Below are 62,569 nucleotides of genomic sequence, written 5' to 3'. Positions count from 1 at the left end.
TCTGGCCATTTTGAGCTTGTAATCGAACCGACAAATGACCCAGAAACTCAACTAGTCTAAAGATGGCCAGTTTTATTGCTTCTTTAATCAGAACCACAGTTTTCAGCTGTGCTAACATAATTGCAAAAAGGTTTTCTAATGATCAATTAGCCTTTTAAAATGATCAACTTGGATTAGCTAACACAACATGCCATTGGATCACAGGAGTGATGGTTGCTGATAATGGGCCTCTGTACACCTATGTAGATATTCCAATAAAAAAAATCCCCCGTTTCCAGCTACAATAGTCATTTACAACATTAACAATGTCTACTGTATTAATTATCAATTTGATGTTATTTTAATGGAGGAAAAAAAGTAATTTTCTATCAAGAACAAGGACATTTCTAAGTGACCCTAGATTTTTCAACGGTAGTGTATGTATTCATTTCAGTAGGCTGTATGGGAATGGGAATAAAACTATTCTAAAACTGGGTAGGAGTCAAAAACTAAAAAGAGGCAAAAGTCGTGAAAATTATGAGCTATATCATCCTCCACTCACTATCACAAGGGTTAGTAACTACACAGACTCATTTCATATAACTTCAAAAACACTGGCAGTTTGTCTACTTCACTTCTTTAGTCTACTCTCTGATCACTCCAGATAACCCAGTGAATAAAACAAATGCTGGCAATACTGGTGCCATCCAAGTCTCAGTAGCATGAAATAAGATCTACAATTTATTCGAAAAGTATTCAGACCCCTTGATTTTTTCCACGTCTTGTTACATTACAGCCTTATTCTAAAATTAAATCATTTTTTTTCTTCTCATCAATCTACAAACAATACCCCATAATGGCATCACAATACCCCATAATGACATCACAATACCCCATAATGGCATCACAATACCCCATAATGACATCGCAATACCCCATAATGACAGGGCAAAAACAGGTTTTTAGAAATAACTGAAATATTACATTTACGTACGTATTCAGACCCTTTACACAATAGTTAGTTGAAGCACCTCTGGCAGCGATTACAGCCTTGAGTCTTGTTGGGTATGAAGCTACAAGCTTGGCACACCTGTATTTGGGGAGTTTCTCCCATTCTCTGCAGATCCTCTCAAGCTCTGCCAGGTTGGATGGGGAGCGTCTCTGCAAAGCTATTTTCAGGTCTCTCCAGAGATGTTTGATCGGGTTCAAGTCCGGGCTCAGGCTGGGCCACTCAATGACATTGAGACTTGTACCGAAGCCACTCCCACGTTGTCTTGGCTGTGTGCTTAGGGTCGTTGTACTGTTGGAAGGTGAACCTTCACTCCAGTCTGAGGTCCCGAGTGCTCTCAAGTAGCTTTTCATCAAGGATCTCTCTATACTTTGCTACGTTCATCTGTCCCTTGATCCTGACTAGTCACCCAGTCCCTGCCGCTGAAAAACATCCCCACAGCATGCTGCTGCCACCACCATGCTTCACCGTAGGGATGGTGCCAGGTTAGTTCCAGACATGACGCTTGGCATTCAGGCCAAAGAGTTAAATTTTGGTTTCATCAGACCAGAGAATCTTGTTTCTCATGGTCAGAGTCATTTAGGTGCCTTTTGACGAACTCCAAGCGGACTGTCATGTGCCTTTTACTGAGCAGTGGCTTCCATCTGGGCACTCTACATAGAGGAAGAGTTCCATAGAGGAACTCTGGAGCTCTGTCAGAGTGACCATCGGGTTCTTGGCCACCTCCCTGACCAAGGCCCTTCTCCCCCGATTGCTCAGTTTGGCCGGGTGGCCAGATCTAGGAAGAGTCTTGGTGGTTCCAAACTTCTTCCATTGAAGGATGATGGAGGCCTCTGTGTTCTTGGGGACCTTTAATGCTGCAGAAATGTTTTGGTACCGGTCCCCAGATCTGTGCCGACACAATCCTGTCACGGAGCTCTACGGACAAATCCTTCGACCTCATGACTTGGTTTTTTACTCTGACATGCACTGTCAACTGTGGGACCTTACATAGACAGGTGTGTGCCTGTCCAAATCATGTCCAATCAATTGAATTTACCACAGGTGGACTCCAAGTTGTAGAAACATCTCAAGGATCATCTCATAGCAAAGGGTCTGGAAAAACTTACGTAAATAAGCAATCCTTATCATTTTTTTATTTTTTTTATTTGCAAGAATTTCTAAAAACGTGTTTTGGCTTTGTCATTATGGGGTATTGTGTGTAGATTGACGAGGAAAAACATGTAATCAATTTTAGAATAAGGCTGTAACGTACCAAAATGGGAAGGGGTCTGACAGTGCCCTCGGAAAGTATTCAGACCCCTTGACTTTTTCCACATTTTGTTATGTTACAGCCTTATTCTAAAATTAGATACAAAAATATCATCAGCAATCTACACACAATACCCCATAATGACAAAGCTAAAACAAGTTTAGAAATTTTTGCAAATTATTATTTTTTTTAAACAAGAGACTCAAAATTGAGTTCAGATGCATCCTGTTTCCATTGATCATCCTTGAGATGTTTCTACAACTTGATATATAAAATATTAAATATCCACTACTGTTCAAATGTTTGGGGTCACTTAGAAATATCCTTGTTTTGAAAGAAAAGCACATTGTTTGCCCATTAAAATAACATCAAAATGAATAGAAATACAGTCAAGACATTGTTATTGTTGTAAATGAATGTAGTTAGATGCACTATTGTAAAGTGGTTGTTCCACTGGATATCATAAGGTGAATGCACCAATTTGTAAGTCGCTCTGGATAAGAGCGTCTGCTAAATGACTTAAATGTAAATGTAAATGACTATTGTAGCTGGAAACGGCAGATATTTTATGGAATATCTACATAGGCGTACAGAGGCCCATTATCAGCAACCATCACTCCTGTGATCCAATGGCATGTTGTGTTAGCTAATCCAAGTTTATCATTTTAAAAGGCTAATTGATCATTACAAAACCCTTTTGAATTCATGTTAGTACAGCTGAAAACTGTGGTGCTCATTAAAGAAGCAATAAAACTGGCCTTTGCAACTCTGCCTAGAAGGCCAGCATCCCGGAGTCGCCTCTTCACTGTTGACGTTGAGACTGGTGTTAAGTGACCCCAAACTTTTGAATTGAGCTCAGGTGCATCCTGTTTCCATTGATCATCCTTGAGATGTTTCTACAACTTGATATATAAAATATAAAATATATATGTATCAGATATAAATCATCAGGATGTGGTAGTCTACTGGTTATGTTCATCACTTCTCCAATCGTTGTTGAGATCTGATATTCTGTGCAGCAAACAAACTATAATTCAATATTGACAGTGATGATGCCATGGCCTATTTTGAAATGGGGTATGCCTAACTTGGTGATTGGGTATTAAACATTTTCAACGTTCTTGAGACAATGTGTGGGCAAAGGCAGGCGTTACAAGTTTTACAAAGTTTTGCCTCGCTGTGAAGTCTTGAGGTTTTCAGGGACGTGTGATGTCAGAATTACAGAATTCAACCTAGCAATAGACTGGTCATAACTTATGGAGGTCTCATTTATGAAGATAACTTATAGATAGAACCTGCTCTTACCATGACTAACAGTTGTCCTAATCTTCTCCTCCTCATCTTCTTCATCTTTAATGTTAACATTCAGCTCCAGTGTTTGACTGCAGTCTTCCAGCTTCACTGATGCCATCTCTGGATCCTGCAGTGCAAACTGGGCTCCACTGTTACAATCAGGACCCAGTGACTGTAGGTTTCTACTCAGTGTGGAAGGAGAGAGGAGGGCTGGGTTTGTCCTCACTGTTGATGTTACCGGCCTCAGACTTAATCTGAGTCGGCCTGTAGTAATAAAGACAAACAGACACAAAAGTTATTTTCTTGACAGTTCTGGCACTTTATTCTGTAAAAATATTTTCTCTTTTTTCTTGTTCAATTATCTCATTTCAGTAGATCAGGTAGCTAAACATTGATAAAACATTCATTCACATTAGACACTAAGTACACATTTTAAATTGCACAACATAAGTGCACTTAATCTATAGTAGATTTCCTAAATTCACATAAATGCATAAAAAACCATTTAGTACAAGGTTGCAGTATGTTTTAGGCAGCACTATGTACTATTTTCCTGAATAACCTTGTCTTCACTGTATTATTTCACTCACAAAAAACAATTACATTTCCCGTTCACACCATAGTAAGAATTATCAGGGTCGTACAGTGGCAAGTCAAATTCAAGGACTTTTTCAGGCACTAATATTATTTACTTGAATCCCCTTGTGCAAACCCTGAATTATAGATAAATATAGAAACAACTGAATGTGTCTGAATATTAGTACACATGTAAAGGACTGATAATCATTACATTCAGCTTCAAAACTGTAGAGCAACTGAAATGTTCTCTCTGATGAGGCACTACCTGCACTGAAGTCCGTTGATGCAGACCTCCTATGGTATCATGGTGGTCCGCAAACAAACGTTTAAGGTCCATGTCTGTCTAATTCTGTACTAAGAAAATAAACCAAGAAATCCCTATTAACTTCTACCACACCCTCCCCTTCCCCAAAAACCCTCCCACACCCCCAATAAACTTTATCAATAGATCCATTTCTGTGTTTGAATACATTGGGGTCTATATCATGCTGAGACCATCCACCCCCACGTTATCCAGCTTATCAAAAACCATACCGACAGTAACATCTGTTACCCCCAACAACTATGCTGCAGTTTACAAGATAACTTTAAACCTGGTATTTCTGCTTTACACAATCCAAGTTGTTGATAACCTTACCAATGAAAGCTATGAAGTATATTTTATTCAATATTAAAGTATCCTTTGTCACAGCGCATTTATGGGCGCAAGATTTCTGAACAGCCCTCGAAACCATGTCAGGACTAGTAGAAAGACCAGTTCTGACAGTAGGTCCTCTTACTATGGGACCAACCATGGAAGCTCCATCAGTCTGACAGTAGGTCCTCTTACTATGGGACCAACCATGGAAGCTCCATCAGTCTGACAGTAGGTCCTCTTACTACAGGACCAGCCATGGAAGCTCCATCAGTCTGACAGTAGGTCCTCTTACTACAGGACCAGCCATGGAAGCTCTATCAGTCTGACAGTAGGTCCTCTTACTACGGGACCAACCATGGAAGCTCCATTAGTCTGACAGTAGTTTCACCAGTCTGTCTTACAGCCTCTGCATATGATACATCATGACGGATTCTATATCTCTGAGCATCTCTCTGCACCTGGCATCCACCAAATGCTGCTCTGTGTGTCCTCCACACAATTGCAACACTTAACCGTCACATTGCTCCAACATTCACCGTAATCATGTTCCCCAACACACTTGGCACATCTTTTCACTCAACAGCTACATGCCCCATTCTTTGGCATTTAAAAACACTGTGATGATTCTCCGTTGCTGCTCCAGTTTCAACTGTTCTGCTATGGAACCCTGACCTGTTCACCGGACGTGCTACCTGTCCCAGACCTGCTGTTTTCAACTCTCTAGAGACAGCAGGAGCGGTAGAGATACTCTGAATGATCGGCTATGAAAAGCCAACTGACATTTACTCCTGAGGTGCTGACCTGTAGCACCCTTGACAACCAATGTGACTATTATTATTTGACCCTGCTGGTCATCTATGAACATTTGAACATCTTGCCCATGTTCTGTTATAATATCCACCCAGCACAGCCAGAAGAGGACTGGCCACCCCTCATAGCCTGGTTCCTCAAGGTTTCTTCCTAGGTTCTGGCCTTTCTAGGGAGTTTTTCCTAGCCACTGTGCTTCTACACCTGCATTGCTTGCGGTTTGGGGTTTTAGGCTGGGTTTCTGTACAGCACTTTGTGACATCAGCTGATGTAAGAAGGGCTTTATAAATACATTTGATTGGTTGATTGATGAGGCTGGGTCAAATTCTCTGACATGGAAGCTAAGGAATCCTATTCTGTACTTTTCCAGACAAAACCTTCTCAAACCTCAACAGCACTGATAAGCTTTCACTTCTTTAACCCTCTTTCCTACTGATCAACCTTTAGGCTTCAACCACTCGGTCTCCTTCACATGTTCTTTAACAATATCATCCATGGACATAGATATTGGGACCTCAGAGATTACTCCCTTCAATTTAGCATAAGCTCCAGGGTCATGGCTTCTGAGCTTCGTCCCATTATGATTTTCCAATTGAATAATCTTCCCTTGCTGAACCTGACTAGCACATGATATTAACAATCTGCCATTTTAAATGTTTATTTCACCTTTATTTAACGAGGTAGGCTAGTTCAGAACAAGTTATCATTTACACGGATGCAGCCCAATTTAACTTCATCTCTCTTTTTATGGCCTTGGTTAATCAAATAGGGTGTAAATGAGGCCCTGTGGTCTCCTCAAACACCATCCCAACTTTCCACTGTGACACATTATTACTCTAGCTCCCTACCTTGGGCCTCTTTAGAGTTTCTATACTACATGCACCACTGCTTCCAGTACCATTATCTCTGTTTTTCCACTACAGACCATTCACATTCTAGGCCCTCGTCCTCCCGCTCCATATCATCAGAACTGTCCCCCACATTGATCGCATTCCAGCACAGCTGTTGCTTCTCAAACTCTCTCCATTTCCATTGTTTCAGGAGTGTCAAACTCACTCCATTGAGGACCGAGTCTCCGCGGGTTTTATTTTTTTCCTTTCAATTAAAACCTAGACAATCAGATGAGGGGAGTTCCTTAATAATTTGTGACATTAATTCATTAATCAAGTACAAGGGTGGAGCGAAAACCCGCAGAAACTTGGTCCTCCATGGAATGAGTTTGATACGTGCTCCGATTCATCCGCATTAATCGACGCCATTCCAGGCAGTTGGCCTCACTCTCCAAATGGTGAAGGATAACTTCAGTTAGCTTCCCTCTATTTTGACACTCCACCACACAGCCTCGTGTCGCCATTTCACCACGAGCAAACACCTAGAGACGACCGAAACCGTTGACGCCGCCATTTGACTTCCGAACTATCCTGATATCGCGAGCTTACACTAACGAAACAGTGTATGTAAACTCGCGAGATCAAGATGGTTCGGACGAGGCTATTTACCAGCTCATAAACAACATTTTACACAAAACCAAGAACGTGTTAAAACGAACTCATATAAGTGGAATCTTTATGAAATTACTTTGACGAAATTATGTACATACACTCAGGCAAACCCAAAGTCTACCTAAGTGACTTGTAAAATCGTTTTTAATCACGTTCTTCACTCACTCGGTTTGACCCCAAAATAACACACACAATTAAAACCTTTACCAAACGTGATAATACCTTGACGGATTTGCTACCTAGCATATTATATATTCTTCCGACATTAGAAAGTTTAAACGTGCTATTACATACCTACAATGATACAGTTGAAACGGACACAACCACTATCGACATAACACAGTTCTGTCGTTTTCTACCCGGAACTTCCTGTTCCCCACAACAACAGTACAACAGCGTCATCTTCTTCTCTGGTATACTGACATTTACACACATATAACGTGTCTACCGCCACCTACTGTACGGTTAGTAAACTGTAGAAAGAAATACATGTCCATTGCGGAAGCAACGACATCAAAACAAAATACAAAAATAAACACATCCCACTCTTTCAGTCACAGTTCTCTTCAAATCACATCCCTACACAGTCTCATGGGCCTCGTAGGGAGGAACATCTTCAGTCAGTATTCCCTGCAATCAGTGGTGTAAAGTACTTAAGTACAAATATTTTAAGTACTACGTAAGTAGTTTTTGGGGGTATCTGTACTTTACTTTTGATATTTTTGACAACTTCTACTTTTACTCCACTACATTCCTAAAGAAAATAATGTACTTTCTTACTCCATACATTTTCCCTGACACCCAAAAGCACTCGTTAGATTTTGAATGATTAGCAGGACAGGAAAATTGTTCAGTTCACGCATCCCTACTGCATCTGATCTGGCGGACTCACTAAACACAAATACTTTGTTAGTCAATTATGGGTGTGATCTTACATTCAATCTGGAGTGCCAGAGTGTGCTTGGGTGTTCGTAAATTCAGAGCGTTGTCAGATTGTCAGTTCGTATCGCTCTCGGAGCGTTCAGAGCCACACTGGACGCTCTGGCGGAGGAGTAGGGTTGATTCAAGCGTTCTGACCTCACAACGGCAGTCAAGCATCCAAGCTAACTGGTTAACATTGGCTAGCTTGCTAGCTACTTCCACTACAAATGAGCGAACTCTGACCATTTCACTCGCCTTAGCAGAGCTGGTTAGGCTGTGTTCATGTTATCCAGAGCATTGGGGACTTTAACTGAGCTACAGACAACAATTTCATTACGCGTTTTTTGCCGACGTTTACTGACCCCGGCCGTTTTCAAGGGGTGTTGAGCGTTCGTTTGTCATCAATTATTCTGCCCTCTGGCAGCCTCAGACCAGAGTCCTCTGAAATCGGAGTATTTTGCCAGAGCGAATTTAGGAACGCACGCTATGTCTGAGTGTTGGAGTGTGCCCCTTGCATTTAAACTACAATAAAATCGTGCTGTCTGGTTTTCTTAATACTTCTTCTGGCTGCAAGCCCGAGGCCGCCCACAATATGACAACAGCCACTTCAAGTGCAGGGCGCGAAATTCAAAATATATTTAACTTTCACACATTAACAAGTCCAATACAGCAAATGAAAGGTACACATCTTGTGAATCCAGCCAACATGTCCGATTTTTAAAATGTTTGACAGCGAAAACAGCACGTATATTTATGTTAGCTCACCACCGAATACAAAAAAGGACTGACATTTTTCACAGCACAGGTAGCATGCACAAAGCCAACCTAACTAACCAAGAACCAACCAAACTAACCAAGAAACAACTTCATCAGATGACAGTCTTATAACATGTTATTCAATAAATCTATGTTTTGTTCGAAAAATGTGCATATTTCAGGTATAAATCATAGTTTACATTGCAGCTACCATCAGAAATTGCACCGAAAGCAGACAGAATAATTACAGACACCAACGCCAATACCTAAATACTCATCATAAAACATTTCAGAAAAATACATAGTGTACAGCAAATGAAAGACAGGCATCTTGTGATTCCAGCCAATATTTCCGATTTATTAAGTGTTTTACAGCGAAAACACAATATAGCGTTATATTAGCTTACCACAATAGCCAGAAACACAAGCCATTTCCCAGCAGCAAAAGTTAGCGATCGTAACAAACCAGTAAAAGATATATAAGTTTTGACTAACCTTGATAAGGTTCATCAGATGACAGTCCTATAACATCAGGTTATACATACACTTATGTTTTGTTCGAAAATGTGCATATTTAGAGCTGAAATCAGTGGTTATACATTGTGCTAACGTAGCTACTTTTTCCCACAACGTCCGGATTTTTTTCTGACACTTTTTCTGACACACATATTCTGACCAAATAGCTATTCATAAACATAACTAAAAAATACATGTTGTATAGGAAATGATAGATACACTAGTTCTTAATGCAATCGCCGTGTTAGAATTCTAAAAATAACTTCATTACGACATCCAGCTTAGGTATGGCGAGAGAGTACCCAAAAGCTGGGCGCAAACGACTAGTTCACATGTTCGACAGATATATGAAATAGCATCATAAAATGGGTCCTACTTTTGCTGATCTTCCATCAGAATGTTGTACAAGGTGTCCTTTGTCAAGAACAATCGTTGTTTGGATTTAGAACGTCCTTTTTCCCTCTTGAATTAGCAAGCGCACTAGCCAAGTGGCGCGAAGCTCTCCTTTCTGAACAAAGGCACACAACGCAACACGCCTAACGTCCCAAATAAATTTCAAAAATCTAATAAAACTATATTGAAAAAACATACTTTACGATGATATTGTCACATGTATCAAATAAAATCAAAGCCGGAGATAGTAGTCGCCTATAACGAAAGCTTTTCAGAAGGCAATTCCAGGTCCAACCTCGCGCCTTCCTGAAAACAGGAAATGGGTGACACGTCATTCCAAGCGGATTCATTCCACTTCAGACCAAGATAAACACTCCATTTCTTCTCTCACCGCCTCTTGACATCCAGGGGAAGGTGTATGACGTGCATGTATACTAATACGTATCATGCCCATTTATAGGCAGGACCTAGAAGAGAGCATCGATTTCAGATTTTCGACTTCCTGATCAGGAAGTTTGTGCCAAATGAGTTCTGTTTTACTCACAGATATAATTTAAACGGGTTTAGAAACTAGAGAGTGTTTTCTATCCAATAGTAATAATAATATGCATATTGTACGAGCAAGAATTGAGTACGAAGCCGTTTGAAATGGGCACCTTTTATCTGGCTACTCAATACTGCCCCTGCAGCCCAAACAGGTTTTAATATAATGAATTTGAAATTATTTGTACTTTTACTTTTGATACATAAGTATATTTTAGCATTTACATTCACTTTTGATAATTATGTGTATGTTAAACTAAATACTTTTAGACTTTTACTCAAGTAGTATTTTACTGGGTGGCTTTCACTTTAACAGGAAAGGACTCAAGTATCTTTACTTTACTCAAGTATGACAATTGGGTATTTTTTCCACCACTGCCTGCAATGCTTCCAATGTTAATTCCTGAACTCCCAAAAACCTTTCAGCCGCAAATACAATTAATCTTTACAATCGGTATCCTTCAACTGGTGAACGACGTCAGGAATCTCAACAGGCTGCGGGGCATCCACTGCCATAGCTTCCTCAGCACCAATCGCTCTTTCAACTATTTCCCGCGCCTCCCAGTAGGAGAACTACTGTACAGTTTATTGATGTGGATGTTCCCATATATAATAAAAATGGATCCATGCCATTGGTCAGAACTGGTGTTATGAAACTGATGGAGACTATTTGGTAAAAAAAAATAAGTATTTATTTAACTAGGCACATAGCAAACATAACAGGTTAGGATCATTAAAGTGGTAGTTAGGTGAATTAGCATGGCAGGTTAGGTGACTGAGGTTAAGGTTAGGAAAAGGGTGAGGGATTTATTTACCATGCAGGTTTGGAAAACTAACGTGTCAGGTTATGATAACTAACGTGGCGGTTAGGAGACTGAGATTAAGGTTAGGAAAAGGGTTAAGGTTAGGCTTAGTGTAACGGCTGTCGTCGGAAGAAGGTGAAGACCAAAACGCAGCGTGGTGAGTGTTCGTCATGTTTAATAGAAACTGAACACTAAAAAGCAAAAACAACAAAGTGACAACCGAAACAGCTCCGTCAGGTGCAACACACACTAAACAGAAATTAATCACCCACAACACAAAATGGAAAGCAGGCTACCTAAGTATGGCTCCAAATCAGAGACAACGATAGACAGCTGCCTCTGATTGGGAACCGAGTTGGATGAATGTTTAAAACCTATTTTCTCAGTCGTAGCTTGTTTTTCCCCCCGAGTTCCCAGTTGTCTTGAACTCAACTCAAGTCAGATTTTGCAGTACCGAGTTAAGTTGTTTTGAGCGCGGCACAAATCAAGCTTCATTGACAGCACGGCCAATGTTGAACGTTTACAATTTTAAACTAGGAAAAGAGCCCCTTAATCTTAGACTTGGGACCACACAGCCACTCCACTGAATAGCAGGCTAATGATTGCTTTGCAATGCTTGCAGTTAGCCACTGATTCCTTGACAAACCACTCATTGTTGAATTTGCAATTTCCAACTTGTTGTGTAATGTTTATGTCCAACGGCACTGATACTTTATCTATAATTTCTCATTATTTCTCTTCATATGACAAAGATTAAAAAGGATTTGCCAGTAGATTGTCGACTTGATTCATCATGATGACTGCTAGCTCAGATTTTGAAAGTATGATGTTGACATGGTCAGTCCAATCAAAGCGACTGTAGATATCACATGATTTGACGTTATTTTCTCTGTGGACAATGACCTTGAGGCTTCTTGGATGGGCACTTCTAATGTAACTCTATGGCAGCACCCAAGGGGCTTGAATTTTCAAGTTATACCCTTAGACTTGGCAGTGATGTATTGTCCCCATGAATGACAGAACACTGAGCCAATCACGGCACAAAGCTCCGTATTTTCTGTGGGCTTGCCCCACCTCCACAGAAAGCACTGAGCTAGGCTGAAAGACCTGCATTTTGGAGCTGCCTTACTCAAGAAAACCATGTCTGTATGCAGCTTTAATAACAACTCAATTACAGGGACAGAGAGAACTCCTGACTGTAGTCATACAAAAACACTCCAGGCACTCAGCCCATAAGAACCATTCATACTGTCAGATCTAATATGAAGAACTGAATACAACCATAAGAACCATTCATACTGAGATCTAATATGAAGAACTGAATACAACCATAAGAACCATTCATACTGTCAGATCTAATATGAAGAACTGAATACAACCATAAGAACCATTCATACTGTCAGATCTAATATGAAGAACTGAATACAACCATAAGAACCATTCATACTGTCAGATCTAATATGAAGAACTGAATACAACCATAAGAACCATTCATACTGTCAGATCTAATATGAAGAACTGAATACTAAAGAGAAGAAGAGGTTGACCAGTACATATTCATGTAACTTTATTTTTCATTGGCAGATCAGTAAAGTTTGCTTCAATGCAGTTATCCAAACACATTCATGATCAGTAACTAAAATAACTAATCTAGTTTTAAAGACAATTAATAAACACATGTATTAATTTCATAAACTGTGTATAATTAAATAAAGGTTCAATAAATAAAAAAAGTGTATACTAGCTCCTTCCCACAGAATACTGCAGAGGGACAACCTGGTCTCAGAGCAAAACGTATTATATTATCCATGCCACTCCATTTAGTATGTTTGGTTACATTACATTGGACTACCAATATAAACTGAACTAAAATATAAACTAAACATGTAAAGTGTTGGTTTCATGAGCTGAAATAAAAAAATCCAGCAATGTTCCATATGCACAAAAAGCTAATGTCTCTCAAATGTTGTGCACAACTTTGTTTATATCCCTGTTAGTGAGCATTTCAGCCTTTGTCAAGATATTCCATATTAACATCCATCCATATCAAGATGCTGATAAAACAGCATGATCATTACACAGGTGCACCTTGTGCTGGGGGACAATAAAAGGCCACACAACACAATGTCACAGATGTCTCAAGTTTAGGGAATGTGCAATTCTCATGATGACTGCAGGAATGTCCATCAGAGCTGTTGCCAGAGAACTCAATATTTATATCTCTACCATAAGACACCTCTAACGTCCTTTTAGAGAATTTTGCAGTACATCCAACCGGCCTCACAACTGCAGATCACATGTAACCACGTTGCTAATTAGCTAAAATGCTAAAGTCCTCTGTGATGAGATTCAAAAACGCAACCTTTGGCAAGACGTTTGAGTTACACGCCCATCCTACCACAGAGCAGGAGTAAGGCTTCTCTCCTACGTGTAAATGTTGGTGTGTTTTTAAGCTGCCCAGTTGAAACTCTCCCCACAGACAGAGTCAGACCAGGCTGAGAGGGAAGCAGTACCACCTAGTCAATTGTCAGACTAGTGTCTGACAAATCTCAAATCAAAATGAGAAGCCTCACAGAGGGTCAACACTAAGTGCACATCTTTACAGTAGAAGCTAACAAAACAAAGCACACTAAAACTGACAAGGTGCACACTGATCAGTAAAGTAAAGAGAGGCTAACATTATGTAATGCTCCTTTTCCTCTGGACAGTTCTCTCACAGTGAGAAACAATAGGATTACAATAGTGTTCTATACTTTCTTCATTTGATCCAATTCAACGTTACAACTTCTTTTATGAGATGAATTAAGTGATGGAGTGACTTTATTCTTAGCTGGTCAGAGAACTGATGAGGTTTTTCTCCTTAATGTACACGTTGGTGTGTTTTTAAGTTGCTCTGGTGAGAGAAACTCTTGCCACAGCCAGAGCAGACGTAAGGCTTCTCTCCTGTGTGTGTTCTCTGGTGAACTTTTAGCTCATTTGATGTTTTAAAACATTTTCCACAGACAGAGCAGGAATAAGGCTTCTCTCCTGTGTGTGTTCTCTGATGAACTTTTAGCTCAGTTGATGTTTTGAAGCATTTTACACAGTCAGAGCAGGAGTAAGGGTTTTCTCCTGTATGTATACGTTCATGTGTTTTTAAGGAATCCAATCGGGAGAAACTCTTCCCACAGTCAGAGCAGAAGTAAGGCTTCTCTCCTGTATGTGTTCTCTGATGAAGTTTTAGCTCAGTTGATGTTTTAAAACATTTTCCACAGTCAGAGCAGAAGTAACGCCTCTCTCCTGTATGTGTTCTCTGATGTACTTTTAGCTCAGTTGATGTTTTGAAGCATTTTCCACAGTCAGAGCAGGAGTATGGCTTCTCTCCTGTATGTATACGGTCATGTGATTTCAAGTTATCCAATCGGGAGAAACGTTTTCCACAGTCAGAGCAGTAGTAAGGCTTCTCTCCTGTATGTATACGTTCATGTGATTTCAAGGTATCCGATCGGGAGAAACTCTTCCCACAATCAGAGCAGGAGTAAGGCTTCTCTCCTGTATGTATTTGTTGGTGTGCTTTTAAGCTGCTCATTTGAGAGAAACTCTCCCCACAGGCAGAGCAGTAGTAAGGCTTCTCTCCCGTATGTATACGTTGGTGTGTTTTTAAGGTATCCAGTCGAGAGAAACTCACCCCACAGTCAGAGCAGAAGTAAGGCTTCTCTCCTGTGTGTATTTGTAGGTGTATTTTTAGCTTTGATAGAAATGGGAAAATCTCCACACAATGTGGGCAGTGGTGAAACCTCTTAGCTCTGTGATCTTCCTGCTGTTGCTCTCTGGATGTAGAGAATGTCTCAACATGGTCTCCTGTGTGAACAACATCAGAAGAACCAGTCAGTTGGTGTGATATACATGTCAGTCAAATGTATTTTATGAAGCCCTTTTTACATCAGTAGTTGTCACAAAGTGCTTTACAGGAACCCAGCCTAAAATCCCCAAAGAGCAAGCAATGCAGATGTAGAAGCACAGTGGCCACGAAAAACTCGCTAGAAAGCAGGAACCTCGGAACAAACCTAAAGAGGAACCAGGCTCTGAGGGGTGGCCAGTCCTCTTCTGGCTGTTCCGGGTGACATATAAATTCATGTAAGTCGGCTGTACAATTACAGAACGGGAATAAAACTATTTTAAAACTGGGTAGGAGTCAAAAACTAAAAAGGGGCGAAAGTCAAACACTATGAGCCATATCATCCTCCATTCACTATCACAAGAGTTAGAAACTACACAGCCGTATCACAGAACTTAACTACTTCACATATTTAGTCTCCTCTCTGATCACTCCAGACAGCCCAGTGAATAAAACACATGCTGACAATACTGGTGTCAAACCATGCAAGTGTCAGTAGCATGAAATAACATCTTCCTTCTCATTGAAACAGTTCATCATGAAACAGTTCTACTGCAACTTTTCATGCACAGTGGGAAGTTGGAATGAACAACAAACTTAGTTAGATAGAACCTGCTCTTACCATGAGAAACAGATTTCCCAATATTCTCCTCCTCTTCTTCATCTTTAATGTTGACATTCAGCTCTAGTGTTTGACTGCAGTCATCCAGCTTCACTGATGCCATCTCTGGATCCTGCGGTGCAAACTGGGCTCCACTGTCACAATCAGGACCCAGTGACTGTAGGTTTCTACTCAGTGTGGAAGGAAAGAGGCAGGATGGGTTTGTCCTCACTGTTGATGTTACCGGCTTCAGACTTAATTCAAGTCGTCCTGTAGATATAATGAGAAACGGACACAAAAAGTTATTGTCTTGACAGTTCTGCCACTTTCTTTATTATAACATAATAAAAATGTTATTTTGTTAATTTCTCTCATTTCCATATATCAGGTAATTAATCATTGACAACAAAACGCTCTGGATAAGAGCGTCTGCTAAATGACTTAAATGTAAATGTAAATGTAAAACATTAATTCACATTAGACAAAGTACACACTTTAAATTACAGAGGACAGAGAGAGGGAGAGATGACAGAGAGAGGGAGAGATGACAGAGAGAGGGAGAGAGGACAGAGAGAGGGAGAGAGGACAGAGAGAGGGAGAGAGGACAGAGAGAGGACAGAGAAAGAGGACAGAAAAAGAGAAAGAGGACAGAAAAAGAGAAAGAGGACAGAGAGAGGGAGAGAGGACAGAGAGAGGGAGAGAGGGAGAGAGGACAGAGAGAGGACAGAGAAAGTGAGAGAAAGAGAGAGTAATGGACTGACCTGCTGGGAGAGGTAGATATAGGGGGGAGTGTGTGTATGTGTGTGTGTGTGTGTGTGTGGAGAAAGAGTGTGTGATATGAACAATTAATCAAACAGTACCGACCACTCCCCCTCTTTTGTTTTGAGTAAGGCAGCTCCAAAATGAAGGTGTTTCAGCCTAGAGAAATAATGAGAAATTATAGATAAAACGTATCGGTGCTCATCGGCCATTGGACATAAACATTACACACCTAGGAAGAGCAGTGGTTCTCTCTATTAGTATTATCTCTGTATTCATATTATCCACATTAAAACACCTAGGTAGAGCAGTGGTTATCTCTGTACTAGTATTATTCACATTAAAACACCTAGGTAGAGCAGTGGTTATCTCGGTATTAGTATTATCTCTGTATTACCCACATTAAAACACCTAGGTAGAGCAGTGGTTATCTCTGTGTTAGTATTATCTCTGTACAAGTATTATTCACATTAAAACACCTAGGTAGAGCAGTGGTTATCTCGGTATTAGTATTATCTCTGTACAAGTATTATTCACATTAAAACACCTAGGTAGAGCAGTGGTTATCTCTGTATTAGTATTATCTCTGTATTAGTATTATCCACATTAAAACACCTAGGTAGAGCAGTGGTTATCTCTGTATTAGTATTATCCACATTAAAACACCTAGGTAGAGCAGTGGTTATCTCTGTATTAGTATTATCTCTGTATTACCCACATTATAACACCTAGGTAGAGCAGTGGTTCTCTCGGTATTAGTATTATCTCTGTATTACCCACATTAAAACACCTAGGTAGAGCAGTGGTTATCTCTGTATTAGTATTATCTCTGTATTACCCACATTATAACACCTAGGTAGAGCAGTGGTTCTCTCGGTATTAGTATTATCTCTGTATTACCCACATTAAAACACCTAGGTAGAGCAGTGGTTCTCTCTGTATTAGTATTATCTCTGTATTACCCACATTAAAACACCTAGGTAGAGCAGTGGTTCTCTCTGTATTAGTATTATCTCTGTATTACCCACATTAAAACACCTAAGTAGAGCAGTGGTTATCTCTGTATTAGTATTATCTCTGTATTACCAACATTAAAACACCTAGGTAGATCAGTGGTTCTCTCTGTATTAGTATTATCTCTGTATTATCCACATTAAAACACCTAGGTAGAGCAGTGGTTATCTCGGTATTAGTATTATCTCTGTATTATCCACATTAAAACACCTAGGTAGAGCAGTGGTTATCTCTGTATTAGTATTATCTCTGTATTACCCACATTAAAACACCTAGGTAGATCAGTGGTTATCTCTGTATTAGTATTATCTTTGTATTACCCACATTAAAACACCTAGGTAGATCAGAGAGGACAGAGCATGTGGCTTTGCAACACACAGGTGTTTCATCTCCACACTGGGATGATTTTAACAGTGCAACGCCACACAGGCCTCATGCCTCTCAGGTAGGAGAGTACCAGAAATAAATGAATAAAAAAAGAGTATGATATGTTACGTTTTTATGGTTACATAAGACAGATGGTTACTTAATAAATGGAATTTGGTGGTGCTGTACTGTAACAGCGAGCTGAGCCAGTTGAAAGTATTGACGCCAGGGATATATTGTTGGTGACTGTGTGTTCCTTTATTAGTTTTGTGTTTTTTTATTCATTTATTTCTTTTTTTATTTTACCTATCACACTATTTTAAGAGTCCCAGATTTATATTTACTATGTTACATCTAGTCTATGAGACGAGGCTGCTCCTTGACCTACATTATAAACACGCAGATCAAGAGGTGTGTTTTTATTTGTCAAACGGCAGTCAAGCATCGATCACAATGTCACCAGAATAAGACCCTGGAAATGTATTGGAAAGGAGTATCAAGATAACCTTGCACTTTCACCAAGCTGTGAAGGTAATCCTGTTGTTTAATCTGTAATAAACTGCATGGTTTCCCGAGCGGTAGTGGCCGTTTACATCGCCATTTCTCGCATAATACATTTAAACGCCTACGGTGGTAAGCTTGATCACCGACGACGACGAGACAGCCTATAGGGAGGTCAGAGACCTGGCAGTGTGGTGCTAGGACAACAACCTCTCCCTCAACATGGGCAAAACTAAGGAGCTTGTCAAGGACTAAAAGAAACAGAGGGCTGAACACGCCCCCCATTCACCTTGACGGGGATGTAGTGGAGCGAGAGCGTCGAGTTCCTCAGTATTACCACAATTAACCCTGCAGATTCATCCTGTATTACCTCAATTAACCCTGCAGATTCATCCTGTATTACCACAATTAACCCTGCAGATTCATCCTGTATTACATCAATTAACCCTGCAGATTCATCCTGTATTACCACAATTAACCCTGCAGATTCATCCTGTATTACCTCAATTAACCCTGCAGATTCATCCTGTATTACCTCAATTAACCCTGCAGATTCATCCTGTATTACCTCAATTAACCCTGCAGATTCATCCTGTATTACATCAATTAACCCTGCAGATTCATCCTGTATTACATCAATTAACCCTGCAGATTCATCCTGTATTACCTCAATTAACCCTGCAGATTCATCCTGTATTACCTCAATTAACCCTGCAGATTCATCCTGTATTACCTCAATTAACCCTGCAGATTCATCCTGCATTACCTCAATTAACCCTGCAGATTCGTCCTGTATTACCTCAATTAACCCTGCAGATTCATCCTGTATTACCTCAATTAACCCTGCAGATTCATCCTGTATTACCTCAATTAACCCTGCAGATTCATCCTGTATTACATCAATTAACCCTGCAGATTCATCCTGTATTACCTCAATTAACCCTGCAGATTCATCCTGTATTACCTCAATTAACCCTGCAGATTCATCCTGTATTACCTCAATTAACCCTGCAGATTCCTCCTGTATTACCACAATTAACCCTGCAGATTCATCCTGTATTACCTCAATTAACCCTGCAGATTCATCCTGTATTACCTCAATTAACCCTGCAGATTCATCCTGTATTACATCAATTAACCCTGCAGATTCATCCTGTATTACCTCAATTAACCCTGCAGATTGATCCTGTATTACCTCAATTAACCCTGCAGATTGATCCTGTATTACCTCAATTAACCCTGCAGATTCATCCTGTATTACCTCAATTAACCCTGCAGATTGATCCTGTATTACCTCAATTAACCCTGCAGATTCATCCTGTATTACCTCAATTAACCCTGCAGATTGATCCTGTATTACCTCAATTAACCCTGCAGATTCATCCTGAATTACCTCAATTAACCCTGCAGATTCATCCTGTATTACCTCAATTAACCCTGCAGATTCATCCTGTATTACCTCAATTAACCATGCAGATTCATCCTGTATTACCACAATTAACCCTGCAGATTCATCCTGTATTACCTCAATTAACCCTGCAGATTGATCCTGTATTACCTCAATTAACCCTGCAGATTGATCCTGTATTACCTCAATTAACCCTGCAGATTCATCCTGTATTACCTCAATTAACCCTGCAGATTCATCCTGTATTACCTCAATTAACCCTGCAGATTCATCCTGTATTACCTCAATTAACCCTGCAGATTGATCCTGTATTACCTCAATTAACCCTGCAGATTGATCCTGTATTGCCTCAATTAACCCTGCAGATTGATCCTGTATTGCCTCAATAAACCCTGCAGATTGATCCTGTATTACCACAATTAACCCTGCAGATTCATCCTGTATTACCTCAATTAACCCTGCAGATTGATCCTGTATTACCACAATTAACCCTGCAGATTCCTCCTGTATTGCCTCAATAAACCCTGCAGATTGATCCTGTATTACCACAATTAACCCTGCAGATTCATCCTGTATTACCTCAATTAACCCTGCAGATTGATCCTGTATTACCACAATTAACCCTGCAGATTCCTCCTGTATTACCTCAATTAACCCTGCAGATTCATCCTGTATTACCTCAATTAACCCTGCAGATTCATCCTGTATTACATCAATTAATCCTGCAGATTCATCCTGTATTACCTCAATTAACCCTGCAGATTCATCCTGTATTACCTCAATTAACCCTGCAGATTCATCCTGTATTGCCTCAATTAACCCTGCAGATTCCTCCTGTATTACCACAATTAACCCTGCAGATTCATCCTGTATTACCTCAATTAACCCTGCAGATTCATCCTGTATTGCCTCAATTAACCCTGCAGATTCCTCCTGTATTACCACAATTAACCCTGCAGATTCCTCCTGTATTACCTCAATTAACCCTGCAGATTCATCCTGTATTACATCAATTAATCCTGCAGATTCATCCTGTATTACCTCAATTAACCCTGCAGATTCATCCTGTATTACCTCAATTAACCCTGCAGATTGATCCTGTATTACCACAATTAACCCTGTAGATTCATCCTGTATTACCTCAATTAACCCTGCAGATTCATCCTGTATTACCACAATTAATCCTGCAGATTCATCCTGTATTACCTCAATTAACCCTGCAGATTCATCCTGTATTACCACCCTGCACATTGATCCTGTATTACCACCCTGCACATTGATCCTGTATTACCACCCTGCACATTGATCCTGTATTACCACCCTGCACATTGATCCTGTATTACCACCCTGCAAATTGATCCTGTATTACCACCCTGCACATTGATCCTGTATTACCACCCTGCACATTGACTCGGTACTGGTACTCCTTGTGCTACTATTACTTTCTTTAGAAAATATTTCCCTTTATTTATTAACTATGTATTATTGGAAGGAAGAGTTTCACTGTAAAGTCTACCAGTTGTTATATTTATTAACTATGCATTATTGGAAGGAAGCTTTTCACTGTAAAGTCTACCAGTTGTTATATTTATTAACTATGTATTATTGGAAGGAAGAGTTTCAGTGTAAAGTCTACACATTGTATTTGGCGCATGTGACCAATACAATGTGATTCAACTCGCAAAAACAAAAACCATTTGTATTTACCATTCACACCATAGTAACAAAAATAGATAACATAGAAACAACTGAATGTGTCTGAATATTAGTACACATGTAGAAAACTGATAATCATTACATTCAGCTTCAAAACAGTAGAGCAACTGTGAAATTGTCTCTCTGGTGCAACCTCACTGCCTGCACTGAAGTCCATTGACTCAGACAGAGTTGCCGCCGCCATTTTATCAGCTCGTAAAACAAACATTACACAACAAAACAATAACATGTAAAACGAACTCAGAAATCTCAAACACATGGATTCTTTATGAATTTATCTTGACGAAATAATGTATATTCATTCAATCAGACAAACCCAGTCTCTAACGATGTGACTTATCACGATCTTCACTCACTCGGTTTGACACAACAAAAACGTCATAAAACCTTTACCAAACGTGACAATACCTTGACAGATTTGCTACCTAACATGTTATGACATGTTCTTTCGATATTATAAAGTGTAAACGTGCTATTACATACCTGTAGTAATACATTTGAAACGGACACAAAATCTATCGTCTTCATAGCACAGTTCTAGTGCTCCTTCTTCTTCTGAGGTTTTAACGGCAGTTGGCATCCAATGCATGTTGCATTACCGCCACCTACTAGACTGGAGTACAACTCGTTAATACTTCGCTTGGAAAAATAAACAAATACGCGACTATCTACACTCACAAATATACCACCCTACTCCACTATTTAAATCTATTTAGTGCTATCTCAGGCCAACAACCTGAAAGGATGGGACACCACCACTTAACACACCCTGTAACTCTTTTGATGTCAAATCTCGCACACACAAATACCTCTCTGCAGCTGCCACCAGAACTTCAGTTTTCAGCGACCTACATTCCATCCCTTCAGTACAGTTGATAACCATTGCTTTAAATGACAAAAATCCAATCTTACTGAAAAATATATCACTTGTTGGTTTAACACCTCTGTACTGGTACAAATCTACTACTCACACCGCTCCTCCCAGAATCCCTCCCCCTTGATCCATCTTCCTCTCCTTTCTTCACTGCCTCAGCATATGACAACTTCTGCACTACTCTAACCCTGGAAACCTCAACCTGCCTCTCTCGCACGGGACATTTCTGATCCCCAGCCCCAAGGGAACCCCTACAATTAACACATACCACTACTTTCCCCAATGCTACACATTCCTTTGTCTCATGCCCTTCTGCACACTTCTCACACCCAGGAACCTCCCTCCTACACACTGCTGCCACATGCCCATAACCTTGACACCTGTAACAACGTAATGTATTCAGCACAAAAGCTTGTACAGGATAACTTATATATCCTAACGTCACTTTTAGTGCTAGTTCTTCTTCAATGTTTTATTTCAGGCTTCACCTATTGGTGTATTGCTACCAACTAGAGTACCGGTAGTGAATAAAACATTTAAATATCAGGCCTCCCGAGTGGCACAGTGGTCTAATGCACTGCTGTTAGCTGTGCCACTAGAGATCCTGGTTCGAGTCCAGGCTCTGTCACAGCCGGCCACGACTGGGAGACCCATGGGGCGGTGCACAATTGGCCCAGTGTAATCCAGGAGAGGGTTTGGCCGGCAGGGATGTTCTTGTCCCATGTGGGTAGTTGTTTTGTGTGTCTTCACCTTACAGAACTGTTTCGTTTCGTTCACTCTCTTGGTTGTTTTATTTGTTATTGCAGTGTTCAGTTTATTTATTAAAGTTAACATGGACACTTACCACACTGCGTTTTGGTCCGATCCTTCCTATTCCTCATCCGACGATCGTTACAGGTATGCCATCAAGCCCTGGGTTTTTTCCAGACTGAAAGGATTTAATTGCTTCAAAAAGTTATTCCTCTGTAATTTGGCCTTTGCACTGATCTTTCTGTACATTTGTTAATTTTCCATTTTTTTATATTATTTGTAAAGAATTCCTTACAATAATCTTCATTCAGCGGGAAAGGATGAGATGGAAAAGAGAACATCTGCCTAAAATAATTAGCATCCTCTTTTAAAATATCATTCGGGGAATCATAGATGACTCCGTCTTCAGTAACGAGTTCCTGCAAATTATTTTTGTTAGCGTTCCTGTATTGGAGATTCAGGAAGAATTTTGTGCATTTTTCTCCATATTCCATCCAGTTTGCTTTATTTTTGTAATAGATTACATTAGATCGTTCTTGAATAAGTTCCTCAAGTTCTTTATGTTTTTCCTCTAACTTATTTTGTATCTCTGTAGTATCCTTTTTATTGATATCTACCTGTACTATTAGTTCATGGATTTCCCTTGTTAGTCTTGGCTCTTTAGCCAGAAACTGCTTTTTTATTATTGATGAATATTGAATTGAATGACCCCTTAAGGTATATTTAAAGGTATACCAAACAGCAAACGGATTTGCTGAACCTATATTATACTGGGGAAAAAATCAGTTATAAATTATTTTGTCTTAGTTAAAAATAAGTTGTCCTCCAGTAAACTTTGATTAAATTTCCAATATCCACGTCCACGTGGAAAACCTATAAGAGTTATGTGAATGCCAATTAGATGATGATCCGATCGCATTCTGTCTCCTATTAAAAAGTTTTAAACCTTTGATGCAAGAGAGAAAGAGACAAGAAAGTAGTCAAGACGACTAGCTTGATTAAGTCTCCTCCATGTATATCTCACTAGGTTGGGGTTTTTTAGTCTCCAAATATCCACTATTTCTAATGTGTCCATAATATTTCTGATTTCCTTAAGGGCACGGTGATGATAGTTTGTAGAGTGATTAGCTTTAGGGTCCATTGAGGTACTTAACACTGTGTTATAGTCTCCTACCATAATGATTAGATCATCTGTTGCCTGTAAGTTCAATAAATTGGTATAAATGTTCTCGAAGAAATGTGGATCATCCTGATTTGGACCATATAAATTAATGAGCCAAATCTCTTTTTCGTTCACTTTCATATTCAAAAGGTTCCACCTTCCTTGCGAATCATTCCTATTATTTGCACATTCAGATCGAAATGATTGTTAATTAATGTCATCACACCCTTTCCCCATTCCTTTTCCCACGCAACTTCATCTAAGGATGTAGAGTGAGTTTCCTGTAAACAGTATATGTTATATTCCTTTTCTTTTAGCCATGTAAAGACGGATCTTTTTTTATAAACTGCTAAACCATTACAATTATAACTGGCTATACTTATTTCATCCCTTACTGTAACTAGATACTATTCTCAGTCAAAATTGACCATAATTAGTGCTTGTAAAGTTACTGCCATCAGAGGTATTATGAAGGTCAAAACTAGAGCTTTCAAATGTCTGATAATTAGAATTCAAGAAATAGGTTCTAGCAATATTTGTTTTATTCCCTTGCCTGTTTGCCTGTGAGCCAATGCCACAGATGTTAGAAAATTGAGACAAGATATTATGTGTGTGGCAAATCTGAGTAGCTTGATGTGTATGATATTGGATGGGATATAGTGAGAGTGTGTACAATGTCTGTATAAGAGTAAGACTATAATCTGTGATGTCCAAATAAATAATAACTCTGCCAATTTGCATGGTTCAGTGTCTATGTGTGTAACATGTAGTGCGTATAGCCTTGATATTCATGATGATAATTGTAATCCATATCGTATCACCATCATAGTTGCATCATAATTACCTTTAACATAATTGAAAAATATAACCCAGCATTTCCATAGCAATTGACGTTTCACATGATCATGAAAGAGACCTTGCATTACTCTAGAGACGACTTCACTACAGTACAAATGTTTTCCATACAATATGTTATTATTCCCCAATGCCCCTATTCTGATATCTTCCCCTTGCTTGTTGTAAACATATATAAACGTGTAGACAAATACATTAAAAAGATAGACAAACAATAAACACATTAAATTATAAAACAGTTCTCAACAAGAGAGAGAAAGGGAGAGAAGAGCTGAGAAAAGAGAGAGAGAGAGGAGAGCGAGATCAGGTGTGTGTGTGTGTGTATAAGTCCGTATGTGTAAGCAAGCATGTAATTGAGTATGTGTGTGTTCATATCCACTTCATAATGTTCAGATAATTTTACAGTTCCCATATCTTCTATTTTTTTCTCGTAACCTGAAGTCCCTGTAGAATTTAGTACAGCCACGGTGTTATGGAGCTGTCTCGGAATAGCTGTCCATCTATAAAGAGTTGGTCCACAATGATAAAGGCACGCCTACCATCCTTCCTTTGTTGTCTTTGTACCGGATACAGTCTCTTACGACGTTCGTTTATCTCCCTTAGAAATTGGTCATTGAGACCGAATTTGGTCCCTTTAAACTCCCTTCCTCTGCTTTTGATCAGCTCCTTTTCTTTGGTAGTGTTCAAATTTTGCGATGATCGGTCGGGGACCCTTGGTCTTGTCGCTCCGAGCTCCAAGTCTGTGTACTCGGTGGAAAGCCACCTTGTTTACAGACTCTATAGGAAGTTTCAAGGTGGATTGCATGAATTCTCTGATCGCGCCCTCTGGATTATTGGATGCGTCCTCAGGAATCCCAGAAAAAAATAGATTTTCACGCATGTCTAGTAGCGACTCCATCACCCTGTTTTCCCTGAGTAGACAATCCATGTTGGAATCGTGGATTTTTACCTTGGCTGTGAGTGTCTTGTTTTTCTCTTTGGAGCGTGAGAATTATACTCTGGCTGATCTCCAAACCCCCCCTTCAGCCCTGCTAAGTAAATCGTCCGTGTCTGTAGATGAATCTGTTTTTCTTTTTTTTGTCGGGTTAAAGTTATTTTGTGAGGTGGTCGGATCTTTCCACGAAGGAGTATGTTGTTCCTCCATAGCGTAAAGCTGTTGATACTCGTCGATTTCCCTCAGGATCTCCTGCAACCAGGTGTTTTACCAAAAGATAACAATGAGTCTTTCCCACGACGACGACAGGTGTCTGTAGTACAGCCAGCTAGCACTCACTGAACCCACGCAAAACAAAGGAACACAAACTGCTCAGTCCCAGCCGTAAAGGCTAACCGCGTCGTGGAATCCTTAGCAACAAAACGTTTGTTCGGATTAAAATTGATTTAATGAAAATGTTTTAATGTAAACAACAAACCGAGTGTAGACAGTACAATGTCCTGTTGCGCGCTCTGATGACGCTTTGACGCTGCATCACCACTTGGTATAGCAACTGTTCGGCATCTGACCGCCTAAACCAAATACTTTTAGACTTTTACTCAAGTAGTATTTTACTGGGTGGCTTTCACTTTTACCTTAATAGGAAAGGACTCAAGTATCTTTACTTTTACTCACATATGACAATTAGGTACTTTTTCAACCACTGCCTGCAATGCTTCCAATGTTAATTCCTGAACTCCCAAAAACCTTTCAGCAGCACGTACAATTCATCTTTACAATCGGTATCCTTCAACTGGTGAACGACGTTAGGAATCTCAACAGGCTGCGGGTCATCCACTACCATAGCTTCCTCAGCACCAATCGCTCTTTCAACTATTCCCTGCGCCACCCAGTAGGAGAACTACTGTACAGTCGTGGCCAAAAGTTTTGAGAATGACACAAATATAAATTTTCACAGTCTGCTGCCTCAGTTTGTATGATGGCAATTTGCATATACTCCAGAATGCTATGAAGAGTGATCAGATGAATTGCAATTAATTGCAGACTCTCTTTGCCATGCAAATTAACTGAATCCCCAAAAAACATTTTCACCGCATTTCAGCCCTGACACAAAAGGACCAGGTGACATGTCAGTGATTCTCTCGTTAACACAGGTGTGAGTGTTGACGAGGACAAGGCTGGAGATCACTCTGTCATGCTGATTGAGTTCGAATAACAGACTGGAAGCTTTAAAAGGAGGGTGGTGCTAGGAATCCTTGTTCTTCCTCTGTCAATCATGGTTACCTGCAAGGAAACATGTGCTGTCATCATTGCTTTGCACAAAAAGGGCATCACAGGCAAGGATATCGCTGCCAGTAAGATTGCACCTAAATCAACCATTTATCGGATCATAAGAACTTCAAGGAGAGCGGTTCAATTGTTGTGAAGAAGGCTTCAGGGCACCCAAGAAAGTCCAGCAAGCGCCAGGACCGTCTCCTAAAGTTGATTCAGCTGCGGGATCGGGGCACCACCAGTACAGAGCTTGCTCAGGAATGGCAGCAGGCAGGTGTGAGTGCATCTGCACGCACAGTGAGACAAAGACTTTTGGAGGATGGCCTGGTGTCAAGGGCAGCAAAGAAGCCACTTCTCTCCAGGAAAAACATCAGGGACAGACTGATATTGTGCAAATGGTACAGGGAATGGACTGCTGATGACTGGGGTAAAGTCATTTTCTCTGATGAATCCCCTTTCCGATTGTTTGGGGCATCCGGAAAAAGCTTGTCCAGAGAAGACAAGGTGAGCGCTACCATCAGTCCTGTGGCATGCCAACAGTAAAGCATCCTGAGACCATTCATGTGTGGGGTTGCTTCTCAGCCAAGGGATTAGCTCACTCACAATTGTGCCTAAGAACACAGCCATGAATAAAGAATGGTACCAACACATCCTCTGAGAGCAACTTCTCCCAACCATCCAGGAACAGTTTGGTGACGAACAATACCTTTTCCAGCATGATGGAGCACCTTGCCATAAGGCAAAAGAGATAACTAAGTGGCTCGGGGAACAAAACATCAATATTTTGGGTCTATGGCTAGGAAACTCCCCAGACCTTAATCCCATTGAGAACTTGTGGTCAAGCCACAAGAGGCGGGTGGACAAACAAAAACCCACACATTCTGACACACTCCAAGCATAGAATGGGCTGCCATCAGTCAGGATATGGCCGAGAAGTTAATTGACAGCATGCCAAGGCAGATTGCAAAAGTCTTAGAAAAAGAAGGGCCAAAACTGCAAATATTGACTCTTTGCATCAACTTCATGTAATTGTCAATAAAAGCCTTTGACACATATGAAATGCTTGTAATTATACTTCAGTATTCCATAGTAACATCTGACAAAAATATCTAAAGACACTGAAGCAGCAAACTTTGTGGAAATTAATATTTGTGTCATTCTCAAAACTTTTGGCCACGACTGTACAGTTTCTTGATGTGGATGTTCCCTGTTATAATAACAATTGATACACGCCATTGGTCAGTTCCGGTGTTATGAAACTGATGGACACAATTTGTTAAAAAAAACAAGTATTTATTTAACTAGGAACATAGCATACATAACAGGTTAGGATAATTAAAGTGGCAGGTTAGGATAATTCAAGTGGCAGGTTAGGAGAATTAGTGGCAGGTTAGGTGAATTAGCTTGGCAGGTTAGGAGACTGAGGTTAAGGTTAGGAAAAGGGTGAGGGTTAGGGATTTGTTTACCATGCAGGTTTGGATAACTAACGTGGCGGTTAGGAGACTGAGATTAAGGTTTGGAAAAGGGTTATGGTTTAGCTACAATGCTAAATTTGTCAACAACTGTTGTCCCCAACGCAAAAGAAACGGCCACGGACCAATGGGGAGCATCAATTGGTGTAAACTAGATATCATGAAACACCCGATATCAGAGAACGCCCCTAATTGCGGTCTGCAATTACACCCTTCTCGGATCAAGGGGGCAGGCTTCCAGTCTATCAGCATGCTTTCCACTGTGCTCAGAGGGCATTTTCCGTACTGCAGTTCAGTTCATAGCGAAGTCAATAAAAAAAATGACAATTTGGTTATCAAGTTTGTAAATAAAACATCCTTTGAATTATTCAAGTAATTGCCTTAGTCTGATTTTTTCCCGTCACTCACAGCCAAAGTTATTAACTATTTTAGATTCATGATGTGAGGTGGGTGAGCTTATGCCACATTCAGATGTTGAAGGGAAAACACACCTCTTGACCTGCGTGTTTATAATGTAGGTTAAGGTGCAGCCTCGTCTCATAGACTAGATGTAACATAGTAAATATAAATCCGGGACTCTCAAAATAGTGTGATATGTAACCAGAAAAACTTACCTAAGACAGATGGTTACTTACTAAATGGAATTTTATTCAGCATGGAGGTGGAAATGCAAATTAATTACTTAAAAAACATACAATGTGATTTTCTGGATTTTTGTTTTAGATTCCGTCTCTTTGTTTTAGATTCAGTGTACCTATGATAAAAATTACAGACCTCTACATGCTTTGTAAGTAGGAAAACCTGCAAAATCAGCAGTGTATCAAATTCTTGTCCTCCCCACTGTTGGTGTTTTAATGTTGGTAATACTAATACAGAGATAACCACTGCTCTATCTAGGTGTTTTAATGTGGGTAATACTAATACAGAGATAACCATTGGACATGCATTTTCCATTATGTCATTGTGTTTACCATTTCAGAACCTTACATCTGTTTGAAGCATATACAGGGCATTATATAAGAGCCCGTGACTTTTTCCACATTTTGTTACGTTACAGCCTTATTCGAAAATTGATTAAATGCATTTTTCCCCTTGTCAATATAAACACAATAGCCCATAATGATAAACCGAAAACAGGTTTTTAGAAATTTTAGCAAATTTATACCTTATTTGGTAAGTATTCAGACCCTTTGCTCTGAGACGCCAAATTGAGCTCAAGTGCATCCGGTTTCCATTGATCATCCTTGAGATGTTTCTACAAGTTGACTGGAATCCACCTGTGGTAAATTCAAATGATTGGACATGTTTGGAAAAGGAACACACCTGTATATATAAGGTCCCACAGTTGACAGTGCATGTCAGAGCAAAAACCAAGCAATGAAATCAAAGAAATTGTCCGTCGAGCTTCGAGACAGGTTTGTGGCGAGGCACAGATCTGGAGAAGAGTACCAACACATTTCTCAAGTCTCTGTTGGCTGGGCTCCCCGCTTGTGACGTCAAACTCCTGCCCCACGTTGGGCGCAAACCTTTTAAAGGCTCCCGAGTGGCGCAGGGGTCTAAGGCACTGCATCTCAGTGCAAGAGGCATCACTACAGTCCCTGGTTCGAATCCAGGCTAAATCACATCCGACCGTGATTGGGAGTGCCATAGGGAAGCGCACAATTGGCCAAGCATCGTCCGGGTTTGGCCGTCATTGTAAATAAGAATTTCTTCTTAACTCTTAAATAAAGATTAAATAAAAAAGTGGGATGCATGCCAGCAAAGCCACTACACAACACATTACTAAACAATACATTAATTGCACTATAACGGTGAGAAAGGGTGCCCACAAACTGTTACATAAAGCTGACCGAGAAGCATAGTCCAAACAACTTACCACTGCTACACCTGGCTATCAGCGGAGCCTTGTCTGGCAACGAAACAGTTCATTCAGCCTCATTTTAAAAAAAAACATGGCTGACTTGCTTTAACAAATGTGGTTTCTACTTACAATTGATATGTACAAACTATGGCATAAGGGGACGACAAGCGGATAGGAGGCAAACCGTAATTTCGATTAAGACATTAATGAGCGAGCTAGGACGGACGTAGTCAATATAACTATTTGTTCACCACTTTTGAAATGCACAGCGACAAAATTCAGAACATGGGCCGTTCTTACAGTGTTCTCCCTGTGCGCCAAGTCAGAACCGTAGGATAAATTAAGGGGCATATAAGCAGACAATTAAAATTCTTACAATATTCAATGATTACATTTCTCTAAAACAGGTTATAGGCTACATGTGAACCACCAAGTCAGAACAGTAGGCAAAATTAAGAGGTGAAAATAGACCAAATTACAAAGGTGAGGCACATGGGCTACTAACATCTTACTACACAACATACACTTAGTATTACTTTCTTAGCTACAGTATACACATGTAGCATATACATATTACACACATATTACATCATTTATGCAGCAGCATACAACACATTTTTGGACTCACCTTGTTGTGCTGTTCTCACTTGAACAGGAAGGTGGCGCAGCAGTCCATCGTGGGCATATTTTGTCATCAAACTCTGGCGTTCTCTGGATTTATGGTGCTTTCAAGACAACTGGGAACTCGAAAAAAAAAGAGAAAAAAAGGAATCATGATGACGTCAGTGATCTTCAGGTCGTAGCTGTAGAAAGAGGCCCGAGTTCCCAATTTACAATTCCGAGTTGGATGAAAGTTCAAAACGTATTTTCTCAGTCGTAGCTTGTTTTTCCCTCGAGGTCCCAGTTGTCTTGAACTCACTCAAGTCAGATTTTGCAGTACCGAGTTAAGTTGTTTTGTGCGCGGCATAATTCAAGCTTCTTTGACAGCACGGCCAATGTTGAATGTTTACAATTTTAAACTAGGAAAAGAGCCCCTTAATCTTAGACTTGGGACCACACAGCCACTCCACTGAATAGCAGGCTAATGATTGCTTTGCAATGCTTGCAGTTAGCCACTGATTCCTTGACAAACCACTCATTGTTGAATTTGCAATTTCCAACTTGTTGGGTAATGTTTATGTCCAACGGCCGATGAGCACCGATACTTTATCTATAATTTATCATTATTTCTCTTCATATGACAAAGATTAAAAAGGATTTGCCAGTAGATTGTCGACTTGATTCATGATGATGACTGCTAGCTCAGATTTTGAAAGTATGATGTTGACATGATCAGTCCAATCAAAGCGACTGTAGATATAACATGATTTGACGTTATTTTCTCTGTGGACAATGACCTTGAGCCTTCTTGGATGGGCACTTCTAATGTAACTCTATGGCAGCACCCAAGGGGCTTGAATTTTCAAGTTCTACCCTTAGACTTGGCAGTGATGTATTGTCCCCATGAATGACAGAACACTGAGCCAATCCCGGCACAACGCTCCTTATTTTCTGCTGGCTTGCCCCACCTCCACAGAAAGCACTGAGCTAGGCTGAAAGACCTGCATTTTGGAGCTGCCTTACTCAAGAAAACACAAAAGAGACCATGTCTGTATGCGGCTTTAATAACAACTCAATTACAGGGACAGAGAGAACTCCTGACTGTAGTCATACAAAAACACTCCAGGCACTCAGCCCATAAGAACCATTCATACTGTCAGATCTAATATGAAGAACTGAATACAACCATAAGAACCATTCATACTGTCAGATCTAATATGAAGAACTGAAAACTAAAGAGAAGAAGAGGTTGACCAGTACATATTCATGTAACTTTATTTTTCATTGGTAGATCAATAAAGTTTGCTTCAATGCAGTTATCCAAACACATTCATGATCAGTAACTAAAATAACTCATCTAGTTTTAAAGACAATTATTAAGCACATGTATTCATTTCATAAGCTGTGTATCATTAAATAAAGTTGTAAAAAAATCCCCCCCAAACTAATGGTGAAAAGTGATCATCACACCATCTCTATCTGATACATGTTAGGGGCGGAAGGTAGCCTAGTGGTTAGAGCGTTGGGCCAGTAACCAAAAGGTTGCTAGATCAAATCCCCGATCTGACAAGGTAAAAATCTGAACCCACTGTTCCTTGGCCACCATTGTAAATAAGAATTGGTTCTTAACTGACTTGCCTAGTTAAACAACGGTTCAATAAAAAAAATTAAAAAGGGTATACTAGCTCCTTCCCACAGAATACTGCAGAGGGACAACCTGGTCTCAGAGCAAAACGTTTTATATTATACAAAAAACATCAGTGCCACTCCATTTAGTATGTTTGGACTATCACAGTAAATAAACTAAAATATAAACTAAACATGTTTAAAGTGTTGGTTTCATGAGCTGAAATAAAAAAATCCAGCAATGTTCCATATGCACAAAAAGCTAATGTCTCTCAAATCTTGTGCACAACTTTGTTTATATCCCTGTTAATGAGCATTTCAGCCTTTGTCAAGATAATCCATCCACCTGATAGGTGTGGCATATCAAGATATCAAGATGCTGATAAAACAGCATTATCATTACACAGGTGCACCTTGTGCTGGGGGACAATAAAAGGCCACACAACACAATGTCACATTTGTCTCAAGTTTAGGGAATGTGCAATTGTCATGATGAATGCAGGAATGTCCACCAGAGCTGTTGCCAGAGAACTCAATATTTATATCTCTACCATAAGACACCTCTAAAGTCCTTTTAGAGAATTTGGCAGGACATCCAACAGGCCTCACAACTGCAGATCACATGTAACCACAGCAGCCCAGGACCTCTTCACCTGCAGGATTGTCTGGGAGGGGGCTGAGTAGTATTTCTGTCTGTAATAAAGACCTTTTCTGGGGAAAAACTCATGCTGAGTGGCTGGGCCTGGCTCCCAAGTGGGCCTATGCCCTCCAAAGTCCCACCCAAGCCTGAGCCCCTGCCCAGTGATGTGAAATCCATAGATTAGGGCTTCATTTATTTCAATTGACTGATATCCTTATACGAACTGTAAATCTTTGAAAATGTTGCGTTTAGATTGTTGTTCAGTATAATACGACTTGTAGGACATATCAGATGTTAAGAATTACAATTCATATGTTATGTTACGCATTGCTATTCATACAATATGTTACGAACTTGTAATATGTATGATATGTTACGAATTCCAATTTGTTGTTGCTAACGTTAGCTAGGTTAGGGGTGAGGGGTTTAAGGTAGAGTTAAATGGGTTTAGGGGAAAGGTTAGCTAACATGCTAAGTAGTTGCATGCTAAGCTAACATGCTAACATAGCTAAAAATTAGTAAGAAGTTGCAAAGTTGCTAATTAGCTAAATTGCTAAAGTCCTCCTTGATGAGATTCAAACACGCAGCCTTTGGCTAGACGTCTATAGTCTATACATTGGTGTGTTAAGTTGCTATGGTGAGAGAAACTCACCAAAAAGTCAGAGCAGACTCACCCAAAAGTCTCTCATGCCTGTGTTCTCTGATTAACTTTTTTTCTCCCCTGTGTGTGTTCTCTTATGACCTTTTAGCTGAGTTGATGTTTTGAAGCATTTTACACAGTCAGAGCAGAAGTAAGGCTTCTCTCCTGTGTGTATACGTTCATGTCTTTTTAAGTGGGAAAGTTGAGAGAAACTAGTTCCACAGTCAGAGCAGAAGTAAGGCTTCTCTCCTGTGTGTGTTCTCTGGTGAAGTTTTAGCTCAGTTGCTGTTTTAAAACATTTTCCACAGTCAGAGCAGGAGTATGCCTTCTCCCCTGTATGTATACGTTCATGTGATTTTAAGTTGGAAAGTTGAGAGAAACTAGTTCCACAGTCAGGGCAGAAGAAAGGCTTCTCTCCTGTGTGTGTTCTCTGATGAACTTTTAGGTCATTTGCTGTTTTGAAGCATTTTCCACAGTCAGAGCAGGAGTAAGGCTTCTCTCCTGTGTGTGTTCTCTGATGAACTTTTAGCTCATTTGCTGTTTTATAACATTTTCCACAGTCAGAGCAGGAGTAAGGCTTCTCTCCTGTGTGTATACGTTGGTGTGTTTTTAAGGTGCCCAGATGATAGAAACTCGTCCCACAGTCAGAGCAGACATAAGGCTTCTCTCCTGTATGTATACGTTCATGTGATTTTAAGTAGGAAAGTCGAGAGAAACTAGTTCCACAGTCAGGGCAGAAGAAAGGCTTCTCTCCTGTGTGTGTTCTCTGATGAACTTTTAGCTGAGTTGATGTTTTGAAGCATTTTACACAGTCAGAGCAGAAGTAAGGCTTCTCTCCTGTGTGTATACGTTCATGTATTTTTAAGTGGGAAAGTTGAGAGAAACTAGTTCCACAGTCAGAGCAGAAGTAAGGCTTCTCTCCTGTGTGTGTTCTCTGGTGAAGTTTTAGCTCAATTGCTGTTTTAAAACATTTTCCACAGTCAGAGCAGGAGTATGCCTTCTCCCCTGTATGTATACGTTCATGTGATTTTAAGTAGGAAAGTTGAGAGAAACTAGTTCCACAGTCAGGGCAGGAATAAGGCTTCTCTCCTGTGTGTGTTCTCTGGTGAACTTTTAGATCAGTTGACGTTGTGAAGCATTTTCCACAGTCAGAGCAGGAGTAAGGCTTCTCTCCTGTGTGTGTTCTCTGATGAACTTTTAGCTGAGTTGATGTTTTGAAGCATTTTACACAGTCAGAGCAGAAGTAAGGCTTCTCTCCTGTGTGTATACGTTCATGTGATTTTAAGTTGGAAAGTTTAGAGAACCTAGTTCCACAGTCAGGGCAAGAATAAGGCTTCTCTCCTGTGTGTGTTCTCTGATGAACTTTTAGCTGAGTTGATGTTTTGAAATATTTTACACAGTCAGAGCAGGAGTATGGCTTCTCCCCTGTATGTATACGTTCATGTGATTTTAAGTGGGCAAGTTGAGAGAAACTAGTTCCACAGTCAGGGCAGGAGTAAGGCTTCTCTCCTGTGTGTATTTTTAGGTGTATTTTTAGCTTTGATAGAAATGGGAAAATCTCTTCACAATGTGGGCAGTGATGAGACCTCTTAGCTCTCTGATCTTCCTGCTGTTGCACTCTGGATGTAGAGAATGTCTCAACATGGTATCCTGTGTAAACATCAGAAGAACCAGTCAGTTGGTGTGATATACATGTCAATCAAATGTATTTTATGAAGCCCTTTTTACATCAGTAGTTTTCACAAAGTGCTGAACAGAAACCCAGCCTAAAATCCCCAAAGAGCAAGCAATGCAGATGTAGAAGCACAGTGGCCAGAAAAAACTCGCTAGAAAGCAGGAACCTAGGAAGAAACCTAGAGAGGAACCAGGCTCAGAGCGGTGACCATTCCTCTTCTGGCCATCCCGGGTGACAGGTAGCCTAGTGGTTAGAGCAACCGAAAGGTTGCAAGATCGAATACCCGAGCAGACAATGTAAAAATCTGTCGTTCTGCCCCTGAACAAGGCAGTTAACCCACTGTTCCTAGGCCGTCATTGAAAATAAGAATTTGTTCTTAAACTGACTTGCCTAGTTAACCTGTTTGGGCGCATGTCCAAACGCTAGCGGGACACCTACAACAACATCCGGTGAAATTGCAGAGCGCGAAATTCAAAATACAAAAATCGTAATATTAAACATTCATGAAAATACAAGTGTCTTACATCATTTAAAAGCTTCTTGTTAATCCAACTGCGTTGTCAGATTTCAAAAAGGCTTTACGGAGAAAGCATACCATGCGATTATCTGAGGACAGCGACCCACGTCAAAATACTTTTTAAACCAGCACAGGCATCACAAAATCACAGACAGCAATTAAATAAATCACTTACCTATGAAGATCTTCCTCTGTTTGCAATCCCAAGGGTCCAAGCTACACAATGAATGGTACTTTGTTCGATAAAGTCCTTCATTATATCCCAAAAATGTCAGTTTAGATGGCGCGTTTGATTCAGTAATTCACTCATTCAACATACAAACGAATCCAAAAAGTTACCGGTAAAGTTCATCCAAACGATGTTTCTAATTAATCCTCAGGTATTCTAATATCTAAATAAACAATAATATTTAAGACGGAGAATAGTGTGTTCAATAGCGAAAATAAATAACGAAGAACGCACTGTCGTTGATGCGCGCAACATGACTACTTTTCTAATGGGGGACACCTTGGAAAAACTACAAATACCTGAAACCCATTCTAAAGACTGTTGACATCTAGTGGAAGCCATAGGAACTGCAATCTGGGTCCTATCTATTTGTATATCCCATTGGCAAGCATTGAAAAAACCTGTGACCTCAAAAAATTTAAATTCTGGATGGATTTTCTTCGATGTTTTCGCCTGACATATCAGTTCTGTTATACTCACAGACATTATTTTAACAGTTTTAGAAACTTCAGAGTGTTTTCTATCCAATGCTATCAAGTATATGCATATCCTAGCTTCTGGGCAGTTTACAGGCAGTTTACTTTGGGCACGTCAGTCATCTGAAATTCAGGACAATAACCAGTATGCTAAGGAAGTTAAATAAAGGTAATTTTTTTTATAATAATACAAATAAATACACTACCATTAGTGGTGAAATAAATGAATGAATTCAAAAGATTGGGGTCACTTACAAATGTCCTTGTTTTTGAAAGAAAAGCAATTTTTTTGTCCATTCAAATAATGTCAAATTGATCAGAAATACAGTGTAGACATTGTTAATGTTGTAAATGACTATTGTAGCTGGAAACGGCTGAAGATAGTAATTTACAACATTAACAATGTCTACACTGTATTAATGATCAATTTGATGTTATTTTAATGGAGAAAAAAAAGTACTTTTCTTTCAAAAACAAGGACATTTCTAAGTGACCCAAAATATTATATGGCATCACAATACCCCATAATGACATCGCAATACCCCATAATGACATTGCAATACCCCATAATGACAAGGGCAAAAACAGGTTTCTAGAAATAAATGAAATATTACATTTACGTAAGTATTCAGACCCTTTACACAATAGTTAGTTGAAGCACCTTTGAGTCTTGTTGGGTATGGAGCTGCAAGCTTGAAACACTTGTATTTGGGAAGTTTCTCCCATTCTTCTCTGCAGATCCTCTCAAGCTCTGCCAGGTTGGATGGGGAGCGTCTCTGAAAAGCTATTTTCAGGTCTCTCCAGAGATGTTTGATCGGGTTCAAGTCCGGGCTCGGGCTGGGCCACTCAATGACATTCAGAGACTTGTACCGAAGCCACTCCCACATTGTCTTGGCTGTGTGCTTAGGGTCATTGTCCTGTTGGAAGGTGAACCTTCACCCCAGTCTGAGGTCCGGAGCTCTCTCAAGTAGGTTTTCATCAAGGATCTTTCTATACTTTGCTACGTTCATCTGTCCCTTGATCCTGACAAGTCACCCAGTCCCTGCTGCTGAAAAACATCTCCACAGCATGACGCTGTCACCACCATGCTTCACCGTAGGGATGGTGCCAGGTTTGCTCCAGACATGACGCTTGGCATTCAGGCCAAAGAGTTCAATCTTGGTTTCATCAGACCAGAGAATCTTGTTTCTCATGGTCAGAGTCCTTTAGGTGCCTTTTGGCAAACTCCAAGCGGACTGTCATGTGCCTTTTACTGAGGAGTGGCTTCCGTCTGGGCACTCTACAATAAAGGCATGATGAGTGGAGTGCTGCAGAGATAGTTGTCCTTCTGGAAGATTCTTTCATCTCCATAAAGGAACTCTGGAGCTCTGTCAGAGTGACCATCGGGTTCTTGGCCACCTCCCTGACCAAGGCCCTTCTCCCCCGATTGCTCAGTTTGGCCGGGTGGCCAGCTCTAGGAAGAGTCTTGGTGGTTCCAAACTTCTTCCATTGTAGAATGATGGAGGCCTCTGTGTTCTTGGGGACCTTTAATGCTGCAGAAATGTTTTGGTACCGGGTCCCCAGATCTGTGCCGACACAATCCTGTCACGGAGCTCTACGGACAAATCCTTCCACCTCATGACTTGGTTTTTACTCTGACATGAACTGTCAACTGTGGGACCTTACATAGACAGGTGTGTGCCTGTCCAAATCATGTCCAATCAATTGATTTTACCACAGGTGGACTCCAATCAAGTTGTAGAAACATCTCAAGGATTATCTCACAGCAAAGGGTCTGAAAACGTACGTAAATAAGCAATTCTTTTAAAAAAAAATTTACATTTGCAAGAATTTCTAAAAACCTGTTTTGGCTTTGTCATTATGGGGTATTGTGTGTAGATTGACGAGGAAAAACATGTAATCAATTTTAAAATAAGGCTGTAACGTACCAAAATGGGAAAAATGGGAAGGGGTCTGACAGTGCCCACGGAAAGTATTCAGAACCCTTGACTTTTTCCACATTTTGTTTTTTTACAGCCTTATTCTAAAATTAAATAAAAAAATATCTTCAGCAATCTACACACAATACCCCATAATGACAAAGCGAAAACAAGTTTAGAAATTTTTGCAAATTTATTTATAAAAAAAAACAAGAGACTCAAAATTGAGTTCAGATGCATCCTGTTTCCATTGATCATCCTTGAGATGTTTCTACAACTTGATGTATAAAATATTAAATATACACTACTGTTCAAAAGTTTGGGGTCAATTAGAAATATCCTTGTTTTGAAAGAAAATCACATTGTTTGTCCATTAAAATAACATCAAATTGATCTGAAATACAGTGTGGACATTGCTATTGTTGTAAATGACTATTGTAGCTGGAAACGGCAGATATTTTATGGAATATCTAAATAGGCGTACAGAGGCCCATTATCAGCAACCACCACTCCTGCGATCCAATGGCATGTTGTGTTAGCTAATCCAAGTTTATCATTTTAAAAGGCTAATTGATCATTAGAAAACCCTTTTGCAATTATGTTAGTACAGCTGAAAACTGTGGTGCTCATTAAAGAAGCAATAAAACTGGCCTTTGCAACTCTGCCAAGAAGGCCAGCATCCCGGAGTCGCCTCTTCACTGTTGACGTTGAGACTGGTGTTAAGTGACCCCAAACTTCTGAATTGAGCTCAGGTGCATCCTGTTTCCATTGATCATCCTTGAGATGTTTCTACAACTTGATATATAAAATATTAAATATATATGTATGAGATATAAATCATCAGGATGTAGTAGTCTACTGGTTATGTTCAACACTTCTCCAATCGTTGTTGAGATCTGATATTCTGTGCAGGCCAAATCGAGACGTAGGCCTCTATCATATTTCTCAAATCCTTTTCAGGCTAAATTCCAGTCGATCACGGAGAGGACAGTTATGCCTAACTACACTGGAAAAAAAATTAAAACGCAATATGTAAAGTGTTGGTCCCATGTTTCATGAGCTGAAATAAACAAAATCTCAAAAATGTTCCTACACACAAAAAGCTTATTTCTCAATTGGCATGCTGACTGCAGGAATGTCAACCAGAGATGTTTACAGGGAATTGAATGTTAACTTCTGTAGGATAGGGGGCAGCATTCGGAATTTTGGATGAAAAGCGTGCCCAAATTAAACTGCCTGCTACTCAGGCCCAGAAGCTAAGATATGCATATCATTAATAGATTTGGATAGAAAACACTCTGAAGTTTCTAAAACTGTTTGAATCATGTCTGTGAGTATAACAGAACTTATTTGGCAAACAAAACTCCAAAGACAAACCATTCAGAATTTTAATTTTTGAGGTCACTCTCTTTTTAATGATTTTCATTGGGAATCCAGATTTCTAAGCGACTTTCTTGCAGTTCCTATCGCTTCCACTGGATGTCAACAGTCTTTAGAAATTGGTTGAGGTTTTACCTTTGAGAAATGAAGAAGTAGCACTGTTCAGAATGAGGCTAGAGGGAAGTGTAATCTTTGTTAGAGGAGCTTAACCTGAAAGCTCGCTACACATTGTTTTCCTCCAGTTATGAACACAGTATATCCCGTCTTAAATTGTATCGATTATTTACGTAAAAAAATACCTAAAGTTGTATTAGGAAAATAGTTTGAAATGTTTGGACAAAGCTTACAGGTAACTTTTGTAGTCATGTTGCGCGAGTTGGAACCGGTGTTTTTCTGGATCAAACGCGACAATAAATGGACATTTTGGATATATATCGACGGAATTAATCGAACAAAAGGACCATTTGTGATGTTTATGGGACATATTGGAGTGCCAACAGAAGACGCTCGTCAAAGGTAAGGCATGAATTATATCTTTATTTCTGCGTTTTGTGTCGCGCCTGAAGGGCTGAAATATGATGGTCTGTGTTTGTTTGCTGGGGTGCTATCCTCATATAATAGCATCGTTTGCTTTCGCCGTGAAGCCTTTTTGAAATCTGACACGTTGGCTGGATTCACAACAAGTGTAGCTTTAATTTGGTGTATTGCATGTGTGATTTATTTGAATTTGGCGCTCTGCATTTTCACTAGATGTTGGCCAGTTGGGACGCTAGCGTCCCACATATCCTAGAGAGGTTAATTCCTCGACCATAAGCTGCCTCCAACGTCGTATTAGAGTATTTGGCAGTACGTCCAACCGGCCTCACAATCGTAGACCACGTGTAATAACGTCAGCCCAGGACCTGAGGTGGGTCTGGCTGCCAAGTGGGTGGGCCTATGCCTTCCAAGGCCCACCCATGGCTGCACCCCTGCCCAGTCATGTGAAACCTACAGGTTAGGGCCTAATTCATTTCAATATATATATATATATTTTTATTACATTTAACATTTATTTAACTAGGCAAGTCAGTTAAGAACAATTCTTACTAACAATGACGGCCTTCCGGGTAACAGTGGGTTAACTGCATTGTTCAGGGGCAGAAAGACAGATTTTTACCTTGTCAGCTCAGGGATTCGATCCAGCAACCTTTCGGTTACTGGCCCAACGCTCTAACAACTAGGCTACCTGCCGCCCCTTATATGAACTGTAACTCAGAAAAATCGTTGAAATTGTTGCATGTTGTGTTAATATTTATGTACAATAAACATACAAGAAGCTGGTGAAGAGCTACAAAAGGAAGTAAATATCCCTATTAGACTGAAAGATGATGGAATTTCATCAAACTTATGAGCTCCCGAGTGGCGCAGCGGTCTAAGGCACTGCATCTCAGTGCTAGAGGCGTCACTACAGACACCCTGGTTAGATTCCAGGCTGTATCACAACTGGCCGTGATTGGGAGTCCCATAGGGCGGCGCACAATTGGCTAAGGGTCGTCCGGGTTTGGCCGGTGTAGGCCGTCATTGTAAATAATAATTTGTTCTTAACTGACTTGCCTAGTTAAATAAAGGTAAAACAAATGAAAAATGAGGCTCTCCATGAGCATTACCTCATCACAACACCTCATTTCTTTAGAAATAGATTTTAGAATGGTTTGCTGAATCGTCCCAAACTCAACCATTAGGCAGAATGTGCTTTGATTAAAACAAAATACAGGAAGTCTATATAATTTAACACATCTGCTCTAATTTGCTAACCAAACAGTAATTCAAGAAGATTTAAATGCATATTCCCATGAAATTGATTGAGATCAAACGATTGGCATGCAGAAACAGCTTGGTCATTTCACTGGTAAAACGCAAAGAATTATAATTCAATATTGACAGTGATGATGTCATGGCCTATTTTGAAATGAGGTATGCCTAACTTGGTGATTGAGGGTATTAAACATTTTCAACGTTCTTGAGACAATGTGAGGGCAAAGGCAGGCGTACAAGTTTTAAAATGTTTTGCTTCGCTGTGAAGTCTTGAGGTTTTCAGGGATGTGTGATGTCAGAATTACAGAATTCAACCTAGCAATAGACTGGTCATAACTTATGGAGGTCTAATTTATGAAGATAACTTATAGAGAGAACCTGCTCTTACCATGACTAACAGTTGTTCTAATCTTCTCCTCCTCTTCTTCTTCATCTTTAATGTTGACATTCAGCTCCAGTGTTTGACTGCAGTCCTCCAGCTTCACTGATGCCATCTCTGGATCCTGCAGTGCAAACTGGGCTCCACTGTCACAATCAGGACCCAGTGACTGTAGGTTTCTACTCAGTGTGGAAGGAGAGTGGCAGGCTGGGTTTGTTGATGTTGATGTTACCGGCCTCAGACTTAATCTGAGTCGGCCTGTAGTAATAAAGGCAAATGGACACAAAAGTTATTTTCTTGACAGTTCTGACACTTTATTCTGTAAAAATAGTTTCTCTTTTTTCTTGTTCAATTATCTAATTTCAGTAGATCTGGTAGCTCAACATTGATAAAACATTCATTCACAGACACAAAGTACACATTTTAAATTGCACAACATAAGTGCATTTAATCTATAGTAGATTTCCTAAATTCACATAAATCCATAAATGCATAAAAAAACATTTAGTGCAAGATTGCAGTATGTTGTAGGCAGTACTATGTAAACATTTTATGAATAACCTTGTCTTCACTGTATTATTTCACTCACAAAAAATAATTGTATTTCCCATTCACACCATAGTAAGAATTATCAGGGATCGTACAGTGGCAAGTCAAATTCAAGGACTTTCAAGTACTTTTTCAAGCACTAATATTTATTTACTTGAAGCCCCGTGTGAAAACCCTGAATTATAGATAAATATAGAAACAACTGAATGTGTCTGAATATTAGTACACATGTAAAGGACTGATAATCATTACATTCAGCTTCAAAACTGTAGAGCAACTGAAATGTTCTCTCTCTGATGAGACTACCTGCACTGAAGTCCGTTGATGCAGACCGCCTATGGTATCATGCAAGATTTCTGAACAGCCCTCGAAACCATGTCAGGACTAGTAGAAAGACCAGTTCTGACAGTAGGTCCTCTTACGACGGGACCAGCCATGGAAGCTCCATCAGTCTGACAGTAGGTCCTCTTACTACAGGACCAGCCACTTGGCACATCTTTTCACTCAACAGCTACATGTCCCATTCTTTGGCATTTAAAAACACTGTGATGATTCTCCGTTGCTGCTCCAGTGTCAACTGTTCTGCCTGCGGCTATGGAAGCCTGACCTGTTCACCAGACGTGCTGTTTTCAACTCTCTAGAGACAGCAGGAGCGGTAGAGATACTCTGAATGATCGGCTATGAAAAGCCAACTGACATTTACTCCTGAGGTGCTGACCTGTTGCACCCTCGACAACCAGTGATTATTATTATTTGACACTGCTTGTCATCTATGAACATTTGAACATCTTGGCCATGTTCTGTTATAAATCTCCAGCCAGAAGAGGTCTGGCCACCCCTCATAGCCTGGTTCCTCTCAAGGTTTCTTCCTAGGTTCTGGCCTTTCTAGAGAGGTTTTCCTAGCCACTGTGCTTCTACACCTTGCTGTTTGGGGTTTTAGGCTGGTTTTCTGTACAGCACTTTGTGACATCAGCTGATGTAAGAAGGGCTTTATAAATACATTTGATTGGTTGATTGATGAGGCTGGGTCAAAATCTCTGACATTGAAGCTAAGGAATCCTATTCTGTACTTTTCCAGACAAAACCTTCTCAAACCTCAACAGTACTGATAAGCTTTCACTTCTTTAACCATCTCTTTCCTACTGATCAACCTTTAGGCTTCAACCACTCTGTCTCCTTCACATTTTCTTTAACAATATCATCCATGGACATAGATATTGGGACCTCAGAGATTACTCCCTTCAATTTAGCATAAGCTCCAGGGTCATGGCTTCTGAGCTTCGTCCCTTTATGATTTTCCAATTTAATAATTTTCCCTTGCTGAACCTGACTAGTGTGAGGTTCTGAGTTATGCACTACAACCCAATACTATATCACATGTGATTGAATATTAGCAACTGTTGGCCTGGGCGCCTGGGTGTCTGTTGGAAGTAACAGGTAGCCCCAGATAAACCTGACTAGCACAAGATATTAACAATCTACCATTTTCAATTTCACCTTTACTTAACCAGGTAGGCTAGTTCAGAACAAGTTCTCATTTACACGGATGCGGCCCAGTTTAACTTCACCTCTCTTTTTATGGCCTTGGTTAATCAGATAGGGTGTAAATGAGGCCCTGTGGTCTCCTCAAACACCATCCCAATTTTCCACTGTGACACATTACTACTCTGTTCTTCCTGTCTTTCCACTACAGACCATTCACATTCTAGGCCCTCATCCTCCCTCTCCATATCAGAAATGTCCCCCACATTGATCGCATTCCAGCACAGCTGTTGCTTCTCAAACTCTCTCCATTTCCATTGTTTCAGGGGTGTCAAACTCATTCCATTGAGGGCCGAGTCTCCGCGGGTTAATTTTTTAATCTCCATTTTAATTATAACCTAGACAATCAGATGAGGGGAGTTCCTTTATAATTAGTGACCTTAATTAATCAAGTACAAGGGTGGAGCGAAAACCCGCAGACACTTGGTCCTCCATGGAATGAGTTTGATACGTGATCCGATTCATCCGCATTAATCGACGCCATTCCAGGCAGTTGGCCTCTCTCTCCAAATGGTGAAGGATAACTTCAGTTAGCTTCCCTCTATTTTGACACTCCATCACACAGCCTCATGTCGCCATTTCATCACGAGCAAACTCCTAGAAAGATGACCGAAACCGTTGAAACCACCATTTGACTAGCCTTGTCCGAACCCTCCTGATCTCGCGAACTTACATTAACGAAACAGTGTATGTAAACTCGCGAGATCAGGACGGTTCGGACGAGGCTCTTTACCAGCTCATAAACAACATTTTACACAAAACCAAGAACATGTAAAAACGAACTCAAATAAGTGGAATCTTTATGAAATGACTGACGAAATTATGTTCATACACACAGACAAACCCGAAGTCTACCTAAGTGACTTGTAAAATCGTTTTAAATCACGTTCTTCACTCACTCGGTTAGACCCCAAAATAACACATACAATTAAAACCTTTACCAAACGTGAAAATACCTTGACGGATTTGTTACCTAGCATGTTATATATTCTTTCGACATTAGAAAGTTTAAACATGCTATTACATACCTACAATAATACAGTTGAAACGGACACAACCACTATCGACATAACACAGTTCTGTCGTTTTCTACCCGGAACTTCCCGTTCCCCTCTACGACAATGCAACAGCATCATCTTCTTCTCTGGTATACTGACATTTACAGAAATATAACGTGTCTGCCTCCACCTACTGTACGGTTAGTAAACTGTAGGAAAAGATACACCTCCAATGAGGAAAAGGGAAGGGGGAACAACATCCAAACAAAATACAAAAATAGATAAATAAAAACTTCCCACTCCTTCAGTCACAGTCCTATTCAATTCACATCCCTACACATTCTCATGGGTCTCGTAGGGATGAACATCTTAAGTCACAGTCCTATTCAAACTACAGTGTATGATATATCCTGTTTGGGGTGCAGCCCGACACCGGTACACTTATGACAACATCCAGCTCAAGTGCAGGGCGCGAAATTCAAAAGCTATTTTTTTTAAATATTTAACTTTCACACATTAACAAGTCCAATACAGCATATGAAAGGTAGACATCTTGTGAATCAAGCCAACATGTCCGATTTTTAAAATGTTTTACAGGGAAGACAAAATATGTAAATCTATTAGCTAACCACGTCAGCAAAAGACAGCACTTTTCTAACTCCATCAGTTTTTTACTCCGTCACTAGCTATCACTAATTCGACCAAATAAAGATATATATAGCCACTAACCAAGAAACAACTTCATAAGATGACAGTCTGATAACATATTTATTGTATAGCATATGTTTTTTTTGAAAAATGTGCATATTTATGGTATAAATCATAAATTACATTTCAGCTACAATCAGAAATTGCACCGAAAGCAGCCATAACATTTACAGACACCAACGTCAAATAACTAATTACTCATCATAAAACATATCTGAGAAATACATACTGTGCAGCAATTGAAAGACAGGATTCTTGTGATTCCAGACAATATTTCCGATTTATTAAATGTTTTACAGCGAAAACAAAATGTAGCGCTATGTTAGCATAGCCACAATAGCCAGACACACTTGGGCGCTCGCGACCAGTTGACATGCACGACAGATATATGAAATAACATTATAAATTGGGTCTTACTTTGGCTGATCTTTCATCAGAATGTTGATCAGGGTGTCCTTTGTCCAGATGAGTCGTTGTTTGGAGTCAGAATGGCAACTTTCCCTTCTCACTTAGCATTGGCACTGGTCGACTGGCACGGATTTGTCCAACGTAAAAAAAGTCAGAGAACGGAACACGGCAAAACTCCCGAAAAAAATTCAAATAATCTGATTAAACTATATTGAAAAAAACATACATTACGATGATATGGTCTCATTTATCAAATAAAAACCCAGCCGGAGATTGTTCCCGTGCAAAACAGAACGCAATATCACTCCCAAGTCGAGCGCTTCAGACTTCCGGAAGTGGTCGGTCACGTCAAAGAAATAGCTCTTATTCAACCTCTGAACAAGATGAACAGAAAATGTCTTCTCTCACACCCTCTTGACACCCAGAGGAAGGCGTATGGAGTGTAAGTAGGGTCTTACGTATAATGACCATGTATAGGCATAACGTTGAAGCGAGCATAGATTTCTGACATTCTACTTCTTGGTCAGGGAAAGTGCTGCCAAATGACTTCTGTACCACTCAGAGAAAAAATTAGAACGGTTTTAGAAACTAGAGATTGTTTTCTATCCAATATTAATAATAATATGCATATTGTAAGAGCAAAAATTGATTAAGAGGCCATTTGAAAATTGGCACATATTTTCCAGTTTTTCCAATACGCCCCCTGCAGCCATAACAGGTTTTAAAATTGAAAATTGTTCAATTCACACATCCCTACTGCATCTGATCTGGCGGACTCATCTAAACACAAATACTTTGTTAGTAAATTATGGGTGTGATCTTAAATTCAATCTGGAGTGGCAGAGTGCGCTTGGGCGTTCGTAAATTCAGAGCGTTGTCAGATTGTCAGTTCGTATCGCTCTCGGAGCGTTCAGAGCCACACTGGACGCTCTGGCGGAGGAGTAGGGTTTTATTTATTACATTATTTATACTTTTACTTTTGATACATAAGTATATTTTAGCAATTACATTTACTTTTTGATACTTATGTATATGTTAAACCAAATACTTTTAGACTTTTACTCAAGTAGTATTTTACTGGGTGGCTTTCACTTTTACCTTGATAGGAAAGGACTCAAGTTATCTTTACTTTTACTCAAGTATGACAATTGGGTATTTTTCCACCAATGCCTGCAATGCTTCCAATGTTAATTCCTGAACTCCCAAAAACCTTTCAGCCGCACGTACAATTAATATTTACAATCGGTATCCGTCAACTGGTAAACGACGTTATGAATCTCAACCGGCTGCGGGGCATCCACTGCCATAGCTTCCTCAGCACCAATCGCTCTTTCAACTCTTTCCCGCGCCTCCCAGTAGGAGAACTACTGTACAGTTTCTTGATGTGGATGTTCCCTGATATAAGAAACATGTATAAATGCCATTGGTCAGTTCCGGTGTTATCAAACTGATGGAATTTAAATTTTTATTGAAGTAGGCACATAGTATACATAACTGGTTAGGATAATTAAAGTGTCAGTTAGGTGAATTAGCTTAGCAGGTTAGGAGACTGAGGTTAAGGTTAGGAAAAGTGTGAGGGTTAGGGATTTGTTTACCATGCAGGTTTGGATAACTAATATGGCGGTTAGGAGACTGAGATTAAGTTTAGGAAAAGGGTTAGGCTTAGCTACAATGCTACATTTGTCAACAAGTGTTGTTCCAACGCAAAAGAAACGGCCACGGACCAATGGGGAGCATCAATTGGTGTAAACTTGATATCATGAAACACCCGATATCAGAAAACGCCCCTAATTGCGGTCTGCAATTACACCCTTCTCGGATCAAGGGGCCAGGCTTCCAGTCTATAAGCATGCTTTCCACTGTGCTCAGAGGGCATTTTCCGTACTGCAGTTCAGCTGAAGCACGGCCCAATTCCCATTGACGGCCCCATAGCGAAGTCAATAAAAAAAAAGACAATTTAGTTATCAAGTTTGTAAATAAAACATCCTTTGAATTATTCAAGTAATTGCCTTAGAGTCTGATTTTTTCCCCATCACTCAGCCAAAGTTATTAACTATTTTAGATTCATGCTGTGAGGTGGGTGAGCTTATGCCACATGCAGATGCTGAAAGGAAAACACACCTCTTGACCTGCGTGTTTATAATGTAGGTTAAGGTGCAGCCTCGTCTCATAGACTAGATGTAACATAGTAAATATAAATCAGGGACTCTCAAAATAGTGTGAAATGTAACCAGAAAAACTTACCTAAGACAGATGGCTACTTAAGAAATTGAATTTTATTAAGCATGGAGGTGGAAATGCAAATGAATTACTTAAAAAACATACAATGTGATTTTCTGGATTTTTGTTTTAGATTCCGTCTCTCACAGTTTACAAAAATTACAGACCTCTACATGCGATGTAAGTAGAAAAACCTGCAAAATCGGCAGTGTTTCAAATTCTTGTTCTCCCCACTGTAGGTGTTTTAATGTTGGTAATAATAATACAGAGATAACCACTGCTCTATCTAGGTGTTTTAATGTTGGTAATACTAATACAGAGATAACCACTGCTCTATCTAGGTGTTTTAATGTTGGTAATACTAATACAGAGATAACCACTGCTCTATCTAGGTGTTTTAATGTTGGAAATACTAATAGAGACAACCACTGATCTACCTAGGTGTTTTAATGTGGGTAAAACAGAGATAATACTAATAGAGACAACCACTGATCTACCTAGGTGTTTTAATGTTGGTAATACAGAGATAATACTAATACAGAGAGAACCACTGCTCTACCTAGGTGTTTTAATGTTGGTAATACAGAGATAACCATTGAACATGCATTTTCCATTATGTCATTGTGTTGACCACTTCAGAACCTTACATCTGTAGTTTGAAGCATATACAGGGCATTATATAAGAGCCCTTGACTTTTTCCACATTTTGTTACGTTATTACCAGCCTTATTCGAAAATTGATTAAATGCATTTTTTCCCTCGTCAATATAAACACAATACCCCATAATGATAAACCGAAAACAGGTTTTTAGAAATTTTAGCAAATTTATACCTTATTTGGTAAGTATTCAGACCCTTTGCTCTGAGACTCCAAATTGAGCTCAAGTGCATCCTGTTTCCATTGATCATCCTTGAGATGTTTCTACAACATGACTGGAGTCCACATGCGGTAAATTCAAATGATTGGACATGTTTGGAAAAGGAACACACCTGTATATATAAGGTCCCACAGTTGACAGTGCATGTCAGAGCAAAAACCGAGCAATGAGGTCGAAGAAATTGTCCGTCGAGCTTCGAGACAGGTTTGTGGCGAGGCACAGATCTGGAGAAGAGTACCAACACATTTCTCAAATCTCTGTTGGCTGGGTGTAACAGTATAACTTTAGTACGTCCCCTCGCCCCGACCTCGGACGCTAACTAGCTAGTCACCCACGAAGGATCGTTACCCATCGCTCCACAAAAAAGCTCTGCAAGGGGCAACACTACTTCTAGGTTTCAGAGCAAGTGACGTAACTGATTGAAACGCTATTAGCGCGTACCCGCTAACTAGCTAGCCATTTCACATCCGTTACATGGGCTCCCCGCTTGTGACGTCAAACTCCTGCCCCACGTTGGGCGCAAACCTTTTAAAGGCTCCCGAGTGGCGCAGGGGTCTAAGGCACTGCATCTCAGTGCAAGAGGCATCACTACAGTCCCTGGTTCGAATCCAGGCTAAATCACATCCGACCGTGATTGGGAGTGCCATAGGGAAGCGCACAATTGGCCAAGCATCGTCCGGGTTTGGCCGTCATTGTGAATAAGAATTTCTTCTTAACTGTTAAATAAAGATTAAATAAAAAAGTGGGAAGCATGTCAGCAAAGCCACTACACAACACATTACTAAACAATACATTAATTGCACTATAACGGTGAGAAAGGGTGCCCACAAACTGTTACATAAAGCTGACCGAACAGCATACTCCCAACAACATAGTCCTATCAGCGGGGCCTGGTCTGGCAACGAAACAATTCATTCAGCCTCATTTAAAAAAAAAAAACATGGCTGACTTGCTTTAAAACCTTTTCTCAATAGGGGGGGGCGCTATTTCCACTTTGTAAAAAATCGTTCCCAAATTAAACTGCCTCGTACTCAATTCTTGCTCGTACAATATGCATATTATTATTACTATTGGATAGAAAACACTCTCTAGTTTCTAAAACCGTTTGAATTATATCTGTGAGTAAAACAGAACTCATTTTGTAGCAAACTTCCTGTCAGGAAGTGAGAAATCTGAAATCGAGGGCTCTGTTCCAGGGTCAGTTTATTAATTTGCATGGAATCTATGGGTCTACATGCACTGCATACGCCTTCCACTAGATGTCAGTAGGCAGTGAGAGTTGGAATGGGGTGTCTAGCTAGATCTGAGGCCGAACAAGAGCTCTTGGAACGGTGGGTCTGGTCTTTTCACCGTTTGGCTTGACGCGAGAGGGACCTGTGCATTGCGTTCTGAAAAGCTTTCGTTTTAGAAGTTAGATATATCCGGCTCTGATTTTATTTGATATATGTGTTAAAAACATCATAAGGTAGTTATTTTAAACCGAGTTATATCAGTTTATATCAGTATATTGCGATTTTCGGTATTTCCTTTGTTATGCGTTATTGTGAGTTGGACACTTCAGTGCCGCATGGCCAGCTTTGTTAGCTAAATCGACAGATGAAGACGACATTCTACAACCGAACAACGATTATTCTGGAAAAAGGACACCATGTACAAGATTCTGATGGAAGCTCATCAAATAGTAGGAACCATTTATGATATTATTTCGTATTTCTGTCGAAAATGTTTAGACTATATTCCGCCCAGATTTCGGGCGCTGTCTCGCTATAACGTAAGCTGTATGTCGTACTAAGGTTATTTTAAAAAAATCTAACAGCGGTTGCATTAAGAACTAGTGTATCTTTCATTTGCTGTCCAACCTGTATTTTTTAGTAAAGTATATGATTAGTTATTTGATTAGATGATGTGAGTGTCAGAAATATATCCGGATTATTTTGTGCAGTTTGGCTAGTATTCACATTGTTCAACCACGAATTGTACCGCTAAATATGCACATTTTCGAACAAACCATATATGTATTGTGTAATATGATGTTACAGGACTGTCATCTGATGAAGTTTGAGAAGGTTAGTGAAAGCATTAATATCTTTTGCTGGTTTATTCGCTATCGCTAACGTGCCTTGAATGAATGCGGTTGTGTAGTAGGCTATTGTAGTAAGCTAATATAATGCTATATTGTGTTTTCGCTGTAAAACACTTAAAAAATCTGAAATATTGGCTGGATTCACAAGATGTTTGTCTTTCATTTGCTGTACACCGTGTATTTTTCATAAATGTTTTATGATGAGTATTTAGGTATTTCACGTTGGTTTCTGTAGTTATTCTAGCTGCTTTGGTGAGACTTGTGATGGTGGCTGCAATGTAAAACTATGATTTATACCTGAAATATGCACATTTTTCGAACAAAACATATGCTATACAATCAATATGTTATCAGACTGTCATCTGATGAAGTTGTTTCTTGGTTAGTGACTATTTATATCTTTATTTGGTCGAATTTGTGATAGCTACCTATGCAGTAAAAAAATGGTGAAAATATGCGGTTGGGTCTTTTGCTATCGTGGTTAGCTAATAGAAATACATAGTGTTTTCCCTGTAAAACATTTTAAAAATCGTAAATGATGGCTGGATTCACAAGATGTGTATCTTTCATCTGGTGTCTTGGACTTGTGATTTCATGATATTTAGATGCTAGTATTTACTTGTGGCGCTATGCTAGGCTATGCTAGTCAGCTTTTTTACTGATGAGGGTGCTCCCGGATCCGGGATGAGTACCAAGTAGAAGTTAACAAATGTGGTTTCTACTGACAATTGATATGTACAAACTATGGCATAAGGGGACGACAAGCGGATAGGAGGCAAACCGTAATTTCGATTAAGACATTAATGAGCAAGCTAGGACGGACGTAGACAATATAACTATTTGTTCAGCCCTTTTGAAATGCACAGCGACAAAATTCAGAACATGGGCCGTTCTTACAGTGTTCTCCCTGTACGCCAAGTCAGAACCGTAGGATAAATAAAGGGGCATATATGCAGACAATGAAAATTCTTACAATATTAAATTATTACATTTCTCAAAAACAGGTTATAGGCTACATGTGAACCACCAAGTCAGAACAGTAGGCAAAATTAAGAGGTGAAAATAGACCAAATTACAAAGGTGAGGCACATGGGCTACTAACATCTTACTACACAACATACACTTAGCATTACCTTCTTAGCTACAGTATACACATGTAGCCTATACATATTACACACATATTACATCATTTATGCAGCAGCATACAAGACATTTTTGGACTCACCTTGTTGTGCTGTGCTCACTTGAACAGGAAGGTGGCGCGGCAGTCCTTCGTGGGCATATTTTGTCATCAAACTTTGTCATCAAACTCTGGCGTTCTCTGGATTTATGGTGCTTTCAAGACAACTGGCAACTCAAAGAAAAAAAATGGAATCATGATGACGTCAGTGATCTTCAGGTCGTAGCTGTAGAAAGAGGCCCGAGTTTCCAATTTACAACTCCGAGTTGGATGAAAGTTCAAAACCTATTTTCTCAGTCGTAGCTTGTTTTTCCCCCCCGAGTTCCCAGTTGTCTTGAACTCACTCAAGTCAGATTTTGCAGTACCGAGTTAAGTTGTTTTGAGCGCGGCACAAATCAAACTTCATTGACAGAATGGCCAATGTTGAATGTTTACAATTTTAAACTAGGAAAAGAGCCCCTTCATCTCAGATTTGGGACCACACAGCCACTCCACTGATTCCTTTCAAACCACTCATTGTTGAATTTGCAATTTCCAACTTGTTGTGTAATGCTTATGTCCAATGGCAGATGAGAACCGATACGTTTTATCGATAATTTCTCATGATTGCTCTTCATATGACAAAGATTAAAAAGGATTTGCCAGTAGATTGTCGACTTGATCCATGATGAAGACTGCTAGATCAGATTTTGAAAGTATGATGTTGACATGATCAGTCCAATCAAAGTGACTGTAGATATAACATGATTTGATGTTATTTTCTCTGTGGACAATGACCTTGAGCATTCTTGGATGGGCACATCAAATGTAAGTCTATGGCAGCACCCAAGCGGCTTGAATTTTAAGTTCTACCCTTAGACTTGGCAGTGACGTATTGTCCCCATGAATGACAGAACACTGAGCCAATCACGGCACAACGCTCCGTATTTTCTGCTGGCTTACCCCACCTCCACAGAAGGCAATGAGCTAGGCTGAAAGACCTGCATTTTGGAGCTGCCTTACTCAAGAAAACAAAAAAGAGACAATTTTCGTATGTGGCTTTATTAATAACTCAATTATAAATGTTGTTTTTACATTGTTTGCAAACAGATCATTTTTTTCACACTTTTTTAGCGCTAAAACTGTGGGGCTCAAAACAGGTGGCTCACCTGCCCTGAATGATGGGTCGCCACTGAACTTATCTAGAACACTGCAGTCCATCTGGGTGTTTAACCTTCCCAAGTTCCCCCATGTCACCCTGCTCCTCCGTACATTCCACTGGCTTCCAGTCAAAGCTCACATCCACTAGACAATGGTGTTTACTTACGGTGCAGCAAGAACAGCAGCCCCATCTCTACCTTCAGGCTATGCTCAAACCCGGTATCCCAACCCGAGCACTCAGTTCTGCCACCTCTGGTCTCATGGCTGTCCCACTGCTAAAGGAGGTCAAGCTCCCTCTCAGCCCAGTCAAAGCACTTCTCTGTCCTGGCACCCCAATGGTGGCACCAGCTTCCCTCTGATGCTAGGACAGCAGAGTCCCTGCCCATCTGCCCGAAAAGGTCTGAAACCCTACGTCTTTAAAGAGTATCCCCCCAAAACACAAATAATAATGTGACACTGACTAATTGAGGAGAAATGTATTTACTGTGATATGTGGTTGTCTCACCTGGATATCTTAAGATGAATGTACTTAATGTGCTGGTGACATCACAGGGTCAGAGAGAACTCCTGACTGTAGTCATACAACACTCCAGGCACTCAGCCCATAAGAACCATTCATACTGTCAGATCTAATATGAAGAACTGAATACAACCACAAGAACCATTCATACTGTCAGATCTAATATGAAGAACTGAATACAACCATAAGAACCATTCATACTGTCAGATCTAATATGAAGAACTGAATACAACCATAAGAACCATTAATACTGTCAGATCTAATATGAAGAACTGAATACAACCATAAGAACCATTCATACTGTCAGATCTAATATGAAGAACTGAATACTAAAGAGAAGAAGAGGTTGACCAGTACATATTTATGTAACTTTATTTTTCATTGGCAGATCAATAACGTTTTCTTCAATGCAGTTGTCCAAACACATTCATGATCAGTAACTAAAATAACTAATCTAGCTTTAAAGACAATTAATAAACACATGTATTCATTTCATAAACTGTGTATCATTAAATAAAGTTGTAAAACAATCCCCCCCAGACTAATGGTGAAAAGTGATCATCACACCATCTCTATCTGACACATGTTAGGGGCGGAAGGTAGCCTAGTGGTTAGAGCATTGGGCCAGTAACCAAAAGGTTGCTAGATCAAATCCCCGAGCTGACAAGGTAAAAATCTGAACCCACTGTTCCTAGGCCACCATTGTAAATAAGAATTGGTTCTTAACTGACTTGCCTAGTTAAACAAAGGTTCAATAAAAAAATAAAAAAATGGTATACTAGCTCCTTCCCACAGAATACTGCAGAGGGACAACCTGGTCTCAGAGCAAAACGTTTAATATTATACAAAAAACTTCAGTGCCACTCCATTTAGTATGTTTGGACTATCACAGTAAATGAACTAAAATATAAACTAAACATGTAAAGTGTTGGTTTCATGAGCTGAAATAAAAAAATCCAGCAATGTTCCATATGCACAAAAAGCTAATATCTCTCAAATGTTGTGCACAACTTTGTTTATATCCCTGTTAATGAGCATTTCAGCCTTTGTCAAGATAATCCATCCACCTGACAGGTGTGGCATATCGAGATGCTGATAAAACAGCATTATCATTACACAGGTGCACCTTGTGCTGGGGGACAATAAAAGGCCACACAACACAATGTCACATATGTCTCAAGTTTAGGGAATGTGCAATTCTCATGATGACTGCAGGAATGTCCACCAGAGCTGTTGCCAGAGAACTCAATATTTATATCTCTACCATAAGCCACCTCTAACGTCCTTTTAGAGAATTTGGCAGTACATCCAACCAGCCTCACAACTGCAGATCACATGTAACCACGGCAGCCCAGGACCTCCTGTCTGAGGGGGGCTGAGTAGTATTTCTGTCTGTAATAAAGACCTTTTGTGGGGAAAAACTCATTCTGAATGGCTGGGCCTGGCTCCCAAGTGGGCCTAAGCCCTCTCAAGTCCCACCCATGGCTGAGCCCCTGCCCAGTAATGTGAAATCCATAGATTAGGGCCTCATTTATTTCAATTGACTGATTTCCTTATACGAACTGTAAATCTTTGAAATTGTTGCGTTTAGATTGTTGTTCAGTATAATACGACTTGTAGGACGTATCGTATGTTACGAATTACAATTCATATGTTATTTTAAGGATTGCTATTCATACAATATGTTACGGACTTGTAATATGTATGATATGTTACGAATTCCAATTTGTTGTTGCTAACGTTAGCTAGGTTAGGGGTGAGGGGTTTAAGGTAGAGTTAAAGGGTTTAGGGGAAAGGTTAGCTAACATGCTAAGTAGTTGCATGCTAAGCTAACATGCTAAGTAATAGCTAAAAAGTAGTAAGTAGTTGCAAAGTTGCTAATTAGCTAAAATGCTAAAGACGTCCGTGATGAGATTCAAAGACGCATCCTTTGGCTAGACGTTTGAGTTACACGCCCACCCTTCCACAGAGCAGGAGTAAGGCTTCTCTCCTACGTGTAAACGTTGGTGTGTTTTTAAGCTGCCCAGTTGAAACTCTCCCCACAGACAGAGTCAGACCAGGCTGAGAGGGAAGCAGTACCACCCAGTCAATTGGCAGACTAGTGTTAGTTTTCAAAATGAGAAGCCTCACAGAGGGTATTCAACACTAAGGGCAAATATTTACAGTAGAAGCTAACAAAACAAAACACACTAAAACTGACAAGGTGCACACTGATCAGTAAACAGAGGCTAACATTCTAGAACGCTCCCTTTCCTCTGCACAGTTTTTTACACTTTCTTCATTTGATCCATTTCAACTTCTTTTATGAGATGAGAATTAAGTGATGGAGTGACTTTATTCTTAGCTGGTCAGAGAACTGATGAGGTTTTTCTCCTTAATGTATACGTTGGTGTGTTTTTAAGTTGCTATGGTGAGAGAAACACTTCCCACAGTCAGAGCAGAAGTAAGGCTTCTCTCCTGTGTGTGTTCTCTGATGAAGTTTTAGCTCAGTTGATGTTTTGAAGCATTTTCCACAGTCAGAGCAGGAGTAATGCTTCTCTCCTGTGTGTGTTCTCTGATGAAGTTTTAGCTCAGTCGATGTTTTGAAGCATTTTACACATTCAGAGCAGGAGTATGGCTTCTCTCCTGTATGTATACGTTCATGTGATTTCAAGGTACCCGATCGGGAGAAACATTTTCCACAGTCTGAGCAGTAGTAAGGCTTCTCTCCTGTATGTATACGTTCATGTGATTTCAAGGTACCCGATAGGGAGAAACTCTTCCCACAATCAGAGCAGGAGTAAGGCTTCTCTCCTGTGTGTATTTGTTGGTGTGTTTTTAAGTTGGTCTTTTGAGAGAATCTCTCCCCACAGTCAGGGCAGTAGTAAGGCTTCTCTCCCGTATGTATACGTTGGTGTGTTTTTAGGGTATCCAGTCGAGAGAAACTCGCCCCACAGTCAGAGCAGGAGTAAGGCTTCTCTCCTGTGTGTGTTCGCTGATGAAGTTTTAGCTCAGATGATGTTTTGAAGCATTTTACACAGTCAGAACAGGAGTAAGGCTTTTCTCCTGTATGTGTTCTCTGATGAACTTTTAGCTCAGATGATGTTTTGAAGCATTTTCCACAGTCAGAGCAGAAGTAAGACTTCTCTACTGTGTGTGTTTTCTGATGAACTGTTAGCCCAGTTGATGTTTTGAAGCATTTTCCACAGTCAGAGCAGGAGTAAGGCTTCTCTCCTGTATGTATACGTTCATGTGATTTTAAGTTTTCTGATCGGGAGAAACCTTTTCCACATTCAGAGCAGGAGTAAGGCTTCTCTCCTGTATGTATTTGTTGGTGTGCTTTTAAGTTGGTCTTTTGAGAGAATCTCTCCCCACAGTCAGGGCAGTAGTAAGGCTTCTCTCCAGTATGTATACGTTGGTGTGTTTTTAAGGTATCCAGTCGAGAGAAACTCGCCCCACAGTCAGAGCAGGAGTAAGGCTTCTCTCCTGTGTGTATTTTTAGGTGTATTTTTAGCTTTGATAGAAATGGGAAAATCTCCACACAATGTGGGCAGTGGTGAGATTTCTTAGCTCTGTGATCTTCCTGCTGTTGCTCTCTGGATGTAGAGAATGTCTCAACATGGTCTCCTGTGTGAACAACATCAGAAGAACCAGTCAATTTGTGTGATATACATGTCAGTCAAATGTATTCTATGAAACCCTTTTTACATCAGCAGTTGTCACAAAGTGCTTAACAGAAACCTAGCCTAAAATCCCCAAAGAGCAACCTATGCAGATGTAGAAGCACAGTGGCCACAAAAAACTCCCTAGGAAGAAACCTAGAGAGGAACCAGGCTCAGAGCGGTGACCAGTCCTCTTCTGGCCATACCGTGTGACAGGTAACCTAGTTGTTAGAGCAACTGAAAGGTTGCAATATCGAATCCCCGAGCTGACAAAGTAAAAATCTGTGGTTCTGCCCCTGAACAAGGCCGTTAACCCACTGTTCCTAGGCCGTCATTGAAAATAAGAATTTGTTCTTAACTAACTTGCCTGGTTAAATAAAGGTTAAAAAAAGAAAGATAAAAAATAAAATAAAATACACTACTATTCAAAAGTTTGGGGTGACTTAGAAATGTCCTTGTTTTTGAAAGAAAAGTACATTTCTTGTCCATTAAAATAATGTCAAATTGATCAGAAATACAGTGTATACATTGTTAATGACTATTGAAGCTGGAAACGCCTGAAGATCTCGTACAATGCTGTGTACTACTCCCTTCACAGAACAGCGCAAACTGGCTCTAACCAGAAAAGTTTTCAAAAGTTTGGGCTCAATTAGAAATGTCCTTGTTTTGAAAGAAAAGCAGTTTTTTGGCCGCCATTAAAATAACATCAAATTGATCAGAAATACAGTGTAGACATTGTTATTGTTGTAAATGACTATTGTAGCTGGAAACGGCAGATATTTTATGGAATATCTACATAGGCGTACAGAGGCCCATTATCAGCAACCATCACTCCTGTGATCCAAAGGCATGTTGTGTTAGCTAATCCAAGTTTATCATTTTAAAAGGCTAATTGATCATTACAAAACCCTTTAGCAATTATGTTAGCACAGCTGAAAACTGTGGTGCTGATTAAAGAAGCAATAAAACTGGCCCTTGCTACTCTGCCTAGAAGGCCAGCATGCCGGAGTCGCCTCTTCACTGTTGACGTTGAGACTGGTGTTAAGTGACCCCAAACTTTTGAATTGAGCTCAGGTGCATCCTATTTCCATTGATCATCCTTGAGGTGTTTCTACAACTTGATATATAAAATGATTAAATATATATGTATCAGATATAAATCATCAGGATGTGGTAGTCTACTGGTTATGTTCAACACTTCTCCAATCGTTGTTGAGATCTGATATTCTGTGCGGCGCAAAACGAGACGTAGGCCTATATCATATTTCTCAAATCCTTTTCAGGCTAAATTCCAGCTGAACATGGAGAGGACAGTTATGCCTAACTACAGTTGTGGCCAAAAGTTTTGAGAATGACACAAATATTAATTTCCACCAAGTTTGCTGCTTCAGTGTCTTTAGATATTTTTGTCAGATGTTACTATGGAAAACTGAAGTTTAATTACAAGTGTAAAAGGCTTTAATTGACAATTACATGAAGCTGATGCAAAGAGTCAATATTTGCAGTGTTGACCCTTCTTTTTCAAGGCCTCTGCAATCCGCCCTGGCATGCTTTCAAATAACGTCTGGGCCACATCCTGACTGATGGCAGCCCATTCTTCCATAATCAATGCTTGGAGTTTGTCAGAATTTGTGGGTTTTGTTTGCCCAACCACCTCTTAAGGATTGACCACAAGGCCTGGGGAGTTTCCTGGCCATGGGCCCAAAATATCGATGTTTTGTTCCCCGAGCCACTTAGTTATCGCTTTTGCCTTATGGCAAGGTGCTCCATCATGCTGGAAAAGGCATTGTTCGTCACCAAACTGTTCCTGGATGGTCGGGAGAAGTTGCTCTTGGAGGATGTGTTGGTACCATTCTTTATTCATGGCAGTGTTCTTAGGCAAAATTGTGAGTGAGCCCACTCCCTTGGCTGAGAAGCAACCCCACACATGAATGGTCTCAGGATGCTTTACTGTTGGCATGACACATGACTGATGGTAGCGCTCACCTTGTCTTCTCCGGACAAGCTTTTTCCGGATGCCCCAAACAATCTGAAGGGGGATTCATCAGAGAAAATGACTTTACCCCAGTCCTCAGCAGTCCAATCCCTGTACCTTTTGCAGAATATCAGTCTGTCCCTGATGTTTTTCCTGGAGAGAAGTGACTTCTTTGCTGTCCTTCTTGATACCAGGCCATCCTCCAAAAGTCTTCGCCTCACTGTGCGTGCAGATACACTCACACCTGCCTGCTCCCATTCCTGAGCAAGCTCTGTACTGGTGGTGCCCCGATCCCGCAGCTGAATCAACTTTAGGAGACGGTCCTGGCACTTGCTGGACTTTCTTGGGCGCCCTGAAGCCTTCTTCACAACAATTGAACCGCTCTCCTTGAAGTTCTTGATGATCCGATAAATGGTTGATTTAGGTGCAATCTTACTGGCGGCAATATCCTTGCCTGTGAAGCACTTTTTGTGCAAAGCAATGATGACGGTATGTGTTACCTTCCAGGTAACCATGGTTGACAGAGGAAGAACAATGATTCCAAGCACCACCCTCCTTTGAAGCTTCCAGTCTGTTATTCGAACTCAATCAGCATGACAGAGTGATCTCCAGCCTTGTCCTCGTCAACATTCACGAGAGAATCACTGACATGATGTCAGCTGGTCCTTTTGTGGCAGGGCTGAAATGCAGTGGAAATTTTTTTGGGGTGGGAACTTTGCAATTAATTGCAATTAATTTGATCACTCCTTATAACATTCTGGAGTATATGCAAATTGCCATCACACAAACTGAGGCAGCAGAGTCTGTGAAAATGTATATTTGTGTAATTCTCAAAACTTCTGGCCACGACTGTACACTGAAAAAAATATAAACGCAACATGTAAAGTGTTGGTCCCATGTTTCATGAGCTGAAATAAAAAATCTCCGAAATTTTCCAATACACACAAAAAGCTTATTTCTCTCAAATTGTGTGCACAAATATGCTTACGTCCCTGTTAGTGAGCATTTCTCCTTCGCCAAGATAACCCATCCACCTGACAGGTGTGACAGCATAATCATTACACAGCTGCACCTTGTGCTGAGGACAATAAAAGGACACATTACATTTAACCTTTATTTAACTAGGCAAGTCAGTTAAGAACAATTCTTACTAACAATGACGGCCTTCCGGGTAACAGTGGGTTAACTGCATTGTTCAGGGGCAGAAAGACAGATTTTTACCTTGTCAGCTCAGGGATTCGATCTAGCAACATTTCGGTTACTGGCCCAATGCTCTAACCACCAGGCTACCTGCCGCCCCTTATATGAACTGTAACTCAGAAAAATCGTTGAAATTGTTGCATGTTGTGTTAATATTTATGTACAATAAACATTCAAGAAACTGGTGAAGAGCTACAAAAGTAAGAATATAGCCCTATTAGACTGAAAGATGATGGAATTTCATCAAACTTATGAGCTCCCGAGTGGCGCAGCGGTCTAAGGTACTGCATCTCAGTGCTAGAGGCGTCACTACAGACACCCTGGTTAGATTCCAGGCTGTATCACAACTGGCCGTGATTGGGTGTCCCATAGGGCGGCGCACAGTTGGCCAAGTGTCGTCCGGGTTTGGCCGGTGTAGGCCGTCATTGTAAATAATAATTTGTTCTTAACTGACTTGCCTAGTTAAATAAAGGTTAATAATAATCATTGTGAGGCTCTCCATGAGCATTAGCTGCTACTTCACTCAATCCTGTTTTAAAAAGTCTCCCTGTGTCACATTCCTTGAGACCAACCAGAAATGTTTCCTTGGCCAAATATTCCCAGATTTTCATAAAAACAGCATGTTTTCTCGTTTCTGCATCACCAAATGTTGCGCGAGACAAAAGAGTAGGCTAGGTGAGCATCAATCACTAGTTCGGTGCGGCAGACTGCAGGGGTGTAGTGCTGCAAGAGCGATGAGCCGCCACAATGGTGTTTGTTTAGTAAAGGTAGATCAATGTCTTGGACGATCACCTAATGATTAATTAGTAGTCCACACAACCAAATATTATAGCATAACATTACCGTTACAACAAAAACAACACCTAATTTCTTACGAGATTTTAGAATGGTTTGCTGAATCGTCCCAAACTCAACAGCACGCCATTAGGCAGAATGTGCTTTGATTAAAACAAAATACAGGAAGTCTATATAATTTAACACCATCTTCTCTAATTTGCTAACCAAACAGTAATTCAAGACGATTTTGATGCATATCCCCATGAAATTGATTGAGATTGAACGATTGGCATGGAGAAACAGCTTGGTCATTTCACTGGTAAAACACGAAGAATTATAATTCAATATTGACAGTGATGATGCCATGGCCTATGTTGAAATGAGGTATGCCTAACTTGGTGATCTTCAGACAATGTGTGGGCAAAGGCAGGCGTTACAAGTTTTTAGATGTTTTGCCTCGCTG

General features: G+C 40.1%; 2 protein-coding genes and 1 long non-coding RNA gene across 3 annotated transcripts; all 3 read right to left on the bottom strand.

Annotated features, from left to right (window-relative positions):
• Positions 1-15,618: 15,618 nt before the first annotated feature.
• On the bottom strand, positions 15,619-21,797 carry LOC120033329. Its single transcript, XR_005473937.1, has 3 exons — positions 21,716-21,797; positions 16,230-16,386; positions 15,619-15,738 (listed from the first exon to the last, which is right to left on the bottom strand). It is a non-coding gene; the product is annotated as an uncharacterized LOC120033329 (long non-coding RNA).
• An 11,980-nt stretch (positions 21,798-33,777) lies between these two features.
• On the bottom strand, positions 33,778-35,356 carry LOC120033321 (zinc finger protein 135-like; the record flags this gene model as incomplete). Its single annotated transcript, XM_038979622.1, has 2 exons — positions 33,778-35,112; positions 35,188-35,356. Coding segments are annotated over 2 exons (1,299 nt in total), but the record flags the coding sequence as incomplete, so codon positions are not given.
• Positions 35,357-56,337: 20,981 nt separating this feature from the next.
• On the bottom strand, positions 56,338-58,054 carry LOC120033322 (gastrula zinc finger protein XlCGF17.1-like; the record flags this gene model as incomplete). The annotated part of the gene is made up of 1 exon (XM_038979623.1): positions 56,338-58,054. A coding segment is annotated over one exon (1,167 nt), but the record flags the coding sequence as incomplete, so codon positions are not given.
• Positions 58,055-62,569: the final 4,515 nt, after the last annotated feature.

Source organism: Salvelinus namaycush, chromosome 40 (genome assembly GCF_016432855.1).
Source record: "Salvelinus namaycush isolate Seneca chromosome 40, SaNama_1.0, whole genome shotgun sequence".
NCBI classification, from domain to species: domain Eukaryota; kingdom Metazoa; phylum Chordata; class Actinopteri; order Salmoniformes; family Salmonidae; genus Salvelinus; species Salvelinus namaycush.
Note: the sequence above shows the minus strand (reverse complement) of the source record. Positions and strands in the feature narration are given on the sequence as shown.